This window comes from Camellia sinensis, chromosome 4 (genome assembly GCF_055761805.1).
Source record: "Camellia sinensis isolate YWXY chromosome 4, ASM5576180v1, whole genome shotgun sequence".
Classification (NCBI taxonomy): domain Eukaryota; kingdom Viridiplantae; phylum Streptophyta; class Magnoliopsida; order Ericales; family Theaceae; genus Camellia; species Camellia sinensis.
The window spans coordinates 70,041,001-70,113,089 of record NC_138964.1 but is presented as its reverse complement, the minus strand read 5'-3'; the positions used below and the strand labels follow the sequence as shown (position 1 = coordinate 70,113,089).

Here is a 72,089-nt window from a genome sequence, read left to right as displayed (position 1 = left end):
ACCTCTCACCTCTAATCCATGGCTTCCTCATCCCGTCCCCTCACTCTATTTCTGGACCTAAACGATCCCATAAGCTCTACTGGACCGAGTGCCCCTACTCCTACTCTTCCTGTCATTCCTCTGCCTAACCTTCCTATGATGTCGATTGAGCAAATCATGGCAACTCAATCAGATATTGAAGCCAATCATTTTACACTGACGTCCTGTATAGAGACGGTGATTGCAGTCACAAAATTGGCTCACCGATTGCAGAACAGGACAAGTGAGCTCCATCAGGTCAACACCTAACTCTCTCTGCTTCAGCGCATGTATAAGGATGCGCGAATAGAAATAGGCGCGCTGAAGGCCGAAAATATAGAGCTTAAACGGAAGACCACCTCCATGGCCCGATTTGGAGCAACGTCGTTCTTGGGCTTTGATAGTCAGCGAGGAGTCATCGCTCTCGACGAAAGCACGGGGCAGGGGCGCCAAGGGTCGCCCAAGGTGATAAAAAGAAGAAGAAAATGATGGAAGAGGCGAGTAAGTAAGATCGGCGTATGGCCGAAAGAAAATGAAGGGCTTTTTTTTTCTATGTTTATTTTGATCGGCGTGTGGTCGTAAAAAAAAATGAAGCGTGTTTTTTTTTATGTAAATATTTGTATTTTGATTTGTTTTTGTTTTTATGTTTAAGTACTAAAAAATGAAATTAAAAAGCAGAAAAAAATAAGAAAATTAAGCCCAAACAAAAAATAATGATGAGAAACCAAATTGTTAATGAGTATAAGAGAAACATTTGAGCATGATCTAATTCTCAATTTCTTAGCAAGAGCATACTAATCTCAAGACTATAATAGACAAAACAGTGCATAGATCAAACAAGGTTGCCAAGCAAGAACATAAATATGGAGGTATAGTTCAAGTCACTCTTCCTTGAGGAAAACGATCTTCCTATTTGTAGACACCCCATTTTTTACTGTCCTCAAGACTTGGACGTCACCATTTGACCACTCGGTGATCATCTATGTTCGTGTTCGTTTTGAGTTCCCGGAGGTCTCGGCTACGCGCCTTGCCTCAGGATCTCTCAACTCGGTTGTCTTGTGCTTGGTTGGACCAAACACTTGTTGGTTTTTGCTTTGGAAGGTAGAGAATGGCTTGTTGGCCATCCCCACGCCTCACCGGCCATGGCTTGAGGCCACCGGCCATGTCTTCTTGCCACCGGCCATTGGTGATGGCCGGTCAGCACTTTGTGTGGTCGGCCGACCATTTATTTGGCCGATGAACTCCTTTTCTGGCCGGTACCACCTTTTTGCCTTTTTCAGGCATTATGCATGCCAGCTGTGCCAGCTGGAGTGCACGGATTTGTCCTCTATACAGGTGTATGGACAAATTTGTACCTTTTGCACCCTTTTGGTCTAGCTTCTTGGGGAAGCTTGGACCTTTGTCTTAGCTTCCTCAAGAAGCTTGGACACCTGTCTCAGCTTCCTAAAGAAGCCTTGGCCCCTTTGCCTTAGCTTCTTTAAGAAGCCTTGACCCCTTTTGTTAGCTTCTCCTGGAAGCTTAAGCCTTCATCTTGCTCTATATAAGAGGACCTTCCTCTTCCTTTGAAGAGGTTCAGCAAAACTAGAGATAATACATATATATCTGATATATAAACCACTCTCTCTATATCCCTCTCTCTCTCTCTCTCTCTCTCTCTTCATTTGTGTGTGTTTGAGAGTTCAAAAGTGTGTTTTGTTCTTAGTTTTACACTAGGACACATAGTATTACACCATACTTCAGTTCTTGAGGTGTTGAGAGATTGTTCTTGGAGGTTTTGGGTTGGTTTTGATCAGAAAAAGGGGTTGGACTTGCTGTTCTTCAAGTGTTCTTCAAGGGTGAGTATAGTTGCTTTATATTCCCCATTCTTGCACTAGTTTTTTAACCTATCTTGCATACTGATTTAAGCTTTGTGTATAACTGAAAAAAGTCTTCTATTTTCATGCTTAAGATCTTCATTAAGGTCTCTTTTGTGTTTGGGGTCGACCTCCCTCTCTTAGGCCTTGTTTGGCCCCTTTTGTGCCTTTTTTTGTTGAGCTTTGGAACTTTTGCGTATTGGCCTTCTCATGGATTTCAGTGGTGGTGAAAGGGTCTTGAAGTCTTGCATAGGGAGGGACACCCCTCTCCCTTGGTCTCTCATTTGTTCATTTTTTTTGGCTCACAAGGGTAGCATGCATGCATAGTTGTTTTTTGCTCCATTTCAGAGGCTTTTGTATGTTATTTGGTCATATTATATCACTATTTTTGGTTGGATTAATGGTCCATTTCATGCATTATATGCTTGCCTTGTAATCTTATGTTTTGGTCTAATATGTATTATGTCATGAGATGACATTCTAGCATGATTTTGGTTTGGTTCCAAGATGGTTTTAGCATTATTTTGCCATGATTAAGGTCTGTTGGGTACTGATTTGGCCATGCTTGCCATGATTTGTATAGCCTCCATGCATTTTGGCTTGTGAGCCTTGGGTGTGTGAGTCATAAGCATGCATTAGTTGGGCTATTTTAGTGATTTCGAGTCACTTATTATGCCATTTTAGTTCATGTTTTATGCTTACATAATTGCATTTGTTACCCTTTCAATGCCTTGAAGAGATGTGGTCTTATACTCCATGTTTGGGGCTTTTGTGCATGCCTATGTGTTTGAGGCTTTGGGCTGCCATATCAGAGGTTTTTGGGGCTCATTTTTGCATGATAAAACTCTGTTTTGCATTAAAAAATCCATGCCATGTTTGTTTGGGGTAGGTGTTGAGTAATGCTTTCTTTGTGGCCTTGAATGTCTTCTATCTCGCACCCATTCCCTAGCATGTTTTGGCATCATCCTTCGCATGCTTTTCAGAGTTTAACATGAGTGCTTAATGTCCATTTTTGTCACCTTTGAGTGTTCTTGAGAGTTGCCTTTCATGCCTTAGTCTTAGGCCCTTCGGTTGGCATGTTTATTTTGCATGATTGGCACCATTATTTTAGTATTCTTAGCCACTGTTTTGGGATGGGCTGAGGCCATCCCATCTCGGTTTAAGTCCATCTTTGTATATAATCACATGTTTGATGTGTTGCATTGCTTTGGTATCAGGCTTGCATTGTATCATGTTTGCACATTTGCATATTGTTTAGCTAGTTGCATTTCATATCCTAGCTTGCATGATAGATTGCATGGCATTGCATCTTGCATGTTTGGCACATTGCATTTGGCATGTTCATTACCTTAGTCCCATATGGCATACTTGAGCTACTTCGCATGTTTGAGCCATGTTGCATACATGCATTACATTTTTCTTGGTTTGGGGCGTCAAACCAAGCAAGAGGGATGAGGTGTGTTCGTACTCCAAGTGACGAAATACGTCTCAACCCTCGGTCGCCGATGCCCTTGATCTCAACATGATAGGGCATGAGGCATTCATTTGCTTTGTCGCATGCATTTACATTGATTTGCAAGCTTGGTGCCTTTGGCCATCATGTATCAAAATGCGTGATTGGTGGCCCGAGGACCAAGGGCGACACTCCCTTGAGTCCATAGCATGATTAGGAGAGTGACCATGCACACATTGCTTTGAAATTTCCATGCCATGCACTGTCTGTCCTCTGCTGCTGTCAAAACAGGGTTCTGCAGGAAGGAATGGCCGGCCGGCCACTTACAGTGCCGACCAGCTACCAAACTTCAGCCGGTGGTTCAATTTTTGGCCGATGGCCACGTTCTCATAGCTGGTAATGCTCTATCATGGTCGGTGGCATCCCACAACACTCAGGGAGTTATTCAGAAGGGTCTTGGAAACTTTCATAATTTTTAGAGGAATAAGGCAGTGTACACAGAGGCAACAGTGGCATGGTACCGAGTTTCCGAGCAAGGCGAGTCAAGCATGCATTATCCACGCATTCCGAGGCAGAGCTACGGCGGTCTCTTTAGTTTCATATTTAGGCTTTTTTTTTGTAATTAATTTGTTAATTAATTAGAAGATTTGTAATAATTAATTAGCTAGGATAGTTAATTCATTATTCGGCCTGTATTATTATTTTGGACCCTCCGAGCGAGGGCAATTGTGTAGTAAGTGTGCGTGCGTGTGTGCGTGTCTTCCAACCCCATTTCTTTCTCCTTTTTACTTACCTGCTTTCAATGGTTAGTATTAGGGCATATTTAAATTAGTATACCTTATGCTATGCATGCGTGCATCCATACATTTGTCTTGCATGCACCGGGCTCGGTGCATCATACTAACTGCAGAGTATCTCAATTCCGAGTTGAATACGTGTTAGCTGTAGTATCATTATATGCCATCTTAGAATAGCCGAGCCTATTGTAGTTGCATCTTGCGTATGTTGCATTAGCCATCTTAACATGAACTAGGATCATGCATATGATTACTAACAAGTTTCTGTTTTGGCTTGGAGTACTCGGTAAGTGTTTATGCTTTAGCATCCTTGCATGCGTGTGAGTGACTGCCATGACAACATGCTTACCATGAGGCTACTTGCTTATATGATATAACTGCTTAAATGCCTGTGGGTGGAGGTTGAATTACCTGAATTGGAATAATGCATTAACTGTGAGTTTTAAGCCCACTAGATAGTGGCAAAATCATCTTTTCTAAGCCCACTTGAGGGTGGCAAAACTTGCATTTTAGCCTACTTGCGAGTAGCAAACCGTTTTCAAAACAAACATGAAATGTTTTTTTCCAATTCAGGCGACCCAGTCTATACTTGTTTTGCTGTGTACATCACATAGTAATTCTAGGCTAATAACCGGAATAAGAACACATAACGTTTTCAAAACTAGATATCATGGTTAGTAGAGGCTGATCTTCAGATCGGGCGAGCGGGGGTGCTCATAGCTGACCTTCCCCAATCGTACCCAAGTTCCCAAGCCGAGACAACTTTGGTAATGATGGACACATGACCTTAGGCAAATGAGTCAGGGTTTTCTAAATTCTCCCATAAAAAATATTTAGGTGGCGACTCTGTATCTGACAAAGCAGTCCATGTTTGGCACTTCTTTACAAAAAAATCTATTTTCCAAAATGATTTGCCGTATTTGGACTCTTTGATGATTCATCGGTCTTGCATTGCACTCTGTGAGATTAGATACAGGATGGTGACAATTTGAGTTCGAACTGTAGTGAGCCCAATATGAACAGAACGGGATTTCCCTCCTGGGACGTTCGGGGACAATATTACACTATTACATTATCAACAACTAATCAGCTCACAGGTCATGTTGTAAGAATTAAGATACCAAAAGCATAGAGATACCAAAATAATCAGAGATACTAAAACAATCAAGTCTTTTTTTCTCCCCCGATGACATTTTCAACAAAATCAAGCACAATGAGGGAGTACGGTACAGCATATTGGATGAAAGAATGTAAGTCTCATTATAGTACAAATAATCATCCATATCAAGGTAACTCTATGATACCAAAAAAAAATGATAGCACACAATGATCATACAATTGAAGCTCATATCATTTGACAATAATGGGCAAAAAAAAAAAATAGTAACATGTGAAGGTGCAAGCCCATAAGTTTGATATAAAAAATAGAATAGAAACTGAAGGGATTTTAAAAAATAATCAAGTTTAAATTCTTCCCCTTGTTTCATTTGACAAAATCAATAGGAGATATGATAAATGAAAGTTCATAACTGAAATGTTCTCGTCAATAATATCAAATAGGATGCCAAAATGATACCAACATAAATCTATCAAGGATACTAAAATGCAATCTAGAAGATTTAACAATCATAGCTCAAGCATTATGTAGAATACCGAATATTGCTCATAATAGGTTAAACTCAATATAATCTCATGGAGCTAATGTAATTCCAAAAAAAATGAAGCATGTTCAAGGTATAACAATCCATATGCCAAGAAAAATCATGAATTTCAATAGGTACCACACATTTAAGCATATGCATGATTTTTAGGTAAAAGCATCATCAAAGAGTATACATTACAAATAATATGAAGCATAATCAATCTTTTTCATATCAAAGTAATAACAGTATTAGCTCAAGGGATATAAGATAGAATTTTTACCTCAAAAACTTAAGAGAGTATATGAGGCATACCTTAGGTTCAAGAGATGGAAGCTTTTCAATCTTTAATTTTCTTTCATTAGGAGTTCATCTCAAAGAGGTTTAACAAGTATGTTAGCAAAGATGATTTCTCCTCCTAAATTAGTGCTTCCGTTTTCTATTGTGATCTTGTAGAGATATGGAAATTGTATAGCACAATCACATTTAAACTCATGAAGCAAGCATGGTAAGCAAACTCAAAAGATGGGAAATATTTCAGTATGAACCATGATCAACCAAGAGCTTGAGATGCTATTCTTCAAAAATTTTAAATTGTAGCACATAGCATAATATGCATGAGAAAATATTGTTTTATGCTCTTTATTCTATCAAGAATTGATGCAACATATAAAATCATCAAGAGGCATTTTCATCAACTTAATCCACATGCTCAAGTGTGATAAAACATTTTACTCAATGTGGAACATAACATGAATGCTATAAACAATTAATTCAACAATTTATCACTCAAAAGCATTTCATGAGATATATGCCAATATAATCCATATTCAAAACATATTTAATAGGATAGATGCAATGTCTCTACAAACGTATGATACTTCTTTTCATTTAGACATTGTTGATGGATCATAATCAACGAATTTCATAACTCATTCAAATATTTCAATATAAAGCATATAAGCATGAAATTTTCATATTGAGCATATTCTTGAGATCACAAATGTAGAATTCAAAATATAGATAGTATACATCTCAAAAACATGCTATGACATCAAAATTGATTCTACAAAGATATGATTCAAAAAGGAATTAATATATTTGTATGAAGCCATATTTAAAATGTGAAAAGTATGCTCACAAATTTTTTTTTTTATCACTTTTTATCTCTTTTTCATAGCAATAGATGACATGATATAAAATGTTAATGAATACATGAATCATTCATATTCTAATAGGCATACATCAAAATAATATAATTTTCATTTTTGAGTTCAATGAATGTTTGAAAGAAACTAGCAGAACATGACTTAGCAAACTTAGTACAATTAGGTTACATGGAAGTAATGATTAGACACAACCTATTGTACACAAATCACACCTTAAAGAATATAGAACTTTAAGCTTAAAGGTGTGTTAGGAGTTATACTTTCATTTACCTCTTTGGAATCTTCACCCATATATTACCTCTATTGTTTATCTTGGTGATTTTCATTTCATCATTATTCTTCTTGTAGAAGCTGATTTTGCGCTTTAGATTGAACACTCTTGTTGTGCATTTCCTCTCGAAGTCCTTGGTGTTCTTTGAGACTCCACCTAAAAAATATCTTGATTTCTTTCTTAGTACCTATACTTTCTTGGGTCCATATGGATTAGTCTCAAGAACATTTAATCTCATAAAAGGTTTAGGAGGATCAAAACCAATGCCTACTTTGTCAAAAACACATTTTTTATTTCCAAAAAGCTTGTTGAGGTTTTCTTTTCCTTTTACAAAATTTTCAAGAGTTTTGTTTAAATCCTCAACATTGTTTTTCAAAATGTTTTTCTCATTGGCAATAGATGTAAAGTCATTTTTCAAAGTAGCATTTTCCATTTTTAAAACATCCACATCATTTGAAAGAGAAGTAACTAATTTTTTTAATGTAGAATTCTCAACACAAACATTTCTAAATATGTCATGTAATTCATTGAAAGCACTTTCAAGTTCTACATAATTAGAAATTACCTCATCTTGAGTAAATTCTTCTTCTACAAGAGCCATGAGACACAGGTTGGCTACTCCATCATTTTCTCCCCAAATGGCTTCCTTTTTGCTGCCATCCATCATTGAAAGTTTATGAGCTATGAGTGAGCCTAGGAGTTCTTCAATGCCTAATTTTGTGAGGTCTTTTGCTTCTTGGATAGTTGTAACCTTAGCTTCCCATTCATTTGGCAAAGACTTAAGTATTTTTCTCACAAGCTCACCATTAGTATAAGATTTACCAAGAGATTTTAGAGCATTAATAATATTGGTAAATTTATAAAACATCTTAGAAATAGATTCAAATGATTCCATAATAAAGAGTTCATAATCATGAATAAGAATGTCAATCCGAGACTCTTTTATTTGGCTACTTCCTTCATAGGTGATTTTAAGTTTATCCCAAATCTCTTTAGCAGTAATACACCCAGAAATTCTATTGTACTCATTTGCATCTAGTCCACACATAAGAACAAGCTTGGCTTTAGCATTAGCTTGAAGGAGTTTATAATCACACTCATCAAATTCATCCTCAAGTTTAGGCACACTGATATGGTTTACTACCTTGGTAGGAATTTTAGGACCTTTAGTGATAATGAGCCACAAAACATAATTGGTAGCTTGAAGATACAAAGTCATTTTTTCTTTCCAATGAACGTAATTACTACCATCAAAGAGAGGTGGCCTATTGCTAGCTTGTCCTACAGCAGAGTAAGTAAAATACATGGTTGCTATGGATCAAAAACTCAAGATTGTTAAATCTAAACAAGAGCCCCAGGCTTTGATACCAATTGTTACCCAAAAAGCAACCTAATAGGGGGGTGAATTAGGTTTCTACAAATTAAAATTAATAATACCCCAATAAAATTAATTACTAGTACAACAAATTATTAACAAGCACAATGATGAACTTAGTAGTAAATGATCAAGCAAAATAACAATGAAGTATAACTAACATACAGGGTAAATCAAATGATTAACACATGAATATTAGATAGCTATAGCAGTAGCAGGAAAGTAAAGAGATTAGGGAAGAGGAGACAAACAGATTTATAGAGGTTCAATTTCAACCAAGCCTACATCCACTCCTCAAGCTTCACTTGAGATTTTCCACTAATTCTAGCTTCACAATGGTGCTAGCAACCTCTTTACAAATGGAGCAATCCTCCACGGATTTTACACAAACTTCACAAGCCAAAACCCTTGCAAATCTTAGGTGATTCACGATCACTCTCAAGATTTCAAGAACACAGTGTTTGCAACACTTTTACAAGATGAAATGATATCTTTGCTTTCAAAGAAAGCTTGCAATAAATATCTCTCAAAGATAGATATAAAAACGAAGCTCTGGTTTTTTTGTAAACCTCACACAGGAAAGATGAGCTTAATGTTATAAGACTCAGTGTAGAATTTCTGAGAATAGATGTGAGTGATTATAGATCAAAAAATATTTTTTGATTTTTTGTAACTTGTTTATATTAGAGGCTTTGGTATATATAATGAAAATTATAGCCATTTATAGCCGTTGTAGTTATTTGAATTTATAGCCGTTTATAGCCGTTGTACTTCCATCATTACCAATTTGAATTTATAGTTGTTTATAGCCGTTGTACTTCCATCGTTACCAATTTGAATATCTTCCACTCCATCATTACAAATTTGAATATCTTCCACTTAGACCTTTTGAACCTTTTGGCCCTTTGAACCTTTATAGCCGTTTATAGCCGTTGTACTTCCATCATTACTAATTTGAATATCTTCCACTTGAACATTTTGAACCTTTTGGCAAGCTGCTGTGCTAGGCTGTTTGAACCTTTGTTTTGGGCTGTTTGAACTCCTGATTTAATCAAATATTAAATACATTCTAACAACATTTAGAATAAAGGTTTAGGTGAGAAATAATGGGATAAAATAAATTTTGATTCTATTTTTGTCTTTCAAATAAATCATCAAAATAAATTTTGATTAAAATATAATTAAATAAATTATCAAAATAAATTTTAGATTCTATTTTTCTCTTTCAAATAAATTGAAATATAATTAAATAAATCATCAAAATAAATAAGTCTAATAGTGTGGTATACGTAAGCATAACTTTTAAGCAACCAGCTGCATGTGGCTTGTAAGTCCAACTTTTTAAATGTATTTCGAGCATGTCATTTGCATCTTGCCCTTGAACTACGCTGGTTTGATTCCCTACAAAAGGATATGGAGGCAACCCTTAGGTTCAACCAATTTTTATTTTCATTTTGTTTGTTTGCTCAATGTCTTACGGCCTTGTCCAAAAGGGTTGTCTTCGGGCTTTGACATTCACTTATGTCATGAAATGACGCATCGAGTTTTGTCAAAGAAGGGTAACTATAGACACCCTACTTTTGACCTGCTTTAAAAACTGGCACTCCTTTCTGAACACTCGATGATGAAGATCAAGATGTATTAACCTTACAAATTCCTCAACAAGGGGTCCAAACTCAAACTTTAATTCCAACCTTACACCTTTGGCCAAAACATTTTAAACCAAATTAAAACCTTTTTTTTCAAAATACATATGATTGCGTAGTTTCAAACATTTTTACAATGTCCAAAGGCTCACCTTTTCAAATTCCAAACGTTGTCTTTTTCAGTGGACCAAACGAAGGTTATAGTCTGAATGAATAGAAATGGTGAAATCCTCTGAAATACATGTTTCTCATTTCAAATCATGCTACATTTACCCTATTAATGTAGTGGTATATTTTTATCTGACCATACAACAAATCATGACCAGATGAAACATCTAGTCAAGTGTTTAAAATGTCTGGGTACAAAGCATTTTTGAGAATTTTGGCTTTTTCTGCGAGTTTTTCATAAATATCTTAGATATTTTGGCCCCTGAGGTCTATAAATACATGACCTAGCTTCATTCTTTAGGGTGACAAAACTTTCAAAGGCGAAAAGACTTGTTTTTGAGAGCTTATCACTCTAACTCTTCCAATCTCCATTTTTCACACATTAACCACCAAACTCCATTAAAGCTTAATTGCAAGCTTCTTGCTAAGGATAGTAAGAACTATAAGCCATATCTAAAGAACCTTGAGGGTGCTAAGAAGGAGTTTGACAACCAAGAAGCTCACCCTCTTTTAAGAAGCAAAACCTTTGAATTTTTCTCAATTTTTCTCAATTTTTCTCTCTTTCTTAATCTTTAAGCTCTGAATTTCGTTATTAGCTTGTGGTAATCATGTAAGGAGTCCTCATAGACGTTGAGGGAAATAGAAAGTAGCCATCTATATATGGGAGGTTTTTGGAGTTACCAAGCACGTCCAACAGTTCAGACTTCCGATTTCTAATATGATATCACTAGTGTAATGTGAAACAGAAAATGAGAGTCCAGATTTGATAACTTTTCTAGAAAATCCATTTTATAGAAATGGACTACATCACCAGATTTCAAAGTCGCCACATAATCTTTTAGGAAAATTAGGAAACCCATGACTCGTGCCAAAGGCCACCATCCGTCATAACCAAAGTGTCTCGACTCAGAAACGTAGGTATGAGAGGGGAAGGTTGTTGATTGAGCATCCCTCTCACACGATCAAATAGTCAGCCTCTACTAAGTAATGATGTAGTTTTTATAATCAACATATATTCAAGTTCCGGTTTATTTATTAATGCTATCATTACTATCTGAGGCATGCAAGTATTGTGACACTAATTTTGGTTATGCTTTGATTTCATGCACTTTTGAAAAGCCTTTTTGTACAAACTCAGAATTATAAAAATCAATTACATTCCAATACAAGCAACGCAACCTCCATCCACTGGCATTCAAATAGATATCTCATCTAAGCACTTAGCCTCATGATATAGCAACAAGCATGATAAGTAACATGCACATGCAATATGCTAAAGCCAAAAATTCTCACCTAGTGCTTCGAGGTAAGTCCCAAAAAATGCATATATATGCATGATCTTATATACAATCGACTAATGTAATGCATACACAACGTGCACCTAAAAGTCCTAATACTAAGATATGACATGGATATTGTCTCAAGACATGGGACAACGCATGTATTCAGCTTGAAAATGATAAGTTCCACAAATGCAGATGAACCGGGCCTGAATGCATGAAAAATGGATGCAATATACAGGTATGATAAATAAAACATGATGCAATACCAAAAGCATACAAATAAAATGGTTAGAAAGACGTGGGGTTGGAAGTTATTACAACAATTCAAATAAGAAACGAGGGGAGAGAGAGATTATTACAACACTTTGAACAAATAATAAAAAGAAAAGAGAGGGGAGATTGGAGACATTATTACAACACTGAATCGATTTAGCCAAGCTACTACTGAATCTAACAAATCATACGAAATAAAGCCAATAAACCATCCAAGAGCTACAGAACTACCCATGAGAGCACTCCCTAGAAACTGTTTGCTCTGTTCTCGGGATGAGTCATCTGACCAGACATAAAATGGATCGATCGAATAGGAAAGTGACCGGCAGAACTCTTCTTCCAGTTGGGATTTAGGTCAGTGCGGAAATTCCATAACAGAAGCCAAAAGACACTTTCTGAGGGGTGCTCACCCCTTCTACCCCCTCTACCTATAAGGATCACTTAGAGAAGGGATAGATGGGCCCCCACTCTTAACCATGACATAGACAGATATATACAACAGATATTTTGCTAAAGAAATAAGTCAAATGGATCAAATCAAGAACAAATTCAAGCCCAAGAAATGGATAGGATCCTATATCTTCTCTTTGTGATTAAGGGAAAATTAATATCAAAATTCATGCTATTAAGTGGAGAACGTAGATTAATGCAAATAATTTCTTGGTGGAAGTATTGCTTCTAAAACAAGAGATTCATCAAATCCATTGAAAGCCCCTCATCTAATCATAGAACAAGGATGTTTCCACCATTTTCTATATTCACAAATGATTGAGAAGGGAGATTTCAATACCCTTTGACCCAAAATCTCTTGTTTTACTTCCAAAAACACACAAAAAAGAAGAGAACACAACTCTTTCAACATCAAATCATAAGAATCACTCAAGTAATCGTATGAAAAAACCATTCTACTCATTATCATTGAACATAGATTGAAACACATAGATTGATGCACTTAAGAGATAGGATATGTAAAGAGGAGCAATGTAACCACAAGAAAAACTATTTTATTTATTTAACTTGTGAATGGATGGTTAATAGTTACTCCCAAACATATCCACAAGGGTCCAAAATACATAAGAACTAGAGGTTAGAGCTAAGGAAAGCAAAAAAACAAAGGAAAAGTTATCGACTCAATGGAGGGGTGGCTAAATCTATTTCCTCCACATCCATGGGGACTTGTTACATCTCTACAATAGTTACATAGTGAAAACAAAGCTTGAATTAACGAAGGAAAATGAGAAAGATGATTAAAGGTATGAGAATATCACCTCCTAAAGATGATAGGCCCTTTTGATTCACAAACCCCCTTTTAATTCCCTCAAGTCCCTTAGATGTGTTGTTTAATGTCCAAGAGTTTTAGCAAGAAGCTTAGGATCAAGCTTCAATGGAGCTCTTGTGTTCAAAGTTAATAGGTATTAGGTAGGAGGTGAAGTCAAGAGGAAGAGAGGTCAAGAGGCTCTTATGAGCTTTGGGCAAATTTCCAGCACTTTAAAATGAGCTGTCGAGCTCTATTTATAGAGCTTAGGGTGTAAATATCTGAGATATTTGTGAAAAGTGTGCTAGACAAACTGAAATTCCCAAAAATGCTCTGTACTCGGAACATTTAGCCGGCCGTTTCGTTTGGTGTCTCGCCAAATGCATCTTTGACCAGCCATCATATATTGTCCAGCCAGTCAAAGAATACCCCATCGAATCAACAAGGTAGGACTAGCCTGAACTGAGAGGAGAAACAGGTGTTTTAGAGGATTTCACCCATTCCATTCATTCCAACTATATCCTTTGCTTTGTTTGTTTGAAATAATACAACTCTTTGATTTTGAAAATATGAGCCTCAAAACATTGTAGTAATGTCTGGAATTGCACCACTAAACTCATTTTGAACGAGATTTCCATTATGGTCAAAAAATATTTTGTCCAAAACAGGCATTTGGATGGTTTAAAGCTTTGACTCTTAGGCTTCTCGCTGTAGGACTTGTAAGATTAATACATCTCATTTTCATCATTGAGAACTCAAAAGAAAGCGCCCAAGTCTTGAGGGTAGTCAAAAATGGGATGTCCACACCATCCATTGAGTAGATTGTTTCTTTCATTTTCTATATGTTTGTACTCGTTTCTTGCTTAGAGGTATAATTCATTGTTGTTGTATATAAATGTGTTGATTGGAACCTTGTGGATGGGTTGGGAGTTAGAAAGTAGCCACTCATCCACAAATTTAATTATAAAGTGTAGTTTCTTTCATATTCTTGCACTTTCTCATCACTTATCTACCATTCAAGCATGTTAGCTCATGTTCTTCAATCCATACTATATCTTGATGAGTGGATGTGGTTGTTGCATGGAGCTATTTGAATGATCCTTTAGATTTGATGTTGAGAGGGTTGTTGTTTCTTTTATTTTGATTGATTTTTCTTGGAAGTAAAGTAAGAGATTTTAGGTGAAAGATGTTGAGAACTCTTTCCTCAATCTTTTGTGAACATGGAAAAGGATGGAAACATCCTTGTTCCATGAATAGAAGAAGAGTCTTTCAATAACCTTTGATGAATCTCTTACTTTAAAGGCAAAGTTTCCACCAAGAAATAGTGGGTATTAATCTACTCACTACATTTAATAGCACGAATTTGGGTATTAATCTACCCTTATTCGTAAAGAGATGATTGTAGGTTCTCATTAATTTTTTTGGCTTGAATATCTCCCAACCCCTAGTTTTTTTCATTTGATTAATTGTTGTAAATACCTGTTGTATAGTCTTTTATGTTATTATATAAGGGTTAAGGCCTATCTACCCATTCCTTGAATGTTTTCTGCAAGAGGGAGGGGATAGAAACGATATGCAACTCTTAGAAGGTGTGTTTTGGGTTCTGCTTTGGTTTTATTGCACAAAACAGAGTTTGTCTCGACGGTTATACCCGACCGAATCTTTTTTCATTCGGCTGGATGACTTTATAGTGAACTTTGACCCCAGACAGAGCAAAGCATAACCGGGCAATTTTTGGGAAGTGCTCTCCTAAGCATTTGTGGTTACTGTTTATAGTTTGCTTTTCATTTCAATATGATTTGTTAGATTCAGCTTTCATTTCATTATGATCTGTTAGATTCAGCTTTGGTTTGGCTAAATCAGTTCAAGTGTTGTAATAACTTCTAACCCCACGTCTTCTATTCATTCAATTGTTGTAATAACCTTCCAACCCCACGCCTCATTTATTCAGTTGTTGTAATAACTTCCAACCCCATGTCTTTCTATCTCTTTTATTTATACGCTTTTTGTATATGCAACATCATGTTTTATTTATCATATTCATGACTTGCATTCATTTTTCATGCATCTGGGTTCGACTCATTTACATTTGTAGAAGTTATCGTTTCCAAATGATTATATGCACTATCTCATGCCTTGAAATGATACGCATGACACGTGTTAGTAGCCGAGTCCTTAGGTGCATTTTGTGGTTGTATTGCATTAGCTATTTGTATATAGTGTCACACATATATTTCTAACACATTCTTTTGTCTTACCACGGAGGAATACTAGGTGAGCATTTTTAGTTTTAGCATCTTGCATATGAATGTTACTTTATATCCGGCATTATACCATGTGGCTACATACTTAAATAGAATATCTATGTGAATGCCAGTGGATGGAGGTTGTGCTGCTTGTGTTCAAATGCGGTTGATTCTTAAGCTTCTAAACTCCTTATTATTGGGAGTTGTGCAAAAAGATTTTTCAAAATGCATGAAATCACAATATAACCAAGACCACTGACACAATCTATACTTGTTTGCCTCAGATAGTAATGCTACCATTATTATAACCAGAACATGAGTATATGATGACTATAAAACTCACATCATGACCTAGTAGAGGCCGATCTTTTGACCTAGTAGACTATAAAACTCCGTTTATGACCTTTCCCCATCATACCTAAGTTCCTTGACCGAGACACAGGTTTCCTAGTTTTCTCAAAAGATTAACGCTGTGTTTGGTTGGGGGATTTGGAGATGGATTTGGAAAAGGAAAAGGAAAATATGTATGAAATTAGGTGAAATATAGGTATATTTTATTCACATTTCACTTACATTTTCCATTTCACTTTCCAAATCCCTTCTCAAATCCTCCAACCAAACACAACATACGTAGCGACTTTGAGATTTGGTGATGTAGTCCATTTTCAGGTAAAGATTTTGCAATAAAATGAATTTTTTGTACAAATTGCTGGATCTGGCCTGTCATTTATGTTTCACATTGTACTTGTAAAACTAAATCAGGAGATTGAGAGTCCAAATTGTTGGGCACGCTCGATAACCTCAAAAGGCATCCTGCACACATTTTGATAGATTCCACCTTAGGTCAAAAGATTTTGATTTTCTCCCTAGTTTCTGTACCGTTTTAATTTTTGTTTAAAACAAAAAATTAATTAATTAAAAAAAAAAAAAAAAAAAAAAAAACTCACTTCTTATTACCACTTCATTATCATGAAGCAAACAACATGGAGTCCTCTTGTCAATCAGAACTCTTCAAACTCCTCTCTCTCTCTCGCGCACTTTGAAATTTCTTGCCGTCCCTTCTCCATATAAAATCCCAAAACAATTCACATCTCTCTCTCTTACCAATTTCCCACAAACAAAATGTGCCCATCTTATCACGTTCCCACAATAAACAAATAACATCTCTCATATAAAAGGTGTCCACTTAACAAGTACCCACAAACAATTAACATCTCTCTCTCTCTCTCTCTCTCTCTCTATCTAAGCCTCGAGAGAAACAAACCTTCATGACGAAAAGTAGTAGTTCGCCTACAAAGGAGCATGAACAAGAAGGCAGTGATACCGACAATGGCTACCCAGAGACTATTTCGGGCTTTTTGGCCAGTGGTTGTGGTTGTTTTAGGCTGTTCTGCTTTGAACGGCAGCGAAGCAACGATGGAGAAGCTAGGCGTTTGTTGGAACAGGAAGGAGAGCACAAGGAAACATGGTTGGTGAACAACCTTAAAAGATTGAAGGAGGCCTCAGAGCTATTAGCAGGCCCTAAGTGGAAGAAGTTTGTCAGAAGGCTCAGCAAGTACTTCAACAAGAAGAAAAGGAGGACACAGTTTCAATATGATCCGCAGAGCTATGATCTCAACTTTGACCACGGCCTTGATGGGGAAGGTGATGGCTTGTTGCTTGGTTTCTCATCGAGGTTTGCCAGTCATTTTTCCAGTAATGAACTGCAAGCTTGTTTGTGATGATTGTGGTATATGCTCTTCAACTGATGTGATTACAATCATAGAGAGAACACTTATATATATTGGATTATAAATGGTAAAAACTTCATATAATTCCATATTTGTTTTTCTTGAAAAGAATGTCTAATGCAATTTTGCCAAATTAAACCTGTACGACTATTTAATCCTATTGCCATTCAGTACTCCCATTCTAACCCATATGCAGCTACAGAAAAAAGGATCAATGGGGAGTTGACCAAGATGGATCAGATCAACTCAACCTATCCCGTGAAATATTCTCACTAGTCTCCACCATATGTTGGTGTTCTACAACTATTGAATAAAAGACAAAGATACATGCTGGTCCTTGAGGGAAAATTAAGCCACCCTCTTGGATGGTCGGAGGGCCAAAGTCCCTCCCTTCAACCTTTCCTCATAAAGAAGATAAAATTTAAGAAGCCAACTTCTCCGCCACCAAAGACCAGTCCATTATCTCTAAAAGCCACAGAGGTGTACTTGTTCGACCTAATCCAACTTTCTCTAATGATAAGATATATACACCAAGTCATAAATCGAATAGGTTGAACATCCTTCCCTATTTTCAATTTTTTTACCCCTATGAATCAAACGATAGTTATGGTCATCAGATTAAAAAACAATGAAAAGTCAGCTAATATATTTGTGGCAAGCATGATCAACTGATCCACTACGTCATTTTGTATGTGAATTTCCAGTTATCAATTTTATATTCATAGGAACTATACTCTGGACAAGCCACAGAAAGAAAGAACAGTTCAAACAATACCAGAAGAGATATATTATATACCCAAAACATGTAGCCATTCTTATTCACACAAATAAAACGCTAAGCCCAAAATATACAAATCCACCAGCATGTGTTACAAAATAACTGATAGTTTGAGTGGTTTCTATTTCAGAATTTGATATGCTAAACATTTAAATCTACTAATAAATGAGATAGTACTACAAACTTGTTATGTATAATGTGTCTTCAAGAATACCTACCAACAGGCATTGTTCAGTGCCTGGGTCAACCACGTGCAGGAATCAAACAGCAATTTCATTTTATTAGACAACAATTTCTTCAAATTTGCTGTAATCTTCTATACCACCATACGAGCTCCAAGTGTGTGATGCTTTAATCCAACTAATTTTAGCCAAAAGAAGACATGATGCCTGGTTTTGGGCTTGAAGTCGTCCATTTACATGAAGCGTTCATTGCTGGTCTCACCTGCATTACTTTTTTTTTTTTTTTGTCCCCCAAATCAAAGTTGGCAAAAAGAGCATTTTGAGCAAATGCCATTTTATACAATACACAGCCATGATCAGCCTACCTCTTGCGTTTGCTCTTTGGAGCTGTAGAAGATGACGGGTTATTGTGCCAGTTCCTTTTCCTCTGGTTGATGAACCAATTGTTAATCTGCTTTAATTGCAAACCCGTTTCCTGCACCAATCTGGCCTTATCTTCCTCCTGAATGGTATTTTGACAAAAATATAAGTTGGGAGTGGCATAGAAAAAATATTATAATGAACTGATAGCGGCAGAGCTCCTGTAACACTTACTGTTGGATAAGGCCACTTGGAATGTGATTGCCACCAAGCTTTCAAGAGGGAGGTGGTGTCACCTGGCAGCTTTCCGGCTCTTCTTTTACGCAAAATTTCCTCTCTGATGTCCACAATCTTCTCCTTGTAACCCTGGTGATTAGTTTTGAGAATCAATTTTGAAAGACAGTTTTTTGAAAAGAGTTTGCAAAATTTCAAAACTTGTTTGGTTGTATATTTTGAAAATAATTTTGGAATGATTTGTAGTTTTTTTTTTTTTTTTTTTGGTAGTTGAACAGATAGGTGTGAGAGAAAAATTGATTGATTGATGAGTAGAATGTGAGAGAATGTGCGAATGAGAGAGAAGAGAGAAAAAGTGATTGATTGATGTGTAAAAGAGAGAGAGAGAGAGAGAGAGAGAACAATTTTCAAAAATTTGTAAACCAAACATAGTTTTTGGATTTTTCATTGCATAAGTTGATTTGAAAATTTAACCAAACACAACCTAGGGGCTCCGATTGATTGAAAATATTTTCAGAATTTTTTGGGGTTGGTTGGGAGACATTTTACAAGTGTAATATTTACCACCAAATCAAGGAAAATGACTTGCCAATCTAATTTTAGTAAATCATTTTACCAACCGTGAATGCTGTTAGTGAATGTGAGTTGGCACTGGTGTTCTTTTTTTGATGGGATGATAATGGTGCTCTTGTGTGTGCAGAGGTGTGAATTGAGTTTGAGGGACTTTTGGGTATGTGAGCGTTGTGGTGGGTTCAAAAGATGTCGTATGGTGTGATCGGAGGCAAAAGGCAATTTCAGCTACACAAGTTTAATTATTTTATAAAATATATATATATATATATATATTTTACATGCAAAAAAAGAAAATAAGAAGAATGTAGAATTTTTTCTTGTAAAAAGTTTTACATGAAAATATTTTAAAAGGTAAAACATTTTACGGCGAAACAAACAGAACCTAAAGCAACGTAATGATACATCAACATCTTTTACCTGTTTCAGCTCGTGCTTCAACTCTTGCCTCACACGTTCCATCAAGGACCTTTCGGTTTCAGTCGGGACAAGAGGACCAAACCCCATGCTATCTGGCCCATCTAGGCTTCCATCAAACAAGTTGGTGTCACTATCTGCTTGGTCATCATCATCATCTGACATTGTTGCACCTGTGCCTTCAACAGGTGCTACACCTGTTTTTATCCATCTTGATTAGTTATAAAAGTTGAGCCACAAAAATCAGACAAATGTAGATTTCTGAAAATGAAAATGGAGGTAAAGCAACATAAATTTTATCTGCTTTCATCAGGCAAACCAAAAGGGGGAGTCCAAGATTCATTCCAACTTTCATGAGTTATGCCCTGTGAAGTACGGGTACGGGTACTAGTACGGGTATTGATATGATATGGATACGTCGGTACAGCAAAATTCAAAAAAAAGTGGCGTACGGGTACAGTTTGGTACACTTGTAAAAAAATATTTATTTTTAATTTAGAATAATGCAAAAATTAATTAAATGATTTAATTTGTTAAGATCCAACCTATAATTAACATTTAGGTCTCGTTTGGGAACAGACTAATTTAGTAACTTTTTGGCTATTTGGCTAAAATATGAGCTAAAAAAAACTAGTATGTTTGGGATGAATTTTTGGCTTTTTACGAAAAGATGTGCAAAAAGTAGAGAGAAAAGAGAATCTTTGACTTTTTGGTATGGGTTGTTGGCTTTTTGGCTAATTTAATAACTTTTTGACTTTTTTGCTAAAAAGGAGGGTTCCCAAACGAGGCCTTAATGTCAAAAGTAAAAATATAAATCAAAATTAAATGTCAATATATTAAATAACTTACAAGCCATAGTTTAATTTTAAAATCATACTAAGTATAAACTAAAAATAAAAAAGAAGTTTAGTGAAAGGAATTTTATCTCTATAGTGGTACAGTACGTCTTGGGTATATACTAGATACGTCTGGATACGCCAAAAATTAAGAAAAAAAAATTTGGATACGTGTTTCGTGTACCTAGTATATATGTAGAAGTACAATATGAGGTACCATACGCCGGTAAGTACCCAATACGGGTACAACATGTTTTTTGAAGTACCCATCCTTCATAGGTTATGACCAATATATTCAAGTCTTGCAAATGGAAGAATGAATTTTCTTATCCAGACAGTTGGAAACCAACAACAATAACCATAATAATAGTAACTAGAAACCCAAACCAAGGAAAATGAAATGATGAATAGAAACTGCATAAATGGTTTATTGGCAGAAACCAAAAGCATCTCCGCAAGGTTTTAGTGGACTGAAAAACAGGATTTGACACGATCATAATATAGAAAACAATCAGAAATGGGGTCAGAAATAGAAACCAAATATACGGTGGTGTTTGGGAAGTTTGTGTGTTGGTTTTTTTTTTTTTTTTTTTCACTAAAAGACAAACTTTTTGCAAAACCAAAAAAAACAAATCCAAACAAAATATCACATCCAACACCATAATCATTTCACTTTTTTTCTTACAAACATCACACCCAACCAAAAAAAAACTCAACTATCTTCCCAAACATCAAAAAAATTTTCTTCAACAAAATCTTACAACTAAAAAAACCTACATAAAAACTCACTTTCCAAACACCCACTATGTCTCCAAATTTTGTTGCTTTCCTTGTCATACGTGAACCCAACCCAAGTGTAATATTCATATCAATTATGAAGGGACGGGGGAAAAAATGTCATAAAATAATGCATCAGAAAAACATTTTTGACAGCAGGCAAGGCAATAGGCAGTTTACCATGAAATTAGCAAAAGTGAAAAACAAACAAACAAACTTCTTGTAAAAGCAGACAGCAATCTAGACTAACGAATGAAATGCTGAAGAGGAGTCATTATTTTTCAAACAAATGAAAGAAGTATCAACAAGTCAACACAGCTGAATTTTGTAGGCAGGTGGGACTGCAACTTGATTGTGTTGAACTTCGAACACTTCCTAATAGATGGGGGACATTATGGTTTGAGAATTGTAAACTTGGTTGGAGCTAAAATTGGTCTGGGATGGGTTCAAGCCTTGGACAACCTAAATGCAATCAAATACATACTTTTACAATTGTACATAAATGATGCAGTACAATTGTATTTTCACATGTAAGAATTACAGAGTTACACTAATTTTCATTGGAATGACACTAAATACACAATCCATACCCTTGCTCTAACTGGTTCGTTGTTGGAATCATACAATACACACCACACATCATATGATTTGTATTGTATCATATGAAAAAAGATATGTATCGTTAGTACCTTGCATAGTGAGATATGTTTATGTGCCTTACGATTTCATATCGTATCACAATTCAATGCATGACACGATTAATTAATCTATAACTTCACATTTGGCCATGTTAACAACTTTTTTTTCACCAAGGTTGAAAACATTTGAACATTCATGAACCATATTCTCCAAGAACCCCATACAAAGGAGACCCAAATCTAGATAAACTAGGAAGCAAAAATGGCTCATACTCCTTTTGTTACAAGATATTAAACTGCTCTCGGGGATCTAATTCAAGTGAATGAAACAAATAATTTATACACTACTGGATTTGAGTTTAGACACAAAAATTGAGCCAAAAGGCCTGTTTTCGGCCATGACAATAAACCATAACAAACATGTTTGAGACTACTCGTATCCAAACAAGACTTTAAAATGTCTTTGGTTGCAATCATGATCTAGATGGACCCAAGATCAAAGCGGTTCGGCCTGATTGAAAAACACTTTTGTCTTATTTTTTTATATTTTAAAAGAAACATCATTTATCTTTATTATATTAAATTTCTATTTTCTACCTAGTTTTTTATGGGTTCAATATAGGGTGCAACTCAGGCGGGTTTGGGGATTGCCCAAGTCTAGACCAAATTGTGCTGAAAGAGGTTCCCAAGCTCGACCTTCAACCCAATCTTATCAACCCAAGCCCAGCCAAAGACCAACAAATCAAACTTGAGCAAACCCAAGTTTCCCGAATTGTCCAAACCATCAAAATCTTCAATCTTGTTTCATATAAGTAATTTCACAATCAATGAAAACCTGATAAATCTATACTGCACATTATATATACAATCATAGCAAATATACATTTTTTTGTGGATGTAATACTAATCTACATAGCAAATAAATATATTTATAAAAAAATATTTCATTGTCGTGTCCCACCATGTGTTGTCCCCATTTTTTTTTTTTAAGTGATTGTGTCCCATGCCTGCATTCGTGTCCGTGTCCGTGTCCGTGTCCGTGTCCGTACTTTTTAGCCTTCTAGTAAAGTGGAAGGATCTTGTCAAACTGGATATGCCCCAGTTGGTAAACTTATTTCCTTCAATACGGACTCAATAGTACCCTCATTTATAATTATGCCAAAATTCACCAAGTAAATGAATAAATAAGTCCATAAAACCATAAGAAATTGAAACTAAACTCAATAAATTTGTAATCTAACCAAAATTCACTAAGTACATGAACAAGTTAGTCCATAAAACCATAAGAAATTGAAACTAAACATAAATTTTTAGTCTAATTTGAACATTATTCAACTCCTTACCAAACTAAGGCACATCACTAATTGTGTTTTTTTATTTTATTTGTATTATTATTATTATTATTTGGTGCGCTCATTAATTAATGTTTAAACTTCATTTTACAACTAAATTTGACTTGGAACAACATGAACTAATCAGTCCACTATTAGGAGTCCTATGGCATTGTTTGTTCGACAACTATTGGGATGCTCCATATGTTGGCTTTGGCCTTCACATTTGACGAGATATTTTAACATTTAACTTAACTTAAACCCCTCAAAGCAACAACCAGAGTTGATATGACACTGATTCTCCTAACTTTTGTGGAAGACCACTGCTTGTTAATTTGTGTATAGTCTATTTAGCGATTAACTTCACATCATGGTTCGAAAACAAAACATGTAACTAGAACGAAAAATAAAAAATAAAAAACCAAGGGAATTGCAAATTTTAAAAACTTTGCAAATCTGACACAGTCTCAAAGTAAAAAGATCCGGACAAAAAGGATTGAATGCAGCGGACACAATGCAAAGGTATGAGAGCAGCGAACATAATGAAAAAGGTAGGACAAGCTGTTATAATTAATTCGCAAATCAAACAAAAGTATATGACAAATGTTAGAATCTCAATTATTTACTAGAGTTATCGTACCAGACATATGCAATTACCAATCATAATGTGTATAGTAAAACAAAGTAAAAACCAATAAGAGATCACCTGTTAAGCTTCGTAGAGATTGCTCAAGGTCCCAACAAGCCATCACTGCTTCCATTGCATGAACACGGACATGTTGTTGCAATTGTTCTTTGAAGGAAGAGAGTAACAGAACATAATGTGTCTACATCAGGAAGAACAGAGGAAAAAGAAAATGGAAGATTCAGATGAATATGGAAAAATTGATCATGCCCAAAAAAATTATCAACACAGCTGAATTTCTACAAAATTCATGATATCAAACTGATCAACAAATGTGTTTGTACATGAAAATAATAGACATATTTTGCTGCATAATATGATGGTAAGGACTACAAAGCTTTCAGATGAAATCTGTCAAACTATTTCCTCAATAACTAAATGACCCAACTGATTCACAGCTTTAGCAGGGAAGCAAAGCATAAAAATGGAAATAATTCGACTAATATGCACAACAGGTATCACACAATTTCAGAAAGAACTAACAGCCTTATCGCTACATGGCCAACAATAACAACCATTAATTTCTGGGAAATTTTGCTGATAAAAAAAAAGAAAAAAAAAAAAGAGAAAATTTTACTGAATTTTTCCGTTGATTATTGTTCTAAAGAATGTTATCATTTTCAATCAATAGAAAAATCCAAACAAATTCAAAGGAAGATTTAAATCAACAAGAATACTATTAACGGAATTTAAAACTTTGAAGTAAAGAAAGATTATTTCTTTTTAATTTTAATAAAATTTGGAGAAACTACAAAACTATGAATGGACATAGATACGGATACGGACACGGGACATGGTGATTTCAAAAAAATGGGGACATAGACGCGGTGGGAGACACGGTGGGGGACCCGGCAAATTATTATTATTTTTATTATATATATTTTCTATGTAGATTAATATCATGTTACCAAATAATCAAAATTAATAAAAACTACCATTAATTCAATATATATATATAAACACCTACATTTTAATAAAAATTAATAGATTATCCATATTTGAACATGCGCACGTCCCTAACGTGTCCCCTACCAAAAAAATAATAATAAAAATAAAAAAATGGCGTGTCCCCTACAAAAAATTAAAAAATAAAATAAAATTAAGGAGACACGCCATTTAGCGTGTCCTGTAGTATCCCTAGCGTGTCCCTGTGTCTGATGCTACTATGGTGCCTATTCTGAAGTGTCCATGCTTCATAGCTGCAAAATAATAATTAATTGCATTCTGCAAAACATTAACAAAATTTGGATGACATTTTGAGGAAAGTGTAACTAAGATCTCAAGTAAGTTAGCTTAGAAAAGTTGTTGACTTTATCAACTAGGAAGCTGGAGTATTCTTAGGCATTTTTTGAGCACACAAGGAATTATAAAATTCTCCGAGAAAGCATACTAATCACCAAGTGGAAAGTATGAATCAGCATTGAGAAGGCCTTTTTGTCACCTTAAAGCTTCAAAATCTATGCATAACAATTTACAAGTAATTAAGGCTTAGTTTGGGAAGACTAAATAAGTGCCCTTTTTGACTTTTTATGAAATATGGGTTGGGTTTGGGTTGGGTTCGAAGTGATGTGTTAGAGAGGTGATGTGACTTAAATAAGATGATGTGACTTAAATAGGATAGTAACTTTTTGACTTTTTGTCTTTTTTCAATCATGCCAAACTTGACCTAAGAATATAATTAAAGTCACAGAGGGAACATTAACTTTGAACTACTACTAATAACTGACTTAACATCATCTTTATCTTTCATAAATCAATAGCTCCAACATTTAACTAAGGATGACTTGTGCTCCAAAATTAAAGCTCCATTTGGTGCTCATTCCATATTGGATGTGAAGGAGTGGATGGATTCCTTCCAAGTGCATGAAAGTTTTGTCCGAAAATTTTTCTGATTCATTTTTGGAACAAGAGCAACTTTTTTTTTTCTAGAACACAACAAAGACCAAACCATGCAACAAGTGGATAAGTACAAACGAAAGAGATTCCCCAGAGCACTCTCCCAAAGTCTCAATAATTAGTGTACCAAACAAAATGATTCCTCTCATGATGCGACAATTGGACATTCCGATTTGCATCATAAAAGCTAAACTCCATTACAAAATTATATTCAGTACAGTTCTAACTTAATTAAATATCTTCAAAAAAGCACAATTGTAAAACATTTCAACACATTCTTCTTCATTCTTGCTAGAAACTTCCCTTAATTGTCTGCTTGAACGAAAAGCACAATTGTTAAAAGGGTCAATTAATTCCAAAAATTAATAAATTAAAACAAAAAATGATTTTGAATAGATATGCATGCACAAAAGGACACAAATTAGGAATGAGAGAAGGAGTTACCATGAATTGGTCTAGGTCCTTGTCATCCAGAGGCTGATTACCATGTCCGAGAACCGAGTATTTGGCCACCGCATGCTGAGACAGAGCAAGCTGAGCATCGATTCTCGGCAGCTCATTGATCGGAGTGGCGATACGAAGACACTGAACATGTGCAGATAGCAACTGCTCGTACAGAGGATGGTTCAATATGTCCGCTTTGCACTTGGCGCTTTGCCAATTTGTCTCTTCACCACTACCATCACTCTCGCTCTGTCGACTCGCCTTCTTCTCCTGATTCATCGCCGCCGCAGCAATCTCCGGAACGTCGTCGTTCTCGCCGTGAATCGACCGCGATAGCCACTGGTTCGACGCCGACGAGTCCGAATTGGTGATTGTCGTCTGCAGGTGGAGGAAGCTCCCGTCGCCGCCGCCGTAGTGGTGGTTGTGGCTCTGTTGCCGAAGAATCGAGCTGTTGAGCCACGTGGGAGCTCCGGCGGAGTGCTTTCCGGGAGCATCGGAGGAGGAGTGGTGGAGTTGGTCCGGCAACATCCCGCGTAGAACCGCCGTGTTGTCTGCCAGGTGTTGGTCGGCGAAGTGCTGGAGAGCCATTTCTTGGGAGAGATGGTCGTGGAACGCCATTGTCAAAAGTTGTTTTCACGGCTCTAATCTCATTCTAGAGAGAAACACAGAGGGAGGAGATTATCACACGTACATACACACAACATTACTGATATATCTAAAGAGAGAGAGAGAGAGAGAGGTGTCGGTAGATTGCTTACGGCGAGAGAGGAGAGAAAAGGTGTGAGAAAGTTCTTGGTGGGGGAAGACTTTTGGTTTTGAAGGTATGAAACTAGAATCGAGGGAAGGGGAGGGAAGTGAATGGACGGATGGATGGAATGACACGTGGTAAAAGTTGTGGCTCGATGTTCGTGGAGATGGGGTGAATGAGACAAAAATGGATCATTGTAGTTGATTTGAGGCTTGGCCTTGCTGCGCCCGAAAGTAGACTCGCGTGTATGAAACTCTCTGTTTTGCGGCAGACCATTTTTCATACTAAGCTATGATTTCCATGAAGGTTTGAGTTGGCTTTGGATTATTTTAATTAAAAAAAATAAAATAAAATTTTTAATTTAATAAAATAAAATATTATATTTAAATTATAATTATTTCTTTTATAAAAATTTAAAAAAATTAAAAAATTTATTACAAATGAGATTTTTTAACCTATATTAAAATAATTAAAAAGTCAACTCACATCTAAAACGAAAACCAACATTCTTTGTATATTTTTATTAGTGTTGAGGTCATAAATTTAAATTTAAAAAATTAATAAAATTTTTAATTTAAAAAGAATGTAAGATATTAGCTCTCATGGTTTCTTTTTTATTAAGAAATTCATTCTTTATTAAATATTGTAGTGTGAAATTTATTTTATTATTTTTAAAAAGAATGTAAGATATTAGATCTCATGATTTCTTTTTTATTAAGAAATTCATTCTTTATTAAATATTGTAGTGTGAAATTTATTTTATTATTTTGAATTATATTTTATTTTTAATTTTACTCTTTAATCTATCTGTTGAATTTTTTATTATTTGTTTAATGTTTTTGAACCTATCTGTTAATATTTATTTTATCTATTCAAAATCCTTTCTTTTCTTTTTTTATTTGTTCAAATTTTCGAACTTATCCTTTCAAACTTGTATTTACCTATTGAAATTCACCAATCTTATTTTCCTTATCTGTTAAAATTTATGAAGCCTATTTTTCCTATCTATTGAAATTTAAAAAGCATATTTTTCTTATCTAATCATATTTTCATTCTTATTTGATCAAAATTTGATACATAATATATATACACACACACGTAGGCACACGCGTACATACACACACACACACACAAACAAGATTAGGGTTTTATTTCTCTTTCTTATGTCCACCTCCGTGAATTGGTTCCTATGGGTAATTTGGTCATTTTGTAACCGTATGTCCTTATGGACATAATAGTAGTGTGGATTTTTGGGCAAAAGATCTAGATTTAGATTTGTAGACCAAGTACCCGTTTAAATTTTGTTTGATAAAAAATTCACATGTTAAAATACTTTATTCATCAAGATATACTTAATCGAAATGACAAAAATACCCATGTGTATATATATATATTGTATACATGGTTTGTTTCCCAAACCTCTCTTTTTTCTCTCATTGCATCTCTCTCTCTCTCTCTCTCTCTCTCTCTCTCTCTCTCTCTCTCTCTTCTTCATCTTTGATCTTTTGACTCTGACCACCACCTCGTCACTGCCAATTTGAACAGATCATGAACCATAAAGGTGACGATGATCGGATCTCACCACCATAAAATCCAATCCCTCTTCCTCGACAACCAGCTCCTTACCGCCTCCTACGTGGCTTTTAAGCAGAAGTTCACCACCGTCCAGCACAAGCTTTGCCATATTTCTCTTTCTCCTGTTCATCTTCTTCATCTTTGATCTGTTGACTCTGACCACCACCATCATCATTGTCAATCTAAACAAATCGTGAACCATGGAGGCGACCATGATAGGATCTCACCACCGTAAAATCCAATCCCTCCTCTTCAATTACTAGTGCCTTGCTGCCGCCCACGTTATGTCACACCCCAAATCCGGGTATGACCGGCCGTGGCCCACAGGGACTTAGCCCAAGGCACACGTAAGCCTAAACACGAATCCAATCACATTGAACAACTGAACAATAGTCCAATAATAAATAACCAAAACTCAATCCAGACATGTCACAATTATAAACGGCAAAATCAACCGTAATCAAAAACCATCCAAACTTATGGGATATAAACAACCCACATATCAAAAATAATCCTAAATGAACTTCGATAAGAATAAATATAAATATGCACAAACTTGACATAACACTCTAAACTAAAGGAATGCCCTAGAGGTCCATGCAATTGAGTCCCCGCTACGCCATGAGTCCACTCTAAGTCCTTCTAACACCTGGAAATGGTAAACAACTAAGTCAGCTGATAGCTCAGTGAGTAGCAACATGGATAGTAAATACAGTTTTGAAAACAGGGTTCAATTCCAAAATAAGATATATATCACAGAAACTAGATTGGCATACAGTTTGGTAAATACAATCTGTTTCAAAAAGAAGGTTCCACAGTTCAACACTTAAAATACTCATGTCTCGCAAGAACATGATAAACAACATTTTCCACTTAAAACAGATTATAACATGAACACCAATAATTTTCTGGGTACCAATAAAAACAAATAATTTGCCACACAGTTCTCAAGGCTATAAGCCCCGTTGGATCCAATACCGAGCTAAGAGTCATCCTCAGGGTGGCACCTGGCCTTTTCTCAAAGACGATCCGATTGAAGGTCACCTAGCTGTTTTTAAAGGTCTTTTCCTTACAATCGTTGAGCACTAGAGTCATCACGGCCCAACCCGGGTCTGTTTCCTAGTGGCCAGAGTCACCACACACAGTGGAATAATTTTCCTGGACTAAATACACACATGGTCCCAATAATCAATACACATCAGTTTCGCAAAACATGATAGTTCATCATTATAAACATGAGACCAAAACAAATAGTTTACAGTATGCCAAGTTCACACATGTTTCAAAAATAATTTGATTCAATTGATAATATAATAATTTATCAAAACAGTTTAATCATGAAACAACAATTTAATTTTCCAACAGTTCAGGGTAGGGGAACATTTATAAAAATATGTAGCATGAAACTACTCACCTGAAAATGAAATAATATAATCCTCGTATAGAGTGTAAAAGTCCAACTAGTGCCCTGAACCAAGTATAAAAACTACACGTCACAACTAATTTAAAAATACTAAAAAAAATAGGAACTAAGTAACCTCAAACTAAAGCGCACTAACACGGTTCAACCCAACTCACCGTTACTCTTAAATATTACCTAAGTTCATGTTCTTCAAGGTTTAAAATCACCCAAGACATAGGTTCCGATCGAAACTTAACTAAAAATAACTTTAAGATAAAACAGTGTTTTAAACAAGTTTTCCCAATCTATTCGCTAACTTTGAAAATTACAAAACCCACTCCACGCTATTCAAAAAATTCCAAAAACCTCTAGATATGATCTAATATATCCTAAGTTTCAAACCTAATTGGTTTCACTTGATTTGCTTATCAAAATAATTATCTACAATTTATTATATCCAAACAGGTTGTTTTTTGCAGCACTTTAAAGAAATTGACGGTTCTCTTAATATACACGAGAAATCAATGCAAGGCCAAAAACGTACGAAACTAGACTCATAACCGGTTCTAATGACACTAATTTGATAATTTTTGGATTTATACCCAAAGGGTGTGTTTGATTGGACGGACTGGAAAAGGGGGGATCAGAATCCATCAGACTTGAGTCCTGGGACTGTGAATCCCCCGGACTATTTGGTCGGATTGGATATGTATCCTGTGTTTGTTTTTTCATGGGATTAGATGTCTGGATAGGACTATTTTCAGTGAATCCAACGTTTGGTTGGACGAACTGGATAGGATAAATGAACAAAAGACTATTTTACCCTTTTTCAATTGTTTACTAAGTAATAGCAATATTAAACACATCTTTAATATTTTAATTATTTTTAGTAAACATTAAACATACTAATGGTTAAATTTTGTTTAAAGATATTTAAACATACTAATATTGATAAATTTTTTTGACTGGTATAGATTATTTTTATTTAAACAAATAAAAATTTATTGTTGAAATTAAACATACTAATGGTTAAATGTTTAAATTTTTATTTAAACAATTAACATTGAAATTATTTTGATGTACAGATTATGTTTAAACAATTAAATAAATGTTGATGTACAGATTATGTTTAAACAATTAACAAATGTTGATGTAATTAACAATTAACAAATGTAGATGTAATCTAATGTTGACGTATTAAAACATAATTTAATAGATGTTAAATAAATATACATGTTGATGTACAGATGTTGAAATAATTTAATAAACATGTTGATGTACAAATGTTTAAATGTTTAAATAAAACATAATTTAAATAAATGAAATTATTTATTGTTGAAATTAAACATTTAATTGTTTAAATAAAACATCTATTAAATTTAAATAATGAAATTAAATAAAACATTAACAAAATTTTAAAATAAAACATCAATAAAATATCTATAAAAAATTATTTTAAAAAATTAAATAAATAAAACATTAATAAAAAGTTAAATAAAATTATTTTATTTTTAAATTGAGACATTTAATTTTTATTAAATTTTATTAAATATAATACATAATTAAATAGTAGAGGGTCAAAATTGTCATTTTCGCATCTAATCCAAACAGTGATTAGTCCCCCCAAAACAATCCCACCCCCCCCCCCAGGATAGGATAGTCCCCCATATGGGGGACATGGAGTCCGGCCGGACATGGAGTCCGCCGGACTAAAAAAAAATCAAACGACGGATAAGGAGGGAAGCCGGACATGGAGTCCAAACAGTGGATAGTCCCCCCCTTATCCCCCCAATCAAACACACCCAAAGAGAACAACACTCCCGAATTTACTGTTTCGAACTGGTTTCCTGAACAGATTTGAATACCTCAATTTATATGGATTTCGACTCCCAAAAATTATGAAAAAAATCAGATATGCAATTCAATATGTAATTAATCTACTGTAAAAATTTCAGATTAAAATTCATCCGTTTGATATGGTTTCTTGATTTCTAAAGTTTGCGATTCTGTGCAGAATTTTTGAACTAAGAATAACACCCATTCTTTACACATAAATTTAGCTCCTCAGATTTCTTAACAGTGTATGCATATATATACAAAATACATAAACCTACAACCTCTCCATGAATGAATAAAATAATTATAGAATAAGGATGAAAAACAAAGAAAGAAGAGAAGAAAACCTAGGAGGCCACACAGCACAACACACCCAAAGCTCTCCTTCTTGGCTACAACAATAATCTTGATGATTGAAAAACCCCTCTCTTTCCTTCATAAACCCACGGCTGCTAGGGCTGCTAGTGTTGTGGAAAACAATTATAACAAGAGTTAGGGATTGTGTTTATTTTATTTTATACTAGTGGTGGGCACACTTAGGTCAAATAGATAGATAAATATACAAAATACATATATAAGTTACATGCAACTCAAATGGTAAGAGCCTAACTTATTAATTTTATGGTCTAGAGTTCAAGTCACACCCTCTTCTCTATTTTTTTTTTTAATAATAAATCTTGCCTCTAAATCAATGACTTTCACCATAAATTTATTTTAGGTTTAAAAATTAATTAAAGGATCCTCCAATAATATTTAATTTGCACCTTAGAATTCACCACCAAAATATTTGAGATTGTAATATTATTATTTAATTATTTACTTAATTTTTATATTCGGGTTCTCACACGTTACTCTTAAGCAAAAGCACACCACCGCTCAATGCAAGCTTTGCTACATATCCGTTGCCTTGGCCGGCATAAAGGCTGAGACAGACGCTCAAATACATCAAGTCTATGAGCGATCGCTAGATCTAGACCACCATTGCGATAGAGACGATGTGTCGTTGACGTATTGCCACTGTCGGTGGAGATTGTAAATCAGGATTTAAGTCCCCTCCATCTTCATCTCTCTCTATAAAGCTAAATCAATGAATTAAACCCTAGCGTTACATATGTTTATAGATTTGATATGTTGAATAGACTAAGTTTAGATTTGATCTTTATTTCATGTATTCATGTTTTAGTCTCTCTATTGGAAATGAGATTGGATCTTCGTTCTTTTTGCGTTGCAAATTTTAGTATGTTATTGGATTTGATATCTGGGTTTGCAAAGGGCTGTAAAATGTGATTTTAATTCAAATCTAAAATGCTTAACTTTGAAATTTGTTTTTCAATTAATTTTCAACAGATAAAACTAAAGATCAAATTTGTTTCAATAGATAAGAAAATTTAATTTCACTTTGAATAGATAAAAAATTGAGCAGATAAAAATTGAACAGATATGGAAAAAATTGAAAAATCAACAAATAAAAATTTTCAACAGATAGATTAAGGGGTAAAATTAGAAATAAAACATCCTCCAAAATAACAAAATGTACTTCTTATCACATTATTTCACAAAGAGTATACTTTTCACCAAAACAAAATACCCATAGGACTTAAAGGCCTTACACTATCTTTAAATTGGACTTTTTAACAATTTTCTCTATTTTTATAGGATTGGAATTTTCTTATGTCGGCCCTCTCAACTCGAGAGGTCGTTTGAACTTGATAGGTCAAGTTTAGAATCGACTTCAGTGATTCCTGAAATTATATTTGTCATCCATTTTTAAAAATAAATATGATTCAAACATATAGCTGTAAACATCTCATTTTGACTGAACATAAGATTTTGGGCGCTTGAAAATTTTGTGATGATAAAATGGTAAATGTTTCATCTTTAGGGATGGTTTGGGAAGTGGGTTGGTTTTTGGCTTTTTGACTTTTTTGGTTATTTTAGTCTGGGGCTAAAAAGCCTAGTTTGGGAATGACTTTTGGCTTTTTTGAATTTTTTGGCTTTTTTTGTGAGAGAAAGAATGTAATGATTATGAGTTGGATGTGATATTTTGTCTTATTAGGCTAAAACGCTTATTTTGTTTATTGTGGCTATTTTAGCCAAAAAAAGCCCCCAAACCTTCTTCCCAAACCATGCCTTAGAGATACTTAAAGTTATTATGAGCAATTGTATCACCTTGTTTTAAGCCAAAATCGCCTTTTTTGCTAAAATGACCTTTGCTCTTGAACTCATTTTTAGCCAAAACCTAACTCTTTGGTCTTATTTAGGAGAAATGGAGAGAGAAAGGTTCATTTGAACCTAAAGATATTTTCAAAAGAATGGACTAATTTTACTTTAAAATGTCAATTAAGAGTTAATTGAGCCTACTTGGGCAATAAGCCAACCTTGCCCACCCAAAGGAATGGAACCCTGCACCGTTGCATGTATGTTGACACATGTCCACCAAGGTAGTACATGCATCCGTACGAGTGTTGTGCAGGCCGTACTTCCCTAGTGTGCCCGCACATCCTCTATGTGACACTTGGGTTTTTCAGACCGCTCGAGCGTAGATCTTCAGCTTCCAGTAGTTGGTTGTTTTACAGGCGGGACCACTCGACCGGTGAAGTTATCGCTCAAACGTTGAATTCATGCTCCCAGTAATTTTACTGTAGCTCTGCAAAACTTCTGGGATTTTTCATTTTTCGCTCGAGTGGTGGAAGTGTCACTCAAACGATCCCTTCATAATTGTAATGTTCGCTCAAGCGGTGGAAGTTGCGCTTGAGCGATATATCGGGACAATAGATTTTAAAAAGTTGATCCCTACTTATTTTCATTCCACTTTTCATACTCTCTTTCTCTCTAACCTTGTTTCTCCAAAAACCCAAGTCCATAAATATAGTGATCCCGGTTTTCCCTCCATTGCTTATTGTATTCCGGACTTGGGATTCCGTCATGGTTGTTGTTGTCCTTATCTTGTTACCATCTTTAAATTCTTTGTATTTGAGTTTTGGATGTGTTGGGCAGGTTAGAAACAGGTTGGATGTGATTTGATATAAATAGTTGCTGCCCAGATTTTGGTTTCTTCGTTCGAGCGAGGCTTTTGTCGCTCGAGCGAGCTTTGGGTTCTAATTCCATCGCTCAAGCGAGCTTTGAGTAGTGTGTCTCTTGGCTCGAGCGAGCACTCTTGCGCTCAAGCGTGCGTCTACGTCTCTTTTTGACCTGAAGGTTGTGTTTCTTCGCTCGAGCGAGCTTTCCTTCGCTCGAGCGAGCGAGGTCTATGTTTTGAGTTTCTTCGCTCGAGCGAGCACTCTTGCGCTCGAGCATGCTTCTGGGTTGCAGACCTAAAGCTTTGCATTGTTCGCTCGAGCGACGCTTCTTGCGCTCGAGCGAGGTTCTGTTATGTCTGGTCACTCGAGCGACCACTCCTTCGCTCGAGTGTCGCTCGAGCGAGCCTCGAGTATATCAGTTCGCAGCAACATATTTTTGCACACTTTTTCACTCTTTTCTTCCTTCAAACCCTAGATCTGGCACACTCTCTCTCTACATACGTCTTCTCTCTACAAATACACTTGATTCTTGGGTGTCTCTACCCTAGTCTCCTTAAAGAAAAGGTAGAGCTTGGTGCGGGCTTCGTGTTGACCCGAAAAAGTTGGGCTTTGGAGCACTTTGAGTTTCTTCTCATCTTCTTCTTTGAGCTTCTACTTTGAGGTAGGGATATTCTTGAGTTATATATACTAGTTTTGCCCTATTTATGATGATTTAAGATTTCCTCTAGTTTTTGATGATATTAACTTTGTGATTTCAAAATGTAGAGGTTTTCCTCAAAAGAGGGTTTCTCTTTAAACTTTAAATTTTTGGTCAATCCTTGAGGGTTCATCTTTTTGACCTAAGAAAAAAAATGTTTTGGATGAGAGTTTTCATCATGAAATGGGAAGTGATTGTTTTGAGAAAAACCCTAGGAATTGGGGATTTTGGTAATATGGCAAATGTCTTTGAAATGTTTTATTTCCTTGTTTTAAATGGATGAAGAGAGTGAGTTGCATCAATGTTTGGCAAAATGGAAAATTACTTGTTATATGAGAAATAAGGTGTTAATGTTAAATTGTTGACAATACATGCATGAGTAAGGTTGTGGCGAGGCTAATTTGTTATGTCTTGTGATATAAAAATTGTGACTATGTGTTGATGAAACATGTTAATTTTGTGGATGAACATTGAAAGGAGAATATGAGAATGTGAATGTTGGCATTGTAGTAGAGATTGTCAAAAGTAGAGAAACGTCTTAAGATATGGAAAGGATCATTTGCATTGCATGTTATTTCATTTATTATGGTGCATTGTGAATCTTAATCATGGAGAATTCCATTATGAGGAAAAGAAATAGTTATTGTATTTGAGAACTATGAAAATTGTGTAAGGGGTAAATATGTTGGTAAGTCCAGATATGAGGTGTAGATGAATTTGTTAAGTTGGCTTGAGTGTCCTTGGTGAAAGACTAGAAAACCGCGCAGATAGGTGTCGAGCCTTCCGGTTAATACCGGTAAAAATGACAGTTTAGCAGTACTCGTAGTGTCTACTTGCAGACATCGGCCTAGGGATTTCCAGTGTCGTATTTACCGCCCCTATTAAATTAATAATGGAAGTTTGAAATTGATGAGATGACATGATGATATTGAGAACATGGTGATTTTGAAACAATGCAATGAAATGAATATTTTTCCTCATTGATTAACCTTGGCATAGCATTGCACTTCATTTACTTTTGTGTTGAGGAAAAAGCATAACTGCATATACTTTGTGAGAATTTCTCTACTGGGCTTTGTGCTCACCCCTGTGGGTTTTGGTGCAGGTAAAGATGTGGTGATCTCGCCGAACTGAGGGCGTGGATATTTTTTTGTGAAGAGTAGATGGCTCTCCTTTTTGTTGTAATTTTTGTAAAGCCAAGGGCTAACATGTATGGGTCCGAGAAACCATTTTGGTGTAACCAGGCTATTGCCTTGGAAGATGTAAGCCTTTCAAGGCATTTTGTTGTTTTCAGAATAGATGCTTCACATGTTATAGATTCATGTGTTTTCTTATCATTGAATGTATATCCGCATGTGGAACTTTTGTAAAGACTCTTTTATTAATTATGCAAAGATGGAAGAATTGTTGTAATTGATGCGGGATTGCTAATTAGTGTGGGTAGTTCATGTTGAATTATTTCGGGGCGTTACAATAAACCCTAGATTTCTCTAACTTCAACCCAAGATTCCCTCAAAATCATCCAAAGAAAGTTGAAAGGAAGTCTAGATCAACATTCCTACCGATTATTTCGCTAGATCATCGAAGTTTTGAGTGTGATTCACAAACCTAGCTTACAAATTCGAGATAGGAGTGTCTTTAACTAGCTATATCTTCAATTTGAACTACTTATGTGGTAATTTCGTTAGATATTCATGATATACATATATATATATATATATATATATATATATATATATATATATATATATATATATATATATATATATGGTCTGTGTTGCTTGTAAGTGATTTGGAAAAATGTGAGTAATACTCTATGACTATGGATGAAATTATGTTTACTATTGAAAACTATTGTGAGTGATGATGAGAGTTGATCTCTAATTTATACATTAGAGAGAAAAACCCAGATTTTTCCATAAACCCTAATTTTTAGACATGTTAAATAAAGATGGGTTTTTGCTCAATTGGTTTCTAAAACATGAAATTGAATTTATTTTCTTAACTTTCAGAGTATAACGGGAGATTTGAAGCTCTTTCCCTATATAACTCTTGATGATAATGAGATTGCTTATGAGGTATCCTTCATTATTAATGTGGGAAATATTGAATTGTTATGATTTGGAAGTATCTTAGGAAAAATTAAAGGTTTCCAAATTCACGCATCATATGCATTTTATATTCTCTCTTGACATCATAATGAAATGGAGGTTAAAAGGTTGTAAGGGGGTAAATTGTTTATGAGTCCGGATAGTGAGTTGGGTTGAGTTGAGTAGTGTATTGTAATTGGTACCCGCATAGGAGTCAAGGTGCCCAATTGCCCAGTCCGCGCATATCGCCAGACGAATGTGGGAAAATGTTTATGGGTGTGTACGAACCCGCCATTTCTAGAGACCACAAATGTGGAAAAACAAGATTTTTTGGGTGTCCATATCCCCGCCGTTTATGGAGTTGGCAAATGTGGAAGGCAAAAATGTTTTGGGTATCCATCGCCCTGCCGTTTCTGGAGTCGACAATTGTGGGACTATTTTCAGTATACAAAACTATAATTATATATATATATATATGTTATGACTTTTGGCTCTTACTTGGGATGTCATAGTATGTTTACCACCCGAAGTGAATGTGGGAAAGATAGAACAAAGTCCATGCATCGCATTTTTTTTTTTTACATACGTAGACACTTGTACACATCTTCATTTCTATAGTTTTAAATGTTGCATTGCATAATCATAAGTCTTTCAATTGGTCATGTAACTTGTTAAACTAATCACTTACTGAGCTTATGCTCACCCCAAAGCTAACAATTTTAGGAAATGAAGATGAAGTACCCACTAAATGATGGCATTCATAAGAAATGACTCTTTTGGAGCTTGATGACATATCTATTGAAGTTTTGTTAGGTTTGGCTATAATGATTGTAATTAAATGTTGATTTGGTGTGTTAATGAAGTAGAAGGCATGTTTTGAAGGGAAGTCCATTTGGACTTGATTGCTGTATATAGGGGTGTGCATAATACCGCCAAAACCGCCGAAACCGCCAAAACCGCACCGAACCGCACCGCCAAGGAAAATTCATTATTATTTGTCAATCGAACCGCCGGTTTTTGGTAAGAAAAATGGCAAATTCTAATGACATTTTTATCAATCCGCCGGTTTCTATTTTTCTTTCAAACCGCACCGACCCGCACCGCTATTAAATCATGTTTTATAGGATTCTAAAAATTCTTTTTTACTTAAGTTTGCTTGTTGTTCTATACCTTAGAATATAGTATTACATTAATGCTCGAGGGGAATTTTATGTATTGTATTTGATCATTGCAGCTTCCACAGATACTTGTAATGAACTGATGGCATAGTCGTTGATATTATCATGTTGTTGCTACACTTGCTGCATCAGAAGAAAGCTTCGCAAGATGCTTAACATCACGATGTCTCTCGTCTTTTTTTTACTCTTTGATTTAAGTTTTGTAATTTGAATTATATTTTTTATAAACCACCAATCCGCCCGAACCGCCAAGGCAAATCCGCCATTATTTGCCAACCGAACCGCCGGTTTTTGATAAGGAAAATGGCAAATTCTAGTGACACTTTTATCAATCCGCCACCCGCCATACGGTTTCTATTTTTCTCTCAAACCGCACCGACCCGCACCGCGCACACCCTTAGCTGTATATGTTTCTTTTTTATTGAACTATTTTGCTTGTTGGGGATGTAATGAGACAATATTGTAACTTTTGGGAAATAGTTCAATGGAAAAGAATGTTATGATCTTGTTACTATGTTTATTCTCTTTTTTTTTTAATATTTTTTTTATGCGTTGTGTGTTGGTAATGCTTGGGAGATCAAGACCTAGAATGGTTCTTTCTTGGGTGTTACACTCCTAATATCCTAGAGTTTGATTTCAGTTGGACTGTTGTAGACGTCCCCGAACGTCCCGGGAGGGAATCCCGTTTTGTTCATATGGGCTCACTACAATTCAGGACTCAAATGTCACGGTCCTGTATCTAATCTCGCAGAGTGCAATGCAAGACCGATGAATCGTCAAAGAGTCCAAATCCGGCAAATCGTTTTTGAAAACAGATTTTTTTTTTTAAAGAAGTGCCAAACATGGATTGCTTTGCCCGATACAAAGTCGCCACTTAAATATTTTATTTTGGGGAATTTAGGAAACCCTGGCTCGTTTGCCTAAGGCCACGTGTCCGTCATCACCAAAGTTGCCTCACCCCGGAAACTTGGGTACGATTGGAGAAGGTCACTTCGTGAGCACCCCCGCTCGCCCGATCAAAGATCGGCCTCTACTAACCATGATATCGAGTTTTAAAAATATTATGTGCTTTTATTCTGGTTATTAGCCTAGATTTACTATGTGATGCGTACAGCATATAAGTATAGACTGGGTCGCCTGAATTGGAACAAAATATCTCATGTTCATTTTGAAAAATGGTTTGAAGGTGCTACTCGCAAGTAGGCTAAGACGTGGATTTTGCCACCCTCGGGTGGGCTTAGAAAACATGATTTTGCCACTCTCAAGTGGGCTTAAAACTCTCATTCAATGCATTGTTCCGATTCAAATAACCCAACCTCCACCCACCGGCATTCAGGCAGTTATATCACATAAGCAAATAGCCTCATGGTAAGCATGTTATCATGGCAGTCACTCACACGCATGCAATGATGTGAAAGCATAAACACTTACCGAGTACTCCGAGCCAAAACAGAAACTAGTTAGTAATCAATGCATGATCCTAGTTCATGTTAAGATGGTTAACGCAACACATGCAAAATGCAACCAGAAATAGGCTCGGCTATCCTAAGAATGGCATATGAGATGCTATAGCTAATACGTATTCAATTTAGAATTGGAATACAATGTAGTTAGTATGATGCGCCGAGCCCGGTGCATGCAATACAGATGAATGATGCAAAACATGCAAGCATAAGTATGCTAATTGAAACATGCCCTAATCTAACCATCATAAGCTAGTAAATAAAAGGGAGAAAGACGTGGGGTTGGAAGACATACATCACACATACGCACACTTATTACAATTGTGCCCTCGCTCGGAGGGTCCGAATGAATAGTATAAACCATCTAACTAATCTAAGCTAAATAACAAATTATAACTAATTATTACACAACATTAATTAATCAACAAATTAACTAAGTAAGCAATAAACTAGCATGCAAACTAAATACAATGGACTGCCTCAGCTCTGTTTCGAATGGCGAAGGGTATATGCATGCTCGAGTCGCCTTGTCGGTAAATTCCATCGCAATGCCTCGCCTCACCCTTGTTTGCAATTGATCTCAGAAACTTGCAGAAAGCTCCAGAAGGCTGAAACTCTACCTTGGGAAGGCCACCGACCAGTTATTAGCATGAGAGACCAACTGTCAACCACCCTTTGTGGTGGAGACCAAAGAGGGTGGTCGGCCTGCCAGAAAATCTAGTCGGCCGACTAGTTTCCACCTCTGGTTTCTGGTTTTTCTGCAACAAAGGCAAGAGAGAGAAAAGGCAATGTATTTTCAACAAATGTGTGCATGACCACTCTCCCTATCATTGCACAAGCTCTAGGAAGTGTAGTCCTCGATCCTTGTGCCATCAATCACGCATCTCGATGCATAATGGCCAAGGAGTCGAATTGCACGACTCAATGGGACATGAATGCACATATGAGCAACTAAAGCCAACGACTCTATCATGGATAGTCAAGAGTGTCGGCGACCGAGAATTGAGGCATGATTCGTCACTTGGAGTACGAAACATCCCTCGTTTCCCGTGTTTGGACTAAACCCTACTCCAAACACAATGCAATATACATGACATGCAAGAATGCAACTCTAACATGCAACCTAGATGCAAATGCCACTGAATGATGCAACACATGCAAGGGTTGACAGGCAAACATGCTACTAGCATACACAATGCTATGAAATAATCAATGGCATACTCAATGCAAGATGATTCTATATGGCATGCGCAATGCATATGAAGACTAACAAACACAATGAAACGAACAAGGCATACACAATGCAATGATCAAATCATGCAACAGCGTGAACTAAATGGCATACACAATGCAAGATAGACTTAAGCCAACATGAGTGGACCTTAGCCACACCCAAATCAGTGGCCATATGATGAAAATAAGACAACCAAAATACATGCAAACATGCATGCATGCAAAGGACCGATCCTAAGGCACAACATGCAACTCTCACAAAGCATGGCAAATGATGAAATATGGCATAGAATGGCACATGATCAAGCTCTGAAATATGATACACAATGGTCCCGAATCATGTAAACACGTCACACGATGCATGCTAAATGGCCGAAAAGTCGAAACTAATGAAATGGATTACACTATTGGTATGCAAAACAATGCTCAAATGATGGAACCAACCCCAAAAAGTCCCTATGCAGACCAAAATCAGTGGCAAAATGTGTTGGGATAATGGCTCGGAATGCATTCAAATGAAGCTCATGTAATGTTCGGTAAACGAGGCATACAAGCACGACTCTCAAATGCACTTAAATAGTGGAAAACATGGGAACATGGCACAAGTATAAGGTCTGAAATATCACTCTTGATGATGTCAAAACATGCCTAGGGCCCAAACAATGCATGCTAGTGGACCTGATATGCAAAGCTAGTAAACTTGATTGAACTATGACCATATACAACAATGTATAGACGCGCCCGTGGGCCTCATGCTACAGTTCGGACTCTCGATTTGTGTCACGGTTCTAAGTCTGAACCAAAGAGTCCAAATCTGGCAAATCGTTTTGAGAAACAGATTTTTGAAAAAGTAGTGCCAAACATGGACTGCTTTGCCAGATACAGAGTCGCCACCTAAATATTTTAAAATGGGGGAATTTAGGAAACCCTGACTCGGTGCCGAAGGCCACATGTCCGTCATCACCGGAGTTGTCTCGGCTCGGGAGCTTGGGTACGATCGGGGAAGGTCAGCTATGAGCACCCCCTTTCGCCCGGTCCGAAGACCGGCCTCTACTAACCGTGATATCTGATTTTGAAAACTTTATGTGTTCTTATTCCGGTTATTAGCCTAGAATTACTATGTTATGCGCGCAGCAAACAAGTATTGACCAAATCGCCCAAATTGGAACAAAACATTTCATGTTTGTTTTGAAAATGGTTTGCTACTCGCAAGTAGGCTAAAATGCAGATTTTGCCACCCTCAAGTGGGCTTTTAGAAAAGATGATTTTGCCACTATCTAGTGGGCTTAAAACTCACAGTTTTAATGCATTATTCCAATTTAGGTAATTCAACCTCCATCCACAGGCATTCAAGCAGTTATATCACATAAGCAGCTAGCCTCATGGTAATCATACTGACATGGCAACATTCACACTCATGCGATATGCTAAGGCGGAAATACTTACATCGTACTCCGTGCCAAAACAATAAACTAGTTAGCAAAACATGCGTGTCCTAGTTCATGTTATTTTGCCTAATGCAACACATACAAGGTGCAATTCTAGTTAGGCTCGGTTAACCTAAACATGGCATATGTAATGCAATCAATTATCACATATTCGATTTGTAAATTGAAGTACAAATGCAGTTAGCGTGATGTACCGAGCCTAATGCATGCAATACAAATGCATGAATGCACGCATGCATAGCATAAGGTATGCTAAATTAAACGTGCCCTAATCTACCATCATAAGCAGGTAAATAAAAAGGGTAGAAAGACGTGAGGTTGGAAGACATACACACACTCACGCACACTTATTACATAATTGCCCTCGCTCGGAGGGACCGAATAAATATTACAGTCCGAATAAATAACTAACTACTTAATTAATTATTACAGAATTCCTATTTAATCAATAAATTAAATGTAAATGGAAAGTGGCCACAGCCCGCCTTGGAATGCGTGAATGATGCATGCTTGACCCATCTCGCTCGAAAAGCCCGTGCCATAACACTGCCACCTCTGTTTACACTGCCCTGTCTTTCTGAAAATTGCCAAAACTCCAGAACAGGTTCCTTGCATGCTGCAGAGCACCACCGGCTGGACAGAATTACCACCGGCAGTCCAGGATTTCCGTCGGCATTGTTTGGGTTTATCGGCCATTAAAATATTGCCGGCCGGCACTGAATTCTGCCGGTCGGCAGAAACTTCCTGCAGAAGACAGTTTTGACAGCAACAGAGAATAGACAGCATATGGCATAGGATTTCGGGCACATGTATGCATGGACACACTCCCTATCATGTAATGGATTCAAGGGAACATGGCCCTCGACCCTCGGGCCACCAATCACGCATTTCGATGCATGATGGCCAAAGAGTCAAGTATGCATTTCAATGTCAAATGCAATGCACACAAAACATACAAGGGACCCGACCTCAATCATGGTTGGTCAAGAGGCGAGGCAATGCACAACAATGCACATGCGTCCTAGGCATGCAAGCCAACATACAAACATGCAATATAACTACATGGCACACACAATGCTAACAACATAACATGCACAACGCATTGAAACACGGCATACACAATGCAAGATGGACTTACACCAATGTGAGTGGACCTCAGCCGCACCCACATCAGTGGCCATAAGATGAAAATGAAGTGCCTCGAAATGCGTGCACACGGGCACGCAAATCGAGGCAATGGCATATGCAATGCAATGGCTAAAATGGCATATAGAATGCAACATGGACTTATACTAACATGAGAGAGCCTCAGCCACACTCACATGAGAGGCCGATGGATGAAAATGAAGTGCCTCGAAATGCGTGCACACGGGCACGCAAACCGAGGCAATGGCATACGCAATGTAAATGACATGAAAACGTGATATGGGCTTACACTAACATGAGAGAGCCTCAGCCACACTCACATAAGAGGCCGATGGATGAAAATGAAGTGCCTCGAAATGCGTGCACACGGGCACGCAAACCGAGGGCCGAACCTACGGCACGAAATGCCACTCTAACAAGACATGGCAAGATGATATGCTAGCATGAAAATTTCAGAAGCTAAACATGATCCGAAACAGCCCCGAATCATGGCAAAATGGCACCCGATGCATGACATGCGACCCGAAATGCAAAATTAGGCATACACAATGGCCTACAGCTATACAAAGCACGCACAATATGGACATGGAGCATGAAGACAGAAGCAAGACAGCCCTGAGACAAGAATTTTTACAGTTTATGGCATGGCCAAACAGCAAGCAAAGATAGGGCTAAAATGGCATACAAAAACGGCTCCGCAAGGGAGGTAATGAAGCAAGTGGTAGATGCAAAACCCAAACAGAAAAATACCCTTCTACAACACTGAAGAGGGACCAAAAATATGATGTTTTTCAGTAGATGACAAGGCTCGAAAACAGATACAAGCATGGCAAACAATTATTGCAAGATTAAGGCCACAAGAGGGCTATAACATGAAGTACACAAAATATTCATCAAATAGCCAAAGACCCTTAATGAAACATGACAAGGGGGTCAAAATATGGCTGTTTTGAGTTCGGACCTCAGCCCAAAAACAGCAACATCAGGGGCTGCCAAGACATACAAAAATGGGACCAAAAAGAGGATATAAAGGGAAGTACAACATGGAAATCCCAAACAGTGTTGAGCCCTTCTTCAATGTTGAAGAGGGGCTCAAAATAAGCCTATTTTCAGTTTACATCAGGCTCTAAAACAGATCACACACAAGCCAAAAATTCTATGCAAGATTATGGCATTCAAGGAGGATATTGAAGCAAGTGCAAGCTACTATCCTCAAACAGCAAGAGGTCCTCAATCAAACATGAAGAGGACCTCAAAATATGATGGTTTGAAGTTTGGGTCGGAGCCCAAAGATGTAAGCACAAGGAGCTAAGATATAGGCCAAAAAAATGCGCGAAAGAGGGAAAATGAGACTCACCCCTTGTAGAACCAAACTTTAGCAACCTTTGGACTGAGTTTGGGAGCTTTTAACCTCTGGAGGACAGCCTCAAGCTGCTGGAATGGGCGTTGGATGCCTTGTGCTATGAGTTGATGAAGAAATGGCCCAAGAACAAGGGTGTTTGATGGTTGAATGGGAGAGATAGAGGGAGGTATATGGATATATGTATGTATATATCAGATATATCTATATATCTCTGGTTTTTTGTTCCAAGAATCCAACCTAAACAAAGGAGGAGGAGAGGTGCTTATATAAGCAATGCTAAGCTTCTAAGACAAGCTTCAAAGGGGCCAAGGGGTTCAAGGGGGGTGCAAGGCTTCTAGAGGAAGCTAAAACAGCTGGCCAAGCTTCTCCAAGAAGCTTGGCCAAAAGGTTCAAGCTTCTAGAAGGTTAGGGGGTTCAAAGGCTCACAAGGTGCAAAACAAGCACACATGCACGTGGGGGATCAATTCTGTGCATTCCAGCTGGCACAGCTGGAATCCACTCAATCTGCAGAATGCTCCGGAAGGTCGTCGGCTAGCAAAAATTGCCGGTCAGCACAATAAAGTGCCGGTCGGCACAATAAATGGCCGGTCGGCATAATAAATTGCCGGTTGGCACAAACAGAGTGCCGATGGGTAGTCGGTGAGGTCAAAAAAGTGCCGGTGGATGTCCAGATTGAAGCCCCGGAAGTTAGCTTTCCAATGGCGCAAACCTTGCATCAAAATTCCTCCTGTGCAAAAAGTTATGCCCTTTTCCGTGAAGCCGCGCAGATTCGATCCAACCGGGATGATGCCCGACTTCAACTGATCATATCTCCCCCACCCGGACTTGGCTCTAGGAGATTCTTGAGTGAAAAATGAAGCCCCGGAAGTAAGCTTTCCGACGGTGGTGGCCCCATAGCTAAACTCCAAGTGTACAGACAGATAAGCCCGATTCAGCGAGGGCTGCTCGACTCGCTTCTACCCGGATTCATGCCGAACTTTTCCCCAAACTAGTTTTCTCCTCTCCTTTCCTCTCTTCTTCAACTCCAAACCCCTAAACAAAGTGTTTTGAAGGGTTTGCCTCTCTCCTTGCCGAAGAAACTGAATCTTTGCCCTGCACATCTCTCAACACGGAGCAAACCATCAGTAGTGCCCAAGTCTTAAGGGCGGTCAAAAATGGGGTGTCTACAGTTGCCCCTCTTTGACAGAACTCAAAAGTCATAACAATGACGGGAGTGAATGTCAAAGCCTAGAGACGACCCATTTTTGACAAGGCCGAAGACTTGGACAAACAAACAAAATATCGATAAATAAATGGTTGCGCCCACAGGCTGCCTACGTATCCCTTTGCAAGGAATCAAACCAGCGTAGTGCAGGGGCAGGATGCAAATGATATGCAGGAAGACTTTGATAATTGGACTTATACGCCACGTGAAGCCAGTTTTGAAAGTTGGACTTATACGCTACGCGAAGCCGGTTTTGAATGTTGGACTTATACGCTACGCGAAGCCGATTTTGAAAGTTGGACTTATACGCTACGCGAAGCCGGTTTGTATTCAAAACAATGCAATGTACTAACAAGTACAAGTGAGGTGCGCAAGATAGCGCGATAGAATGCATGCAAGATGCAAGCGAGGTGCACAAAACAGTGCGATGCGCAAGAAAGCGCGAGTGATTTGAAATGCACAAGGCAGTGCGAGTGAGGTGCGCAAAATAGCGCGAATGATAAACTACACAAAACAGTGCGATTGAGGTGCGCAAAATAGCACGAATGGATGGATGCAAAATGCAAGTAAGGTGCACAAAACAGTGCGATGCGCAAGAAAGCGCGAATGTAAACTGCACAAAACAGTGCAATGCGCAAAATAGCGCGAATGATAAACTGCACAAAATAGTGCGATTGAGGTGCGCAAAATAGCGCGAACACATGCAATGCACAAACAAGTGCAATGCACAAAATAGTGCGATGCGCAAAATAGCGCGAATGGATGCATGCAAAATGCAAGTAAGGTGCACAAAACAGTGCGATGCGCAAGAAAGTGCGAACGTAAACTGCACAAAACAGTGCAATGCGCAAAATAGCGCGAATGATAAACTGCACAAAATAGTGCGATTGAGGTGCGCAAAATAGCGCGAATACATGCAATGCACAAACAAGTGCAATTGAGGTGCGCAAGATAGCGCGAACAAATGCAATGCACTAACAAGTGCAATTGAGGTGCGCAAGATAGCGCGAACAAATGCAATGCACAAAATAGTGCGATGCGCAAAATAGCGCGAAGGAAATGTAATGCACAAAACAGTGCGATGCGCAAAATAGCGCGAAGAAAATACAATGCACTAACAAGTGCAAGTAAGGTGCGCAAGATAGCGCGAACAAATGCAATGCACAAAATAGTGCGATGCGCAAAATAGCGCGAAGGAAATGTAATGCACAAAACAGTGCGATGCGCAAAATAGCGCGAACAAATGCAATGCACTAACAAGTGCAATTGAGGTGCGCAAGATAGCGCGAACAAATGCAATGCACAAAATAGTGCGATGCGCAAAATAGCGCGAAGGAAATGTAATGCACAAAATAGTGCGATGCGCAAAATAGCGCGAACAAATGCAATGCACTAACAAGTGCAATTGAGGTGCGCAAGATAGCGCGAACAAATGCAATGCACAAAATAGTGCGATGCGCAAAATAGCGCGAAGGAAATGTAATGCACAAAATAGTGCGATGCGCAAAATAGCACGAACAAAATACAATGCACTAACAAGTGCAAGTAAGGTGCGCATGATAGCGCGAGTGAATGCATGTTCTATGCAAATGAGGTGCATTTTCTATGCAAATATGGAAGAGTGCATTTTCTATGCAAAAGATACGAGCATTTTCTATGCAAGAAACGGGAGCATATTCTATGCAGTGTTGAAAGCAAATTCTATGCAGAATCGAAATCAAGCATATTCTATGCATGAATCATAACAATGCGCGGCACGCATGTAACAGAAGTGTATATGAAAGTGCACACTCCATGCAATGGAAAGGCATCAAACATGTACTCTGGTGCCTCCGATTTACCTTTCGGAGGACTTTGTAACACACTCAGCTCAAAAAGGGTACACCCTGTTCATATTGGCGAGAGATAACATCTGCTGCTGCTTTAATTGACATTCTGACTTGAAGCAGGCTTACACTTGGGGTCGAGATACACTCATACTCCAGGGAAATGGCGAGGTCTGGGAAGGTGCACCTGAAATGCAGTCTCGAATCTTGCCAAAGCTGGAACACCCTAAGATGCTCCAAATTTTCCTTTTTTTCTTTTGCTTTGCAGTCCGGAACCTACATAGCTTCAGATAGGTCCTTGATCTACTGTTCACACTTATCGGGGGTGGACCCTGCAGTTTTATGAAAGAACAAATACTGTTTTGCACAAATGTGGAGAATGGCATAGCACTCTGAGCACAAGATGATTTTTTTTGGAAATTGAGAAATGAGTTCTTAACCGGGTATTGAGCCGACGACTGGCCACAGCCAAAACGACTCGACAACGGAAAACAAAAGGTAAACAACCTAAACACGTCGAGACACGCTCGGAACGACTCAAAGCAAGAATCGAGACAAACAAAACAAAAGACACGACACACAGACGCGCACAGGGAGCCTGTTTCACTGGGTATTATTCCCACCCCTTCTTATTTGTGATTCTCACATCACTCGGCTTTCAAGCTCTATTTTTCTGAAAAAGCCCTTTTCTCACTTTTTCTCTCATCGCACATCTCTCTATTCTTCAATCTCTCATTTTTCATCCCTCCCCTGGGTGGTTGATGGATAAGCTGGAAATTGTGGGCTCTTGCCCCTGGTATTTTACCAGACTCTTGTTCACAACAGTAAGTTTTTCCCACAGAGGGGTTGTGCTACAACTAGGTGTGTAGCAAATCTGCAGCTAATATCGGTTGATGATGCCCTGCTGGGGAGTTTGGACGTGGTTAGATCTGTCCAGATGAGGGAGTGGAACATCTCGCCCCATTCCAGTTCGTGCTTCGTACTTGACTTGATTCCTCGTTGCTTGGAGGATGAGAGAGCTTTTAGCCCTTTGTTGTTGACTTCAGTTGTGCCCTTTCTGGCAAGTAGAGTGCCCTTTCTGGCAAGTAGAGTGCCCTTTCTGGCAAATGCATTGACAACGGGGGAAAGACAGGAAGCCTGACTCAACTGTGCCCCTAGTTCATCATTTTGACCATTTTTTGTTTTTGTTTTCTACTAAAACAATTTCGACCAACATGAGAGTTAGATTAGCATGCTTGTTCAATTTTTGATTTGAAATCATGCAAGTCAGGCTATGAGCACTGAAAATTTTCCTTTTTTGGGTCCAAGAAATGGTCCAGTTTTGGAAAATGAAATAGTTTTCGAGAAAATAGTCAGCTACAGTAAAAATTTTCAAAAACTATTCTTGCAAACGGCCAATGCTTAACAAGCATGGAACCCACTCTTGAGACGCACAACCTCAGATTTGGAGGAAAATTGCCCCCTTGCTCGAAGAGAGCTGCATGGCAACGGAAAGTTGCCCCTTGTTTGCACGGCACCGCAGCACATTGAATGGCAACGGAAAGTTGCCCCTTGTTTGGATAGTGCCACAGCACACTGCAATCAGTCCTCAGAGTGACGATCATAACCGAACTCTCGGATACAGAGAAGGCAAAAACGATCAAAAACCATTACATGGACATAATCAATTTGGAAGTGTTTGTGGCCGGACTTCAGGATGAAGTTGCCTACGTATCCCAAACATGGGAATCAAGCCTTACGTAGTTCCGGGTTAAGGTACACTCGGGTATTTAACCTCTCCTTTTTAGGCTCTAACTTTTGCCAAGGCGCCCGATGCGGGTTTTCGACCTTGCGAGCTTTGTTTTTCTTTTCTTTTCAATTCTTTTCATTTCTTTTCCTTTTTTTTTTTTGATTTTCTTTGCATTTTTTCCTTTTTTGTATTTTTCTCTTGCTCTAACTTTTGCCTGGGTCGCCCTTCCGGGTTTTCGGCCCAGCGAGCCTCTCAAAGGGTAAAAGCGTAGTTTGGTCCATGCCAAATGGTTGTATGATTTTGAAGCCATCCGTATCCAGGAAAGTGGCTGTTGATTTGCAAGAGGACTCATCTTCGGCTCTTCGAGCACGTCTGACATCTTTGCACCTAGTTTGAAGGGTACTTCTGTTCTAGCTTTGCAAGCTTCTTCTGATGATGTCTAATCTTCTTGATCTGACTTTCTTGCCTCTTGTCCGAGGGCTGCTTCGAATCTGGCCACACAGGCCTCACATGGTGGTTGACCGTTGAAGGTTCTGAATGGGTTCAAGGTTTGAAAGTGAGGGGTCCAATTTCGAGGCTGAGAGCGATCCTAAGCTGCACAATCTCAAGAGCGATCCCACACAAGTCTTCGTAGGACCGCGCAAAATATTTTTTGAAATTTTTTAAGAAAGCGACAAATCGCTCGCGCCGAAGACAGTGTAGAACCAATCTGGATCAAGCCAGGGTCCTTCTCAGTACTTACATTAACAAGCATGATCTCAATCATTAAGGGCTTAGCACGCCTCTCTTTCTCTCAGTTGATCAAATTTTGCAAAATCTGAGGAATTCCTTCCTCTTCATTTTTATCACCGCAGTGTTCAAAAAGGTTTTGAAAAGCTTAGGTCATTACAATGACTTCAAGGCACAGAAAAGGCACAGCTTCTAGTCAAATATTGCCATCTCGTTTAGAATTTCTGGCACAACTGGCACACGGCAGAAGCAAACACAAGAGTGTGAAAATCACTGCTGTTCATTCAAATCTGTTGGCACAACTGGCTCCCTGGCAGAAACAGACTCAAAAGGACAAACACAAAGCAAAATAGTGACATCCGAAGTGACACCCCCGGAATCACCCGACTCTTAACAAAACAGGACTGACTCGATACAACAAGACAGACCTGAAACAAAAAGACTGACTCAAAACAGATTCAAAACAACACAACAAGACTGACCCAATACCCAAGTCAGAATGTACAAAACTAGCATTCACAAATGCTCAAAATAGTGTGTGCCATACACCACATCTGGAGTAAATCGAGCGCCATCCGCAGGTGGTTCATCCCCCGATCACATCACATTATCCCCCAGGTTCACTGATCCAATGACGATAGACTTTGTTGAGTTGGTGCGACGATGACCTTATTGTCAATCAGATCTTGTATTTCGTGGCGAAGACGGAAACAACCATCAGTGACGTGGCCGACTTGCTGATGAAAGACACAGTACCTGGTCGGATCATGGGAGGAAGGAAGTCTATCTGGCAGTGGTCGCGGCTCCAAGGGTTTCAAATTCCCCTCTCTAATCAAGATCCTAAAGGCCGCTGATAGAGACATGTACAGTGGTGCGAACACCCTCTGGCCTCGAGGTGGATATTTTGAGGTTTGTGGAGTTTTGCTGGATGCACCAGCAAAGCGATTGGCAGGCGTTGACTGGGTTTGCTGATCTCTTCCGAGCAAGGGATTAGGGCTGAAGGGAACATTCCTGGTACAAAGGCGCTTCTCCCGGCTTGCCCCTTGATTCAGACTGCTCTCATTCTGAGTGGCGAAAGTGTCATCCACAGTTTTTGTGACAACTGCGAGGACTTGCTCTTTGTTCAGTCCGTCAGCTTTCAAAGCCTCAATATCCCACTGAAGGTGTTCATGGGGACCATTGCCTGCCCCTACCTTGTTCTTACCACTTGCCTCCACTTTACTAAAAGATTGGCCTTCTCCCAATGCAGCCCGTCCTGAGGAGCCTTTTGACATGAACTCCCTGGTATGTGATGCGGTTGATGACGGGGTCGAAACTCCAAAGGCCAGATCTGCCACAGTTCTCTGAAGATCTTCGATCATCTTCATCAGCTCAGAAGTAGTGGGTTCATGGGTTTGAGATAATTGGGGTTCAGATGCACCCATCATGCATAAGTCCATGTTTTCCGGGATAAACACCTCAGGCTTGGGTAGATGGGCAGGGGTGATGTATACGCTGGGGTCGTAAGGGACGGCCAGTGTGTGGATCAGATTGAGATGTGGATGAGGTACTTGGTCATCGGGGGCTGATGGTGGAGCTATCGTCCGGTTGTCGATGAGATTTTGGACCTCATGACGAAGGCGGTAGCAACGGTCGGTGCCATGACCGCGCTGCTGATGGTACATACAGTACTTGGAGGGATTATGTCTGGCTGGAAGTGGGTTAGGCAGAGGTTGAGGATCAAGGGGTTTGAGATGCCCTCTTTCCATCAAGGCTTTTAGTGCGCTAGTCAGGCTCATATAGAGGGGAGTGAAAGTTCTGCCCTGAGCTCGGGCTGGGCCGGCTGTTTGTAGGCTTGGTTTGGCAAAAGGGTTGGCTGTGGCGACTGCATTGATCTCGGTGGGTTTGGGAATGACGCTACTACCAGCATTGGTACTCCCTGCAATCACCCTCCTTGTCGGTTCACTAGTTCTGGGAATGATCCCGCTGTTGAACGCATTCTCGACCTGAACCCCCAGTTCATGCAAACTTTTGAAAGTGAATAATGGAGCGACTATCAACTTTTGCAACATATCATGCTCGAGGTTTCGCACCATCATTTGCACTTGATCCCTCTCAGAAGGACGATCTGTCATCTGTGCTGCCTTTGCCCTCCACCTTGCTACAAATTCCACAAAAGGCTCTGTTGGGTTCTGGCGGGTTGTTTCAAGCTCTTGCATGGTCATTTCAACTTGGGTATTGTAGGAATACTGATCAACAAAGGCCTCAGCCAATTCTTCCCAGTCTTGCTTCACTTTGTCCTCCAACTTAGTGTACCAAGTGGCTGCTACACCCGACAGGGTTCTTCCATATAGAGAGAGTTTCTGTGGCTTAGTCAGTCCCATCGGCTTTAGGACATCCAAGAAAAGTCGGATATGTACCATTGGATCTCCAGACCCGTCGAAACGGTCAATACACGGCATTTTGAATCTGTCTGGGAGCCGAACGGCAGCCTCGGTGTGCCCATCCTCAATGTCGGGAATGGAATTAAGGCCCTGTGCCTTTTTGAAGTGCTTTTCAAGGTTCGCAATTTTCACCGTAGTCGGATTGAGCTCATTAACATCAAGGGAATAAAGCCTCTCACTAGGCTGTACCAGGGGTTTAAGCACCTGAGCTTGAGTCAACCTTTCCCGAGAATTCAGACACGACAAATCTTCAACCGGCGGAAGTGGGTCAAAGTTTGGCTGGGGTCCCAAAGCTGGATGTGAGGCAGATACCCCAAATGGGCGCTGCGTTTCAATACTGGTCTCAGCTTGCATGGCAGTTCCCTGATTTAATGCTGCTATCACGGCCATAAATTCTTCTGAACCCTGTGCCATCATGATTTGCTGAGTCCGAGCAAAGGTGATGTGGCTGGTGACTGTCGGATCAGATGAACCAATGAGCCCTGTTTGGCCCTTCTCTGCCTTGCCTCGGAAAAAGAACACTGGTTGCCCTTGAATTGAATTTCTGACCTAACAAAGTCTATCAGCACTAGTCCAATATACCCGGGGGATATCGGAGCCTTCTGAAGCTATGGTTCCAGGACCTACCTTGCAAAAGAGAAAACAGACAGCATCTCAGCTCGGATATGATCATAGTGGAATGACTGTGCTCAACACTGATCGCTGTTCCCCAAATATCTGTCCCAAAATTGATATCCTCAGGTAAAACTGATTCCCCAAATACTGATGCCCACAGGCCTGATGCCCAAACTTGCAAACTGATATATGCATTCCTGTAGAGATACACTCTAAAAGCACATAGCAAGTAAGAGAGAACCAAAACACCCCTATGTTGGGGTAGGATTTCCCTGTCCTATTTTGTCAGGAGCTAGGGTTTCACTATGCACACAGCAGTTTCAAACAACCTATCGGGTAAGCAACCTGTCCTAGTTTGGAATGGTCACTATGGATCCGAATATGAACTAGGTCGAATGGTCAAAAGGGTGCCCTGGTAAAAACCGGGGTTTGTGTTCCCATACTGTCAGAGCCCATAACCGGTCAGCCTTATGGTCATGCCTTGACAAGACAAGCCTCGGGCAAACCGTTCAGGAATGGCAGATGGCAAACACGGTGTCCTAGGCGCACCAATGCACATGCAATGCAAAGAAACACATAAGTGAAATCAAAACAGGATATCACGAGTTCGAGTCAAGCTCTCTAAACTCCCCAGCAGAGTCGCCAGAAACTGTAGACGCGCCCGTGGGCCTCATGCTACAGTTCGGACTCTCGATTTGTGTCACGGTTCTAAGTCTGAACCAAAGAGTCCAAATCTGGCAAATCGTTTTGAGAAACAGATTTTTGAAAAAGTAGTGCCAAACATGGACTGCTTTGCCAGATACAGAGTCGCCACCTAAATATTTTAAAATGGGGGAATTTAGGAAACCCTGACTCGGTGCCGAAGGCCACATGTCCGTCATCACCGGAGTTGTCTCGGCTCGGGAGCTTGGGTACGATCGGGGAAGGTCAGCTATGAGCACCCCCTTTCGCCCGGTCCGAAGACCGGCCTCTACTAACCGTGATATCTGATTTTGAAAACTTTATGTGTTCTTATTCCGGTTATTAGCCTAGAATTACTATGTTATGCGCGCAGCAAACAAGTATTGACCAAATCGCCCAAATTGGAACAAAACATTTCATGTTTGTTTTGAAAATGGTTTGCTACTCGCAAGTAGGCTAAAATGCAGATTTTGCCACCCTCAAGTGGGCTTTTAGAAAAGATGATTTTGCCACTATCTAGTGGGCTTAAAACTCACAGTTTTAATGCATTATTCCAATTTAGGTAATTCAACCTCCATCCACAGGCATTCAAGCAGTTATATCACATAAGCAGCTAGCCTCATGGTAATCATACTGACATGGCAACATTCACACTCATGCGATATGCTAAAGCGGAAATACTTACATCGTACTCCGTGCCAAAACAATAAACTAGTTAGCAAAACATGCGTGTCCTAGTTCATGTTATTTTGCCTAATGCAACACATACAAGGTGCAATTCTAGTTAGGCTCGGTTAACCTAAACATGGCATATGTAATGCAATCAATTATCACATATTCGATTTGTAAATTGAAGTACAAATGCAGTTAGCGTGATGTACCGAGCCTAATGCATGCAATACAAATGCATGAATGCACGCATGCATAGCATAAGGTATGCTAAATTAAACGTGCCCTAATCTACCATCATAAGCAGGTAAATAAAAAGGGCAGAAAGATGTGAGGTTGGAAGACATACACACACTCACGCACACTTATTACATAATTGCCCTCGCTCGGAGGGACCGAATAAATATTACAGTCCGAATAAATAGCTAACTACTTAATTAATTATTACAGAATTCCTATTTAATCAATAAATTAAATGTAAATGGAAAGTGGCCACAGCCCGCCTTGGAATGCGTGAATGATGCATGCTTGACCCATCTCGCCCGAAAAGCCCGTGCCATAACACTGCCACCTCTGTTTACACTGCCCTGTCTTTCTGAAAATTGCCAAAACTCCAGAACAGGTTCCTTGCATGCTGCAGAACACCACCGGCTGGACAGAATTACCACCGGCAGTCCAGGATTTCCGTCGGCATTGTTTGGGTTTATCGGCCATTAAAATATTGCCGGCCGGCACTGAATTCTGCCGGTCGGCAGAAACTTCCTGCAGAAGACAGTTTTGACAGCAACAGAGAATAGACAGCATATGGCATAGGATTTCGGGCACATGTATGCATGGACACACTCCCTATCATGTAATGGATTCAAGGGAACATGGCCCTCGACCCTCGGGCCACCAATCACGCATTTCGATGCATGATGGCCAAAGAGTCAAGTATGCATTTCAATGTCAAATGCAATGCACACAAAACATACAAGGGACCCGACCTCAATCATGGTTGGTCAAGAGGCGAGGCAATGCACAACAATGCACATGCGTCCTAGGCATGCAAGCCAACACACAAACATGCAATATAACTACATGGCACACACAATGCTAACAACATAACATGCACAACGCATTGAAACACGGCATACACAATGCAAGATGGACTTACACCAATGTGAGTGGACCTCAGCCGCACCCACATCAGTGGCCATAAGATGAAAATGAAGTGCCTCGAAATGCGTGCACACGGGCACGCAAATCGAGGCAATGGCATATGCAATGCAATGGCTAAAATGGCATATAGAATGCAACATGGACTTATACTAACATGAGAGAGCCTCAGCCACACTCACATGAGAGGCCGATGGATGAAAATGAAGTGCCTCGAAATGCGTGCACACGGGCACGCAAACCGAGGCAATGGCATACGCAATGTAAATGACATGAAAATGTGATATGGGCTTACACTAACATGAGAGAGCCTCAGCCACACTCACATAAGAGGCCGATGGATGAAAATGAAGTGCCTCGAAATGCGTGCACACGGGCACGCAAACCGAGGGCCGAACCTACGGCACGGAATGCCACTCTAACAAGACATGGCAAGATGATATGCTAGCATGAAAATTTCAGAAGCTAAACATGATCCGAAACAGCCCCGAATCATGGCAAAATGGCACCCGATGCATGACATGCGACCCGAAATGCAAAATTAGGCATACACAATGGCCTACAGCTATACAAAGCACGCACAATATGGACATGGAGCATGAAGACAGAAGCAAGACAGCCCTGAGACAAGAATTTTTACAGTTTATGGCATGGCCAAACAGCAAGCAAAGATAGGGCTAAAATGGCATACAAAAACGGCTCCGCAAGGGAGGTAATGAAGCAAGTGGTAGATGCAAAACCCAAACAGAAAAATACCCTTCTACAACACTGAAGAGGGACCAAAAATATGATGTTTTTCAGTAGATGACAAGGCTCGAAAACAGATACAAGCATGGCAAACAATTATTGCAAGATTAAGGCCACAAGAGGGCTATAACATGAAGTACACAAAATATTCATCAAATAGCCAAAGACCCTTAATGAAACATGACAAGGGGGTCAAAATATGGCTGTTTTGAGTTCGGACCTCAGCCCAAAAACAGCAACATCAGGGGCTGCCAAGACATACAAAAATGGGACCAAAAAGAGGATATAAAGGGAAGTACAACATGGAAATCCCAAACAGTGTTGAGCCCTTCTTCAATGTTGAAGAGGGGCTCAAAATAAGCCTATTTTCAGTTTACATCAGGCTCTAAAACAGATCACACACAAGCCAAAAATTCTATGCAAGATTATGGCATTCAAGGAGGATATTGAAGCAAGTGCAAGCTACTATCCTCAAACAGCAAGAGGTCCTCAATCAAACATGAAGAGGACCTCAAAATATGATGGTTTGAAGTTTGGGTCGGAGCCCAAAGATGTAAGCACAAGGAGCTAAGATATAGGCCAAAAAAATGCGCGAAAGAGGGAAAATGAGACTCACCCCTTGTAGAACCAAACTTTAGCAACCTTTGGACTGAGTTTGGGAGCTTTTAACCTCTGGAGGACAGCCTCAAGCTGCTGGAATGGGCGTTGGATGCCTTGTGCTATGAGTTGATGAAGAAATGGCCCAAGAACAAGGGTGTTTGATGGTTGAATGGGAGAGATAGAGGGAGGTATATGGATATATGTATGTATATATCAGATATATCTATATATCTCTAGTTTTTTGTTCCAAGAATCCAACCTAAACAAAGGAGGAGGAGAGGTGCTTATATAAGCAATGCTAAGCTTCTAAGACAAGCTTCAAAGGGGCCAAGGGGTTCAAGGGGGGTGCAAGGCTTCTAGAGGAAGCTAAAACAGCTGGCCAAGCTTCTTGGAGAAGCTTGGCCAAAAGGTTCAAGCTTCTAGAAGGTTAGGGGGTTCAAAGGCTCACAAGGTGCAAAACAAGCACACATGCACGTGGGGGATCAATTCTGTGCATTCCAGCTGGCACAGCTGGAATCCACTCAATCTGCAGAATGCTCCGGAAGGTCGTCGGCTAGCAAAAATTGCCGGTCAGCACAATAAAGTGCCGGTCGGCACAATAAATGGCCGGTCGGCATAATAAATTGCCAGTCGGCACAAACAGAGTGCCGATGGGTAGCCGGTGAGGTCAAAAAAGTGCCGGTGGATGTCCAGATTGAAGCCCCGGAAGTTAGCTTTCCAATGGCGCAAACCTTGCATCAAAATTCCTCCTGTGCAAAATGTTATGCCCTTTTCCGTGAAGCCGCGCAGATTCGATCCAACCGGGATGATGCCCGACTTCAACTTATCATATCTCCCCCACCCAGACTTGGCTCTAGGAGATTCTTGAGTGCAAAATGAAGCCCCGGAAGTAAGCTTTCCGACGGTGGTGGCCCCATAGCTAAAATCCAAGTGTACAGACAGATAAGCCCGATTCAGCGAGGGCTGCTCGACTCGCTTCTACCCGGATTCATGCCGAACTTTTCCCCAAACTAGTTTTCTCCTCTCCTTTCCTCTCTTCTTCAACTCCAAACCCCTAAACAAAGTGTTTTGAAGGGTTTGCCTCTCTCCTTGCCGAAGAAACTGAATCTTTGCCCTGCACATCTCTCAACACGGAGCAAACCATCAGTAGTGCCCAAGTCTTAAGGGCGGTCAAAAATGGGGTGTCTACACAATGCATGCATGACCCAAAACACTTCAAACAGAGCTAACGCAGCCTAAAATATGAATAAAATTAGTTTGGATCATGGCCAAAATATGCTAGGAAATGGGGCCAAAACATCATGCAATACAAGCTAGTGAACCATAATTTGCACTACAACTATATGAAGCATATGAGAGGTCACCAAACCAACCAAAAACAAAAGTATTCCATGCCAAAATATGGCCAAAAATCCACTGAAACTCAGTCAATGCATGCAAGAATGATATGTCCCTTTAAAAGGCCAATAAGAGGGTTATTCTACACATGTATAATGGACATACAAAATGGCAAAACCACCTTTAGACAGAGGTTATGAGAGCTCTAAAACTCACTGAAAAGGGTCTGAAATGAGGCTAGGAAGCATGCAAATGAAGGCTCGTTTGAAAGGCCATGAAGAGGATTACTCTACACATGCAAGATAGACACATAACATGGCAAAAACAACTCTGGACAGAGTTCATGCAGGTCATAAAACTCACAAATAATGGCCTGAAACATGCTCAAGAAGTGTGCAAATATGGGCTCCTTTGTAAGGCCAAGAATGCTAGTAAACAAGACAAGGGGTGTGAGGGCCACCCATCTCTGATTTTGGGGCTCAAAATAGCATTCTAGCCACTAAAAACCCACTGGATTTTAGTGGCTAAAAGGCCAAACAAAGGACAATACAAAGGTCTTAATGCATGGCTCAAAACAAGATGAAAACAAGCATGCAAGGGGGTAGATGACCCCCAACAGAAAAATGACCTTAAACAAACTTCAAGAGGAGCTCAAAATAAGACTTTTTTCAGTTTATAACAAAGCCCAAATATGCTTTCAAATATAGCTAAGATATGAAGCAAAATAATGACCAAAACGGGAATAAGAGTGTTACCCTTGTAGCCATTAAGTCCAGCAACTTCTGGACCAAAACAACACCTTCTTAGCCTCTGAAAATAAGCTCCAAGGTGCTTAGGTGGATGATGGAGAGGTTAGGTTGTGAGGTGGTTTGCAAAGGAGGGCAAGAACTTTACTCTTTGAAGCTTAAAGGGAGAGACAAAGAGAGATATATGGTGTATGCTCTCACCAAGTTCTGAACCCTTGCCAAGGAAGGAAAGGCCTTCCTTTATAGAGCCAAGGTTCCAAAGCTTCTCTTGGAAGCTTAAAACCAAGATTAAACATCCTCCATACACGTGTATGGAGGATGCAACAAATGCCTCCCAGCTGGCACAGCTGGAACACACTCAGTGAGACAAAGCTGCAGGTAGTTGGCCGACCAGTTCAAGTGGTCAGCCGACCCCTTGCCTTGGTCGGCCGATCAGGTTCAAAAGGGTCAATCTTGAAAAGGTGGGTCGGTAGCCCATATTGGTGGTCTCCCAGGTGAATGCAACTCAGTGGTGGTATGGGAGACCAGAAAATGTGGCCCAAAAACCAAGAAAACCAGCTTCTCGACAAGAAAACCAGAAAACCGACCAGCAGGGAGAAAAATGGTCTCCAAGGAGAAAAGGTGGTCTCCCACGCTTGTACCACCTCCCAAACAATGAAAATAGGGTCCATGCCAAAAATGAACCAAAACGGATGCAAAACGAAGGTTCGGGGGTGAAAACGCGCAGCGGGTGCCCCGAAAACAAGCTGTTAGGCACCGAAAGTGGCGTGCGACCACAAAGGTGGTCTCCCGGGCCACAGTGTCCCTCTAGATAGAGGAAATAAGGTGTGTGCCAAAAACCGGAGCAAACGGAGAAAGTTAAGCGGTCCCGAATCGAGGCGCACGACCGACGGCTTCGAAAATCGGAAACTGGTCTCGAAACGGGAACAGTGGCCTACGACCACGAAAAGTAGCCTATGGCCACTGAGAGATGGTATACGAGACCTCTCCCTCCTTTCGGGAAGAGAAAACAGAACCTGGTTCTCAAACTGAGGTAAAGCACAAAAGGGTCCCGAGGTCCGGGGGTAAGACTCTCAGCTAAAACTCCAAAACCTCAGAACAAGCACAACATGCGCAATCACCGAGCGCTCAATCGATGACGTCTGAGTCTTAAGGTCAGTCAAAAATGGGGTGTCTACAGTTGCCCCTCTTTGACAGAACTCGAAAGTCATAAGTGACGGGAGAGACGACCCATTTTTGACGAGGCCGCAGACTTCGACAAATAGGCAAGATAGTCAAAGAGATGTGCCCTCAGGCAGGGGCAAAATGCAAAATGATATGTGATATTACAAAACAATGTAGTAAACAATGCAAATGATATGCAATGCATTTGAGATGATCAAACCACAAGCAATATAAAACCACACAAATATCATAAAGATGATGGAGATGCAAAATCCGTCTACCATAGAAAAGGTGCCGACACCCTCAAACCACAATCCCATCAGTGGAATAGGCGCGTACACATGCAGAACTATGTGTGTGTAGACGGAACACAAGATACAAGTAATTGGGTGGCGTGATATAAGTGAGGAATGATATGCTGAGAAAAGATCACGATCTTAAATGCTGGATGCAACACACTACACTACAATGCAATGAATGCAATGGATAAGGCGTGTGGCCAAACCATATCTTGCCTAGGAAAGGCATGGACACAAACAAACCATGTCTAACACGGAAATGGTGCCGTCACCCTCAAACCACAATCCCTTTAGTGGAATAGATGCGTACACAAAATCTCATAACTATGCTTTGATGTGAAAAGTATGGGTACATGCCAGACCAGGCTTAACATGGAAAGGATGCATGTGATGGATGCTATATGCAATGCAATAAACATAATGTGATGCAATAGATAGGAAGTGAAGGTACCTTACAGGGGCAATTGGCAATGACCTACCTCAGCAATGTCTTACGTCATGCTGATGTGGGAATCTTCCCATTCTTTTCGGTAGAACCATAGGTACTACTTTTCTCCCTGACTATGGTCGCAGCTTTCCCTATTCTCCAATAAGGTGACAGACTAGGTTGGTTCAGTATCCAGAATTGAGGTGCATACACATGCTATCTCAATCTATGGGGCTGCCATACAGATTTCAAGCCGAGGATATACCTCAGGGTATTTAAACCAGAATTTAGTCTCGGAAATCCCGAACCTTTGCATTCTAGGCAAGAACCATTCGAACTCTAGTTTCCACCGTCTCAGTTGGTCTCCTAGGAACTCACCACAGACACAGGCAGGTGGCTATACCAGACCACCGGAAGTAGTTCGGGCACGACAAACACCAAAGGAATTGCACCTTTAAAGGATTTAAGGTCTCCTAGACCAGGTGAGTGCACAAGATAGTGTGATGAAATGCATGCAAAATGCAATGGTGAATGCAAAGGGAAAAATACTCCAACCATGCTGGAATCATGAGAGGAGGAAAAACAATCAATCAGGCGCGCATACGACGCAACCTAAGTCAAATTCCAAACACACTGAAATCGTGTGAGGAAAGGGACACTCAAACCGCGCTGAAATCGTGAAAGGAAGTCCAACAATCCGCCCAGCGCATCTACAACGCAACCTGGGATAAATTCCAAACACGCTGAAATCACGTAGGGAATGGGACACTCAAACCACGCTGAAATCGTGAGAGGAGGTCCAACAATCCACCCAGCGCGTGTACAACGCAACCTGGGATAAATTCCAAACACGCTGAAATCACGTAAGGAACGGGACACTCAAACCACGCTGAAATCGTGAGAGGAGGTCCAACAATCCGCCGGGCGCGACTACAACGCAACCTTGGAGAAATTCCAAACACGCTAAAATCGCGTAAGGAACGGGACACTGAAACAACGCTGAAATCGTGAGAGGAGGTCCAACAATCCGCCCAATGCGTCCACAACGCAACTTGGGATAACTTCCAAACACGCTGAAATCACGTAAGGAATGGGAGACTGAAACCACGCTGACATCGTGAAAAAAGGTCCAACAATCTGCCCAGTGCATCTACAACGCAACCTGGGATAAATTCCAAACACGCTGAAATCGCGTAAGGAACAGGACACTCAAACCATGCTGAAATTGTGAGAAGAGGTCCAACAATCCGCCCAGCGCGTCTACAACGTAACCTAGGATAAATTCCAAACACGCTGAAATCGCGTAAGGAAAAGGACACTCAAACCATGTTGAAATCGTGAGAGGTGGTCCAACAAACTATCAGGCGCCTGCACGGCGCCACCTGAGAAAGTCCCAGAGGACAACGATCCTAAACATAGCTTGGCATAAAAGGATAAATGATACAAGATAACACAAGATGCAAATAAACGCAATAAGTGCGATGATACAGTACATGTTACAAGTAATGTGGAGCATGATGCTAAGGGAATGCAATAAACAGACAAAGCGGCACTCTAGAAAGCACCCCATGGAGTGAGTGGCGGTAAACCGCTTTACTCTAACTAGGAACGGTACTCAGGGAGAGCACTTCTGATCGCCATTCTGGCTTGCAACATTGAAACTGTCAACACAGTATTCTGTTCACTTTGAACACACAGCTCGTATCAGCACACTGCTCATTCTGAACACGCAGCTCATAACACAGTATTCTAATTATTTTGAACACACGGCTTATACAAGACACTGCTCATTCTAAATACACGGGGTGCAATGACGGAACTTGCAGAAGCTGAAACAAACTCAGATGCCTGACATTTTCCCTCTATTCTTTTGCTTTGAAGCCCGGAACTTTCATAGCTTCAGATAGGTCCTGGTTTTACTATTCCCAAATGACCCGGGTTGAACCCTGCGGTTTTTGAAAGAACAAAATCTTGTTTTGCATAAATGTGGAGAACGACACGGCACTCTAAGCACAAAACGATTCATTTTTGAAATTGAAATGAGAAAAGGGTTCTCAACCGGGTATTAAGCCTACAACTGACCACAGCTACAACGACTCAACAACGGAAAACAAAGGTGGAACAACCTAAACACCACTCAACAAAGGAAAAACAACCTCAACACATCTATTGACACTCAAACGACTCAAAACAAGAATCGAGACAAACAAAAACACACAAACACCACATTCAGCTGTGTTACAAAGGCAAGAGACCTCTTGGTGCACGAGGAGCCAGTTTCTCTGGGTATTGTTTCCCACCATTTCTCATTTGTGATTCTCACATCACTCAGCCCTCAGGCTCTGTTTTTCTGAAAAAACCCTTTTCCTCACTTTTTCTCTCAGCACACATCTCTCTATTCTTCAATCTCTTATTTTTTATCCATTTCCTGGGTGGTTGGTGGGTAAGCATGAACTTGCGGGCTCTTGCCCCTAGCATGCTACTGGATTCTCTTTCTTCTACTCACAACCAGTGAGTTGCTCCCATAGAGGGGTTACGCTAAGACTGGGTATGTAGCAAATCTGCAGCTAACATTGGTTGACGATACTCTGCTGGGGAGTTTGGACGTGATCGGATCTGTCCAGATGAGGGAGTAGAATATCTTGATCCATTTTAGCTCGTGCTTCGCACTTGATATGATACCTCGCTGCTTGGAGGATGAGAGAGCTTTTTGGCCCTTTATTGTTAGCTTCAGTTGCGCCCTTTTCTAGCAGGTAGAGTGCCTTTCTTGGCAAGTATGGTACCCTTTCTGGCAAATGCATTGATAGCAGGGAAAAGACAGGACACTTGACTCAACTGTGCCCCTAGTTCATCATTTTAACCATTTTTTGTTCTTTGGCTTTCCACTAAAACAATTTTGACCAAAATGAGAGTTAGATTAGCATGCTTGTTCAATTTTCTGATTTAAAATCATGCAAGTCAGGCTATGAGCACTGAAAATTTTCCTTTTTTGGGTCCAAGAAATGGTCCAGTTTTGAAAAATGGAATACTTTTCGAGAAAATCAGTCAACCTCGGTAAAAATTCTCAAAAACTATTTTTGCAAATGACCACTGCTCAACAAGCACGGAACCTACTCTTGAGATGCACAACCTCAGATCCGAAGGAAAATTGCTCCTTGCTTGAAGGACACTGCATGGCAACGGAAAGTTGCCCCTTATTTGAATAGCACCGCGACACACTGTACGGCAATGGAAAATTGCCCCTAGTCTGAATAACGCCGCAGCACATGGCAACCAATCCTCACTAGCGCCGCAGCACATGGCAACCAGTCCTCACAGTGACAATTACAACCAAATTCTCGTATACAGAGAAGACAAAGATGACCAGAACCATCACACGGATACAGTCGGATTTGAAGTGTTTTACAGCTGGACTTCAGAGTAAAGTTGTCTACGTATCCGAAAGATGGGAATCAAGCCTTACGTAGTTCGGGGTTTAAGGTACACTCAGGTATTAGCCTCTCCTTTTGCACTCTAACTTTTGCAAAGTCCGCCCTTCCGGGTTTTCAACTTTGCGAGCTCTGTTCTTCTTTTCTTTTCATTTCTTTTCTTCTTTTTTCATATTTTCTTTTTATTTTCTTCATTTTTCTTCTTTTCTTTTCTTCATTCTTTGCATTTTTCTTTTTTTCTTTTTTTTTTTTGTTCTTTTTCTTCTTCTTCTTGCTCTAAATTTTGCCTGGGTCGCCCTTCCGGGTTTTCGGCCCAGCGAGCCTCTCAAGGGTAAAAGTGTAGCTTTGTCCATGTCAAATGGTTTTGAGATCCTGAAGTCATCTGAATCTAGGAGAGTGGCTGCTATTTGCTGACGATGCAGGAGTCCATCCAAAGGGGGGCTGAATCTACCCCCTAGTGTTGTGGGTAGGAACCCAGTTATCATTCAGCAATACTTTCTTCTTTCCTCTCTTCTGGGATTTGGCATTCTTGCCGATCTTTGTTAGCTTGAGAAACATCCCGATTTTTTTGACTCTTCGAGCACATCTGACATCTTTGCTCCTAGCTCGAGGGCTTTTGATCTAGCTTCACAAGCTTTCTTTTGATTATTTCTGACCTCCTTGCCCCTAGTTCATGGGCTGCTTCAAATCTGGCCACACAGGCCTCACATTGTAGTTGACCGTTGAACATTCTGAATTTTAAGTTCAAGGTTTGAAAGTGAGGGGTTGAGTCTCGGGCTGAGAGCGATCCTAAACTGCACAATCTCAAGAGCGATTCCACACAAGTCTTTGCAGGACTGCGCAAAATATTTTTTGAAATCTTTTAAGAAAGCGACTAATCGCTTGCGCTGAAGATAGTGTGGAACCAATCTGGATCAAGCCAGAGTCCTTCTCAGTACTCACATTAACAAACATGATTTCATTCATTAAGGGCTTAGCACGCCTCTCTTTCTCTCAGTTGATCAAATTTTGAAAATCCCGAGGAATTCCTTCCTCTTCGTTTTCATCACAATGTTCAAAAAGTTTTGAAAAACTTAGGTCAATATAATGAGTTCAAGGCACAGAAAGGTAGGCGAAAAGTACTGCCGTTTCATTCAAACTTTCTGGCACAACTAGCACACGGCAGAAGCAAGCACAAAAGCATGAAAGACCACTGGTGTTCATTCAAATCTGTTGGCATTACTGGCTCCAAGAAAGAAATAGACTCAAAAGAAAACGAAAAGACAAACACAAAACAAGCAAGTGATGTCCGAGGTAACACCCCTGAAATCACCCGACTCCAACAAAATAAGACTGACTTGGTACAACAAGACAGGCGCAACTGACTCAGTAAGAAAAGAATGACTCTGTACAAAACAACAAGACTGACCCAATAGTCAAGTCATAAAGTACAAATTAACAACATTCGCAAATGTGCTCAAAACAATGCATGCCATCCACCATATCTGGAGTGAACTAAGCGCCATCCGCAGGTGGTTCATCTCCCGATCACATGGTCGCACACGACGCAACCTAAGTCAAATTCCAAACACACTGAAATCGTGTGAGGGAAGGGACACTCAAACAACGCTGAAATCGTGAGAGGAGGTCCAACAATCCGCCCAGCGTGTCTACAACGCAACCTGGGATAAATTCCAAACACGGTGAAATCGCGTACGGAACGGGACACTCAAACCATGCTGAAATCGTGAGAGGAGGTCCAACAATCCGCCCAACGCGTCTACAACGTAACCTGGGATAAATTCCAAACACGCTGAAATCGCGTAAGGAAATGGACACTCAAACCATGTTGAAATCGTGAGAGGTGGTCCAACAAATTATCAGGCGCTTGCACGGCGCCACCTGAGAAAGTCCTAGAGGACAACGATCCTAAACATAGCTTGGCGTAAAAGGATAAATGATACAAGATAACACAAGATGCAAATAAACGCAATAAGTGCGATGATACAGTACATGCTACAAGTAATGTGGAGCATGATGCTAAGGGAATGCAATAAACAGACAAAGCGGCACTCTAGAAAGCACCCCATGGAGTGAGTGGCGGTAAACCGCTTTACTCTAACTGGGAATGGTACTCAGGGAGAGCACTTCTAATCGCCATTCTGGCTTGCAACAGTGAAACTGTCAACACAGTATTCTGTTCACTTTGAACACAGAGCTCGTATCAGCACACTGCTCATTCTGAACACGCAGCTCATAACACAGTATTCTATTTATTTTGAACACACGGCTTATACAAGACACTTCTCATTCTGAATACACGGGGTGCAATGACGGAACTTGCAGAAGCTGAAACAAACTCAGATGCCTGACATTTTCCCTCTTTTCTTTTGCTTTGAAGCCCGGAACTTTCATAGCTTCAGATAGGTCCTAGTTTTACTGTTCCCACATGACCCGGGTTGAACCCTGCGGTTTTTGAAAGAACAAAATCTTGTTTTGCATAAATGTGGAGAACGACACGGCACTCTAAGCACAAAACGATTCATTTTTGAAATTGAAATGAGAAAAGGGTTCTCAACCGGGTATTGAGCCTACAACTGACCACAGCCACAATGACTCAACAACGGAAAACAAAGGTGGAACAACCTAAACACCACTCAACAAAGGAAAAACAACCTCAACACATCTATTGACACTCAAACGACTCAAAACAAGAATCGAGACAAACAAAAACACACAAACACCACACTTAGCTGTGTTACAAAGGCAAGAGACCTCTTGGTGCACGAGGAGCCAGTTTCTTCGGGTATTGTTTCCCACCCTTTCTCATTTGTGATTCTCACATCACACGGCCCTCAGGCTCTGTTTTTCTGAAAAAACCCTTTTCCACACTTTTTCTCTCAGCGCACATCCCTCTATTCTTCAATCTCTCATTTTTTATCCCTTCCCTGGGTGGTTGATGGGTAAGCATGAAGTTGCGGGCTCTTGCCCCTAGCATGCTACTAGATTCTCTTTCTTCCGCTCACAGCCAGTGAGTTCCTCCCACAGAGGGGTTGCGCTAAGACTGGGTGTGTAGCAAATCTGCAGCTGACATTGGTTGACGATGCTCTACTGGAGAGTTTGGACGTGATCGGATCTGTCCAGATAGGGAGTGAAATATCTTGATCCATTCCAGTTCGTGCTTCGCACTTGATATGATACCTCGCTGCTTAGAGGATGAGAGAGCTTTTCGGCCCTTTATTGTTAGCTTCAGTTGCGCCCCTTTTTGGCAGGTAGAGTGCCCTTCTTGGCAAGTATGGTACCCTTTCTGGAAAATGCATTGACAGCAGGGAAAAGACAGGACACTTGACTCAACTGTGCCCCTAGTTCATTATTTTGACCATTTTTTGTTTTTTGGCTTTCTACTAAAACAATTTTGACCAAAATGAGAGTTAGATTAACATGCTTGTTCAATTTCTGATTTAAAATCATGCAAGTCAGGCTATGAGCACTGAAAATTTTCCTTTTTTGGGTCCAAGAAATGGTCCAGTTTTGAAAAATGGAATACTTTTCGAGAAAATTAGTCAACCTCGGTAAAAATTCTCAAAAACTATTTTTGCAAACGACCACTGCTCAACGAGCACAGAACCTACTCTTGAGATGCACAACCTCAAATCCGAAGGAAAATTGCCCCTTGCTTGAAGGACACTGCATGGCAATGGAAAGTTGCCCCTTGTTTCAATAGCACCGCGGCACACTGTATGGCAACAGAAAGTTGTCCGTAGTCTAAATAGCACCGCAGCACATGGCAACCAGTCCTCACTAGCGCCGCAGCACATGGCAACCACTCCTCACTAGCGCCGCAGCACATGGCAACCAGTCCTCACAGTGACAATTACAACCAAATTCTCAGATACAGAGAAGACAAAGATGACCAGAACCATCACATGGACACAGTCGGATTTGAAGTGTTTTACGGCTGGACTTCAGAGTGAAGTTGCCTACGTATCCCAAAGATGGAAATCAAGCCTTACGTAGTTCAGGGTTTAAGGTACACTCGTGTATTAACCTCTCCTTTTGCGCTCTAACTTTTGCCAAGGCCGCCCTTCTGGGTTTTCAACCTTGTGAGCTCTGTTCTTCTTTTCTTTTCATTTCTTTTCTTCTTTTTTCATCTTTTCTTTTTATTTTCTTCATTTTTCTTCTTTTCTTTATTCTTTGCATTTTTCTTTTTTTCTTTTTTTTTTTGTTCATTTTCTTGCTCTGACATTTGCCTGGGTCACCCTTCCAAATTTTTGGCCCAGCGAGCCTCTCAAGGATAAAAGTGTAGCTTTGTCCATGTCAAATGGTTTTGAGATCCTGAAGTCATCTGAATCTAGGAGAATGGCTACTGTTTACTGACGATGCAGGAGTCCATCCAAAAGGGGACTGAATCTGCCCCTAGTGTTGTGGATAGGAACTCAGTTATCCTTCAGCAATACTTTCTTCTTTCCTCCCGTCTAGGATTTGGCATTCTTGCCGATCTTTGTTAGCTTAAGAAACATCCCGATTTTTTTGACTCTTCAATCACATCTGACATCTTTGCTCCTAGTTCGAGGGCTTTTGATCTAGCTTCGCAAGCTTCCTTTTGATTATTTCTGACCTCCTTGCCCCTAGTTCATGGGCTGCTTCAAATCTGGCCACACAGGCCTCACATTGTAGTTGATCGTTGAACATTCTGAATTTCAAGTTCAAGGTTTGAAAGTGAGGGGTCGAGTCTCGGGCTGAGAGCGATCCTAAGCTGCACAATCTCAAGAGTGATTCCACACAAGTCTTCGCAAGACTGCGCAAAACATTTTTTGAAATCTTTTAAGAAAGCGACTAATCGCTCGCGCTAAAGATAGTGTGGAACCAATCTGGATCAAGCTAGAGTCCTCAGTACTCACATTAACAGACATGATTTCATTCATTAAGGGCTTAGCTCGCCTCTCTTTCTGTCAGTTGATCAAATTTTACAAATCCCGAGGAATTCCTTCCTCTTCGTTTTCATCACAATGTTCAAAACGTTTTGAAAAACTTAGGTTAATATAATGAGTTCGAGGCATAGAAAAGTAGGCGAAAACTGGCACAAGGCAGAAGCAAGCACAAAAGCATGAAAGACCACTGCTGTTCATTCAAATCTGTTGGCATTATTAGCTCCAAGGCAGAAACAGACTCAATAGAAAACGAAAAGACAAACACAAAACAAGCAAGTGATGTCCGAGGTAAGACCCCCGAAATCACCCGACTCCAACAAAATAGGACTGACTCGGTACAACAAGACAGACCTAACTGACTTAGTAAGAAAAGACTGGCTCTGTACAAAACAACAAGACTGACCCAATACTCAAGTCAGAAAGTACAAATTAACAACATTCGCAAATGTGCTCAAAACAGTGCATGCCATATACCATATCTGGAGTGAACTGAGCGCCATCCGCAGGCGGTTTATCCCCCGATCACATTATCCCCCAAGTTCACCTATACAGTGCCGATAGACTTTGCAGGACCTGACGTGAAGATGACCTTTTCATCAATCCGATCTTGTATTTCATGGTGAAGACAAAAACACATGTCAGTGTCATGGCTAGCTTGTTGATGAAAGACACAGTACTTCGACGGGTTGTGGGAGAGAGGAAGTTTATTCAGTAATGGCCGCGGCTCTCAGGGCTTCAAAGGCCCCTTTTCGATCAGGACCCCCAGGGTCGTTGATAGAGACATGTCCAGTGGGGTGAACACCCTCTAGTCCCGAGGTGGGTATTTGGCAGGTTGTGAGCTGGTTGTGTTGGATGTACCAGCGAAAGGGTCGGTAGGTGCTGACTTTCGATGATCTCTTCCGAGTGTAGGATTGGAGCTGAAAGGGGTGTTTCTGGTACAACATCTCTTGTCTCGGCTTGCCCCTTGATTCAAACTACCCCCAACTTGAGTGGCAAAAGTATCATCCATAATTTTTGCAACCACTGCAAGCACTTGTTGTTTGTTTAGTCCTTCGGCCTTCAAAGCCTCAACAGCTCGTTGAAGGTGTTCATGGGGACCAATTCCTGTCCCTGCCCTGTTCTTACCACTCGCCCCCACTTTGCCAAGGGATCGACCTTTTTCAAATGCAGCCGGTCCCAAGATTGGGGAGCCTTTTGTCATGAAATTCCTGGTATGTGATGTGGTCGATGAGAAAGCCAATGTCTCGGAGGCCAGATTTGTCACAGTTCTCTAAGGATTTTCGATCATTCTCTTCAGCTCAGAAGTAGTGGGCTCACGGGTTTGAGATGATTGGGGTCTAGGTGCATCCATCATGCATAAGTCCATGCTTTCTAGAATGAACACCTCAGGCTTGGGTAGATGGGCCGGGGTGATGTATATGCTGGGGTCGAAGGTGGATGGTAGTGTATGGATGAGGTTGAGGTGGGGAGGTGACGAGTCAGTACTAACCTGAGGTCCTTTGGGTGGAGCTAAGGTCTCTTCATCAATAAGATCCTGAATCTTATGACGGAGGCGGATGTAACGGTTCGTATCATGACTGTGTTGTTGATAATAGGCATAGTATTTAGCTGGGTCATATCTTGGTAGAAGAGGATTTGGAAGGGGTTGGGGTTCTAGGAGTTATAGGTGTCTTTTTTCTCACAGCTTTTGCAAAGCTTGAGAGAGACTCATGTAAAGAGGATGGAATTTTCGGGCTTGGGGCCGATTTGAAGTGGCGATTTTTTGGCCATTAAGGGAAGTGGTGATAGAGTCTACTTCTGAGCATTTCACAGCTGCACTAACATCAGTAGTAGCATTGGAACTGCGAGCAACATTTCTCTTCAACGGCTTAT

The 72,089-nt window shown here is 39.6% G+C and overlaps 2 protein-coding genes across 3 annotated transcripts; one reads left to right on the top strand and one right to left on the bottom strand.

Annotated features, from left to right (window-relative positions):
* Nucleotides 1–16,715: 16,715 nt before the first annotated feature.
* LOC114322097 (uncharacterized) lies at nt 16,716–17,168 on the top strand. Its single transcript, XM_028269361.2, has one exon. It carries the CDS (start codon nt 16,716–16,718, stop codon nt 17,166–17,168), a length of 453 nt encoding a protein of 150 aa, XP_028125162.1.
* Nucleotides 17,169–17,970: 802 nt separating this feature from the next.
* On the bottom strand, nt 17,971–27,330 carry LOC114322096 (homeobox protein knotted-1-like 3). Of its 2 annotated transcripts, none has more exons than XM_028269358.2 (6): nt 26,326–27,330; nt 24,007–24,127; nt 19,722–19,915; nt 18,732–18,863; nt 18,503–18,639; nt 17,971–18,407 (listed from the first exon to the last, which is right to left on the bottom strand). In XM_028269358.2, the coding sequence occupies exons 1-6, from the start codon at nt 26,941–26,943 to the stop codon at nt 18,371–18,373; spliced, it is 1,239 nt and encodes a 412-aa protein (XP_028125159.1). In that variant the 5' UTR covers nt 26,944–27,330; the 3' UTR covers nt 17,971–18,370. The 2 variants fall into 2 exon arrangements, with proteins under 2 accessions (XP_028125159.1, XP_028125161.1); XM_028269360.2 differs by having other exon boundaries at nt 17,971–18,399; nt 26,326–27,321.
* Between the last annotated feature and the right edge of the window lie 44,759 nt (nt 27,331–72,089).

What these genes read in the sequence shown, in the direction of transcription:
- LOC114322097 (XM_028269361.2), top strand. Translation starts at nt 16,716, where the DNA reads ATGACGAAAAGTAGTAGTTCGCCTACAAAGGAGCATGAACAAGAAGGC.
- LOC114322096 (XM_028269358.2), bottom strand. Translation starts at nt 26,943, where the DNA reads ATGGCGTTCCACGACCATCTCTCCCAAGAAATGGCTCTCCAGCACTTC. An exon ending in CCAAGTGGCCTTATCCAACA is followed by an intron (nt 18,640 to 18,731) that starts GTAAGTGTTACA and finishes AATACCATTCAG; the next exon opens with GAGGAAGATAAGGCCAGATT. An exon ending in CCAAAGAGCAAACGCAAGAG is followed by an intron (nt 18,408 to 18,502) that starts GTAGGCTGATCA and finishes AAAAAAAAAAAG; the next exon opens with TAATGCAGGTGAGACCAGCA.